This window comes from Mustela erminea, unplaced genomic scaffold (genome assembly GCF_009829155.1).
Source record: "Mustela erminea isolate mMusErm1 unplaced genomic scaffold, mMusErm1.Pri scaffold_38_arrow_ctg1, whole genome shotgun sequence".
Taxonomy (NCBI): Eukaryota; Metazoa; Chordata; class Mammalia; order Carnivora; family Mustelidae; genus Mustela; species Mustela erminea.
The window spans coordinates 1-57,617 of record NW_022476398.1 but is presented as its reverse complement, the minus strand read 5'-3'; the positions used below and the strand labels follow the sequence as shown (position 1 = coordinate 57,617).

Below are 57,617 nucleotides of genomic sequence, written 5' to 3'. Positions count from 1 at the left end.
AAAACTGGGGGCCTCACGTTACCTGATTTCAAGCCTTACTACAAAGCTGTGATCACCAAGACAGCATGGTACTGGCATAAAAACAGACATATAGACCAGTGGAACAGAGTAGAGAGCCCAGATATGGACCCTCAACTCTATGGGCAAATAATATTCAACAAAGCAGGAGAAAATGTACAGTGGAAAAAAGACAGTGTCTTCAATAAATGGTGTTGGGAAAACTGGACAGCTATATGTAGAAGAATGAAACTCGACCATTCTCTTACACCATACACAAAGATAAACACAAAATGGATAAAAGACCTCAACATGAAATAGGAATCCATCAGAATCCTAGAGGAGAACATAGGCAGTAACTCTTTGATATCAGCCACAGCAACTTCTTTCAAGATATGTCTCCAAAGGCAAAGGAAACAAAAGTGAAAATGGACTTTTGGGACTTCCTCAAGATCAAAATCTTCTGCACAACAAAGGAAACAGTTAACAAAACAAAGAGGCAAGCCATGGAATGGGAGAAGATATTTGCAAATGACAGTACATACAAAAGGTTGATATCCAGGATCTATAAAGAACTCCTCAAACTCAACACACACGAAACAGGCAGTCATATAAAAAACTGGGCAGATGTTATGAACAGACACTTCTCAAATGAAGACATACAAATGGCTATCAGACATATGAAAAACATGTTCATCATCACTAGACTTCAGGGAGTTTCAAATTAAAACCACATTGAGATATCACCTTATAGCACTTAAAATGGTGAAGATTAGCAAGACAGGAAACAACGTGTGTTGGAGAGGATGTGGAGAAAGTGGAACCCTCTTACACTGTATGTGGGAATGCAACTTGGTGCAGCCACTTTGGAAAACAGTGTGGATATTCCTCAAGAAATTAAAAATAAAGCTTCCCAATGACTCTGCAATAGCACTCCTGGGTGTTTACCCCAAAGATACAGATGTAGTGAACAGAAGGTCCATCTGTACCCCAATGTTTATAGCAGCAATGGTCATGGTTGCCATGGAAATAACCAAGATGCCCTTAAACAGATGAATGGATATGGAAGATGTGGTCCATATACACTATGGAGTATTATGTCTCCATCAGAAAGGATGAATACCCAACATTTGTAGCAACATGGAGGGGACTGAGAGAGATTATGTTGAGTGAAATAAGTCAAGCAGAGAGTCAATTATTATATGGTTTCACTTATTTGTGGAGTATGACAAATAACATGGAGGACATGAGGAGATGGGGAGGAGAAGGGAGTTGAGGAAAATTGGAAGGAGAAGTGAACCATGAGAGTCTCTGGACTCTGAAAAAAAATCTGAGGGTTTTGAAGGGGCGGGGGGTTGGGAGGTTGGGGGAACCAAGGGGTGGGTATTAGAGAGGGCACGGTTGGCATGTAGCACTAGGTGTGAAACAAAAACAATGAATACTGTTATGCCGAAAAGAAAAAAATAATAAATATACCAAGGAGGGGGGAGTGGGGTATTCCTACTTTCAGATGGCTCAGAAATACTCCATCGTATATATGGACAATATCTTCTTTATCCATTCATCTGTTGAAGAGGACCTTGACCCTTTCCACAGTTTGGCTATTGTGGCCATTACTTCTATGAACACTGGGGTAGTTATGACTCTTCTTTTCAATACATCTGTATCTTTAGGGTTTATACCCAGTAGTGCAATTGCTGTGTCATAGGGTAGCTCTATTTTTAACTTTTTGAGAACTCTTCTGAAATACCTGTGGCTTCTGTGCGTCTATAAATCTACGTCCCCACCTCCCTTCCTATCTGTAGTAGTGCTCTACCTGTCAGCACACCCCTAAGTAAAGCAATCCCACCCCAGGTCATGGGAGTTCCAAATATCTCCTAAAGAATCCTATGTTGTGAGTGTCAAGCAACAGTGATGGAGGCAGGATGGGTCTGTAGCTGGTCTGTGAATTGGCAGTTGTGTCCTGTGATTACCTATAGCCCGAAGGGGGAGCAAAGGCAGGATATGGGGGAGTCATCTCACACACTACCTTCCCAAATCTGATATTTTGCTTTGGGGGAAAAGCCTGCAACTAGGAACTTTGTCTACTGTCACTTCTTCCCTTCTGTCTCTAGACTTCATCTGTCCCTGCCCTTATAGATCCGCTCTGAAACCTTCCTTCTCCTGTCTCCTGCTCACACAATCACCTCCTACAAAAGTTGCCACCATTTTCGGTATGAAAGAATGGGGACTGAAGGGGTGAGCAACTCTGGGGTGCCAGTCAATGTAGGGCCTTGATGTTTGTGAAACCATTGGTACAGTGAGCATGGTCTGAGCAGCTAATCACAGGAGTTCCCGAGTGCTAGGAACACATAAGCAACCCTTGTCTCCCCTAAACTTCCCCCTAAACTTAAGTGACCTGGACTCTACCAGCCTTCTCAGTTGCTCTGGGAAGCATCACCCTCAAATAAGCTCAGACATCATCCATCTCATGGTTGCATGTCTCCCACTTTGCAGGTCCCATGAAGTTCATTTCAACCCCCAGAAGAAACTTCCTCATGGTTCCCATCTGTGTATGCTCAGGTGCGATGAGCACACTGTCATTACTGACCTCAGCCCAGGAGTCACAGCTCTAGGCACTTCCCCTACAGTCTCAGTTGGTGTAAAATGTAGACACCAGATCACTGTCATTTGCACCACACCTACATTCCCACTCCACATCCCTGCAGCTAAGATGGACCATAGCCCAGGAGGGGCCATCTAGGAATCTCACCTTCCAACTCCATTCTGACCCAAGTGTCCAATGTATCAGAAGGTCATTATTGAGTCCTGGAAGTGGCACCATTTTTCATACCCAAGCAGACACTACAGTCTCCAAGGTGCACCTCTTCCCACCTCTCTCCCACTGAGCCTTACTCTGTGCAGACACCCATGCACCTAAAGCACCCATTGTTAATCCCACATTTCTCCCCAATTCCTGCAGTCTTTCTTTGGTAAGAATGGAGCCCACAGCCCGGCCACTCATACCATTCTGCCTCCTGCTCTGACCCCAAACCTCATCAGCCAGACACAGGTAATCATACCCTGCCTCTGGAATCGCTCTACTCTTCTTTCATGGTCTTGTTACATTTGTTCTTCCAAAGACTGCATCACAGACAAATCTGTCATGGATCAACAGCTGTATTTATGGCCACAATCTGAAGCCATAACATCAGGGGCCAACCTCAAATTTAGCAAAAATCTGAAAAAATGTTCTCTGCCAAAGCTTTATGCAGAAATACCTGTGAACAGACACGCGGATTGTCTATTCCTTCCCATCAAAATGCTTCTAAACTTTAGTATGTCTGAACAATTTGAGAGGACAGGCAGGTTATGCTCAATGTCAACTCTGCATGTTTAACCAACATATTCTTAGAGCCATGGATACCCCAACCTAAGGAGAATGTGATAGATAGTAAGGGATAGTAGTAACTCTAAGACAGGCTGTCCTTTACAATCACCCAGGGGTTGTCTTTTGCAAATAAGTGATTTAGAAATAATAAGTTTTGTTTATTTTAATTTTCTCCAATTTTAAATGCTCTATTTGCCTTTTTTTTCAAATTCATACCATACCATTAATTGGGGAGATGAACACATATTTCCCATCTCCCCTTCTATGCCGTAGTGGGTGGGTTCGCAAACATTAACACTTGGGCACTGCATGTAAGGCAGAAATATCCACAAAGACCTTCATTTGAATGAAGAAACTCTCCAACTCAAGGATATGTGCCTGCCTCTCAGTGCACTGCTTGGCTTCTTGCTTTAAGGCCTTCACCTCTCCTTTGAAGATGTAACACTTCTCCTTCAGCTGGAAGATCTCAGCCAATGACTCCACAGTTTTCATGGCCTGGGTCTCCTCCACAATATCCTCCAATTGCACCTCCTCATTTCATTCCATAAATTTGAATAAAAGTATTCAAACCACTGGACTGTTTCATCTTCTAGGGCATGGTGTAGTTTTCTTCTCAGGGGGAGAACTCCCTCCAAAATAAATATTGTACAGATAGCAGGCCAAAAGGACCTCAGGATGAAGGAGATCAAAAGTAAGAAGAAACTTGAATACTCACTTTTCTGCAAAGGTGAAAAACATACTACCATAGATTTTTGAGGCAAGTTGGCATCTTAGTCCCGTGCAGTCCTGGGATGGAGGGCTCACAGTTTGGAGGTTCCCAGATCTCCATGGCTGCATTGGACAGATCAGTTCAATGCTGAGCGGGTTTGGAGGTCACATAATCTCATGCCAGCTGGAAAGCTGAGTGTTAGAGTGTTCTGCACTTTGGAGAGAAGGAATAATCTGTTTCCAAGGAAACATGCTGAACTTGCTGTCTAATTGCCTTCTTGGCCTAGTGCAGAGCTTTATTATTAGTCTCCAGGTCCTTGGGAACACAGTGAAATTGCTGTCCAGGTGCCTGATAGGCCTATTAGACAGCTCAATTATTGATCTCCAGTTCCAAGGGCATATGGTGAACCCATGTTCATCATGACGTTTGGCCTAGCACACAGCTGATTTTTTGGTCTACTGGGTCAAGTGCCCATAGTAAGTCTGCTATCAACATTCCTAATTGCTTGAGCACAGAGCTGAGTTGCTGTTTGAGATCCAAGATCCCATGGTGCACCTGATTACCAGGTGCCTCTGTGGCATATCAGACAGCTGAGTTTGTCTCCAGGTACAAGGGCACATGGAGATCCTGCTGCCCGGGTGTCCACTTGGCCTATCAGACAGCTCATTTTTTGGTATCCTGGCCAAAGGGCACATGATGAGCCCAGTATTTGTCTGGTTGGCCTGGGGCAGAACTGTGTGTTTCTTATTGCCATTAAAGAACACATGGTAATCCTGCTATCCAGGTGCCCTCTTGGCCTCTCAAAGTGCTGTGTTGTTAGTTTCAGGTCCAAGGGTACATGGTGATCCCACGCTCAAGGTATGTGCTTGGCCTAGTTGAGGGTTCTTTTACTGGTCACCATGTCCAAAGTCTCATGGCAAGCCTGCTATCCAAGGGGCTACTTGACCTAATAGAGAGCTGTGTTGTTGGTCTTGAGGCCCAAGGGCACATGGTAAGCCAGCTCTCCAGGGGCCTGTTTGGCCTAGTAGAGACCTCACTGTTTGGTTTCCAGGTCCATGGGTACATGTTGAGCCAACTGAGAAGTTTCCCGCTTGGCTTGTCACAGAGCTGTATTGTTGGTCTACAGATCCAAGGGTGACATCCTTATCCCACTGACAAGGAGACGGCTTGACCTAGCAGACAGCTCAGTTTCTGGTTTCCATGTCCAGTGGCACACGGTGAGCCTGCTGTCAACGTGTGTCCTTGGCCAAGCTACAAAGAGAGTTGTCTTGAGGCATAAGGGCCTATGTTGAGCATCCTGTCTGGGTGTCTGCTTGGCCTAGTACAGACCTAGTATTGTGGCTTCCATGCCCATGGGCCCATGATGAGCCAGCTGTGAAGCTGTCTCCTTGGCTTGTCAAAGAGGGACATCGTTGGTCTCCAGGTCCAAGGGCACCCAGTAAACTGACTGTCAACATGCCAGTGTAGCCCATTACACAACTCAGTTGTCCTTCACCAGGTCCAAGGACACATGGAAATCCTGTTGCCATTTTGGCCACTTGGCCAAGCAAAGAGCTGAGTTGCAGATCTCCAGGTCCAGGTGCACACAGTGAGTCCCTTGTCCAGGTGACTATTGTCCTGTCCCAGGTCTCCTTTCTTGGCCTCAACGTCCAATAGCACAGGTTTAGCCCACTATCCAGGTGCCTGCTTAACCCAGCAGACTGCTCAGTTATTGGTCTCCAGGTCCAAGGGCACTTGGTGAGTCCTTTGTCAAGATGCCCCCTTGGCCAGCAAAAAGCTGAGTTGTTGGTCTCAAGGACCTCGGACACATGGTAAGCCATGTGTCTAGATGGCTGCTTGACTTAGCCCAGAGCTCTTTTATTGGTCTCCAGGTCCAAAGGCACATGGTGAACCATCTGTCCTGGTGCCTGCTTGGCCTCGTAGGGACCTGATTTTGTGGTTTCCAGTTCCATGGGCCCGAGTTGAGACAGTTGTGAAGTCACCTGCTTGGCTGATCTCAGAGCTGCATTGTTGGTCTCCAGATCCAAAGTTACATGGTTAGCCCACTGTCAACATGCCTTCTTAACCCACGAGACAGCTCAGTTGTTGGTCCCCAGGTCCAAGGGCACATGGTAACCCCACTGTCATGGTGCCTGCTTGGCCAAGCAAAGATCTGAGTTGTTGGTTTCCAGGTCTAAGGGCACATGGTGAGGCTCAAATCCAGTTATCTGCTTGACCTAGCCCAGGGCTCCTTTTTTGGGCTTAATATCCAAGGGACCATAGTGATCCCACTGCCAAGGTGCCTGCTTAGCTTACCAGACAGCTCACTTGTCAGTCTCCATGTCCAAGAGCACATGGTGGACCTGCTGTCCAGGCGCTTGCTTGGTGTAATTGAAAACAGATTTGTTAGTCTCCATGTCCATGGGAGCATGGTGAGATGGCTCTTCAAGGTGCCCGCTTGACCTAGCAGACATCTGAATTGTTGGTCTCCTAGTCCATGGGCACATGGTGAGTCTGGTGTCCAGGTGCCTTCTTAGCCTAGTGGAGAGTTGAGTATTTGTCCACTGGGTACAAAGACCATGGTAATGCTTCTGTTGAGTTGAATCATTTTACCGATACCAGCTGGGATGCAGAACCCATGGTTTCTTGGCACTTGGCAAACCTGTTCTCTGGGATTCTTTGCCTTGTGCTGCACTGGGCAGGCCAGGCTGAGGTATGGAGGATCCCTGACTCATCTGCCCAGTGTCAAATGGAATCAGAAGCCTCCCAGTCTTTGGGTTCCTGCAAGGTGCTATATCCTGAGGTCTGAAAGTCCCTTTGTTAGGCTGTATTTGAGGATTGATGGTCTGTGGGCTCTGGGTTAGCCAGGTTTCTTGAAATTATTTTGTGCACTGCAGAGTTGTTTCAGACAGTCCATGGACTGAGTGTCAGTGCTCCAAGGACTAACATTGCATATAGAGATGTGGTGATTCTTTTTCCCAGTACCTACTTGTTGTGTAAAATCCCCCCTCTGCCTGATGTCTCCAGATATTCCACATATTGTGAACATCTGGGTTGGCTGGATATTCAGAGCACCCATGTGCCCTGTGCTGAGCCAGGGTTGTAGGGCTTCAAAGTGGTAGTGTGCCAAATGTTCCCTAAGGACGTGGACTCAGCTTTTCTCTACTGAAGTTACATATGACCCTAGGGGTGTGGGACCCAGCTGTCAGATAATCCATGATATTCTGATAGACAGGGTCCCACTCCCACACGCCAAATGAGAATGTCTCCCTGAGGACCTGAGCCAGCCTCATAGTGTGGAATGGGTCTAAGTTTTGCCGTGTATGGGTATGAGAACTCTCTGGACCACAGAGGGGCAAAAACGTAGGTGCTAACATGATGGTGCTGTATAGAGTATTGGAGAGGGCCACAGCTGGAAGTTTGGGTAGGGGGCTTGTCATGGGCAGGGGCAGGGAACAGGGCAGAGAAGTTGAGGAAGAGAAGGAAGCGCTGTGACTGAACTGCCATCTTTATCTTCACTGGAGCCTGGGCTGCTGCCAAGTTTTTATAACTTCCCTGGGACACCAGAATGCCTTCATGTGATGTCACCACCATGGAATGTCACCACTATGTCCTGGCCAATCACCAGGGATTTCTCAGATTGGCATCATTCTGATGACCAACGACAAGACAGGTCAGCTGGCCAATTACTGATGGATTTCTCAGTGACACCCCTGACAGATATCATCACCTGGAAACCATGTTTTAAAGGAAAAGAGTTAAACTGTGCTTCAAGTGGAAATTTTTATATTTGGGTTGTATTTACAGTGATGGTCATAAATACTGCAAAGTACATGTGCCACACAAAGGCACCATTAATTAAAACATTGGCGTGCATATTAATGAAGACATGGGCCATTAGAACCCATGAAAGGTCACAGGTGTACCTAAGTCAGACAACATGGCAATAGAGAAATCGTTACTCTCAGCTCATCCAACAAACCTTAAATATAAGTGGAGAATAGGGTAGACATTATGTTTAGGACATCTTACCACAGTAAACCTAAGCCTGGAAGGGATGAACATGTGTCACCAGTAAGCATCTGCTTGCCAATATCATAGTGGCAATCAGTTCTCATAGACCGGGAACAACAAAATCCGTACTGTCACCAGGTTCACAGTCTTCATATCCAGCATGCAATGAGAGAATTCTGCGGGGAAGAATTAAATTTTTCTCCCCCCTCCAATACAATTACATACTTAATAAATCATTCTGAACACTCAAGAAATCAGTCAAAGGTGTGATCATATAAATGTTACAAGGCTACAAGTAGAAAAGTGACCACTATTTTGAAGGCAGGAGGATGGAGACTTGAATTTGGTGTGGTATAGCTGAGGATACACTGGAGGGGAGGGAGTCTTATTCAGAAAGGTGACACAATGTATTATAAACAGCTGGGTGCAAAAACAGAACATTTTAAAGTCTGGATAAAGAAGATGTGGTTCATAGATGGGATGGAATATTACTCAGCCCCCCCCCCAAATTATTGTCTTTTGTAAGGATGAGGATGGAACTGGAGGGTATAATGCTAAGGGAATAAGTCCGTCGCAGAAAGCCAAATGCCATATGATTTCTATCATAAGTGTAATATGAGAAACAAGACCAAATGAACATAGGGGAAGGGGAGAAAAAATAAAACAAGATGCATATATGGAGGGAGGCAAACCATAAGAGACTCAACAACTAGGGAACAAATTGAGGGTTGCTGGAGACGAGGTAGCTGTGAAATGGGGAAACTGGGTGATGGATATTACAGAGGGCATTTGATGGAATGAGCTCTAGGTATTATATGGAACTGATGAATCCCTAAATTGTACCCTTGAAACTTAAAAAAAAAATAATGTTTTCAGGAGAATTTCATAGCTTTTCCCCACCAGCACTTAGGAAGTTCCCATAAATTACTTATTGAAAGAGTGAGCTGCCAGGTGGAGCCCTCTCACCCTTGTGCCCATCCACAGGCTCTAGAGCTCAGGGGAGAGATTAATAAGTGCAGAGAGGTTCCTTGGTAAATGGGAGGAAATGGGCTTCCCTGAGTGAGCCATGAAGAGAAGAAGAGCATGTGGCCTGGGACTGACCACCAACCAAAGGGGCGCACAGGAAAAGATGCCAACAGAAGCTGAAACAGAAATCTGCAAAGAAGTGAAGTAGAAATAAATCACCACAGAAGTGAAGAGTGGGGTCTCCCCAGGAGACCAATTACCTTTCACCTCTAGACTGGTCAAGTGAGGATAATTCCAGCTGGATTGCCCTTGGGTTTCTGTCACTCTCAGACAAACCCATTCCTGTTATATTTGTATACTTTATGACTCATTATTATTTTCTGTAGCATAGTTGACACACAATAATTCGTTAATGTCAGGTGAACATTATAATGATTGGACAAGTTTTTACTTTATATTATAATGATGAGAAGTGTAGCTACCATCAGTCAACAGAGACACCATTCCAATACAATTGTCATATTCCCTATGCTGTGCCTTTCATCCCCATGACTTACTCAACCCACAATGGGAAGACTGTGTCTCCTTCACCCCTTCACTTATTTCTTCCATGCCACCCTCAACTCCCTTCTGAGAACCATCTTTCTCTTATCTATAGTGACATTCTGATTGTGCTTTGTATTTGTTTATTCATTTGTTTTGATTTTCAGAATCTTGACAGAAGTGAAATCCTATAGTGTTTGTCCTTCCTGTCTTACCTATTTCACTTTAGTGTATTACCTCTGGGTCCATCAATGATCCAAAGGACATAAATCCCATCCTATTCTAAGGCTGAGTAATGTTCCATTTCCTCTAGGTTGCTTACCTTATTGGCATATAGTTGTTGGTCATAATTTCTGATGGTTGTTCTTATTTCCTTGGTGTTAGTCATTATATATCCCCTTTCATTCATAATTTTATTTATTTGGGAACACTCTCTCTTCTTTTGGAATAGTTTGGCCAGTGATTTATCAATCTTTTTGAGTCTTTTAAAGAACCAGCTGCTAGTTTCGTTATGTGTTCTGTATCTCTAGTTTCTAACTCATTGATCTCTGCTTTAATCTTGATTCTATCCCTGTCTTTGTCTGGAACAAGGGCATGCTGCTTGGCCCCTGAGAAAGGTAGGCCAGGAATCCCAGAGGGGAGGGGCACCCAGAGCATACTGGTCTCACCCACAGACGCCTCCATGGTGCACTAGATAGGCTCAGGCCAATGCTCATCTAGGCCATCAAGTATTTCTTCACAACTACAGGTGGTATTTCTTCACACCTACAGGTGGAAAGATAAAGGGATCATGGCTACTGATACCAGCTCCCTGCCTTGGAAACACACTGAGGTCCTTTGGGGAAACCCTGGGCATCCACAGAGAATCTGTGTTGTGGCGTCCTCCTCCTTCCCTCACCAGGGACTATCATCCACCCAGCACAACCACAGACCCTCCCATCCACTCTACCCTCAGGGCGTATGGGACAGCAGGCTCTCTTCCAGATGAAGAGCAGAGGTGCCAAAACACAACATCATGGGTCTTGCCATTCATCCAGAATCTCTCTGTGAGAACAGATGGGGAAAGTCCCCAGCATCTGAGGAAGAAATGCACTGTTTGGACTCTTGAGTATTTTGATTTTGTCATTTTCCAGTGGCTTCTACCTTGTGTTTCCCCTTGCAGTACTACTCAAAATGTCAAAATAATTGTTCCTCCAAGAATACAAGTCAGCCATCAGATCTACCCAGAAATAAGATCCTAAGTACCATCTAGATGGGATGTCCTCAGATCTTCTTAGTGGAATGCAGTCCGAAGGCTCAACTAGCTTGGATGACCCAGGAACTAGGAAACTGCCAACTTCCAGGAGAAGAAGGGACCCGAAGCAGGGATGGTAGGAAAACACACTTGGATCATTGGTGTCTTCCTGTTAGAATGATGGCAGAAAAGAGATGGAGGAGAATTCTCAATGAAGATTGATAACAAAGGAAGCTTTGCTAAGAGAGTCACACTGAAACTAGAGTGTGAAGGACAATCAGGAAGGAAATCATAGGACTATCTCCTGTTTCAAGTATCTGAGTACCATGAACTTTTAACTTCTGGCACAAGGACCTGCTCATTGGGAATCCACCACAACCTGGTACACATTCTTCTACTCTGGACTGAAAGAGAGACAAAGTAACGCCTGTAAGCCACCAGAACTCATCATCATTCTTTCAAAACAAGTGCCTTTGCTTTTCCCTCACGAACCTGTACTCCCTGCTCAAAATCAGTAGCACACCTGATTTCTCTCCACGCTGTGTCTCCCAGATGGTGGTCCATAAATCCCCAAACAAAAGTGTCCTTTTTTGCTTCTTTCTTTCCCAGCACCTGCTTCTTGACTGACACAATGATATACCAATGCAAAGGGCCATGTGAGGCTATTTGTACATCGTCAGGTCATGGCAAATGTCAGAGAAAACATTAAAATGCTGAAGTCCACCTCACCTTAAATTCAGATTCCTGAAATTGATGTGTTCCCAGTTTGGTCTTTTTGGAAAATTTCTTTCCAAAGAACCAGCCCAGGGTGTCGGAATTGAAATGTCTATTTTGACAGAATGTCAGAAATCCATGCAATTTCCTCCATCGTAGTCTATAAGCTACTCTAAATAGCTATACTTTTTTTTCACACCAGCACTACCAAGAAATCCCTCGCCAAGTCATAAACAACAATTAACTGTTATCTGACATTTGCCAAAGTGACAGAGATTACTTGATATTGTTCAAATCTTAATTCCTTAAAAGTACATATGCTCATAAGATCCTTAAGAAATTTTTCCAAAACTGTGCCAGAACAATGATCGATTTAGATACCAATTAGATAAAATGGTATAATTGTGTTACCTGAAGTGGCTTGACAATTGTATTGTCATGTATAAATATGTGCTGTTACTCAGGGTTTTGTTTTCCTCCCATAGTATTATGTTGTATAAATCATAAAATATTTTTATTTACATTTCATTTTTATTAATGTGCTTATTTATCGTGTAAGAATTGTATTCACTTCTTTGCCAGAGACATAGAGCTCACAAATATGCAGAGCGGCAGGCTGAGGCAGCGGGAGAAGCAGGCTTTCCTCCCCTAGGCAGGGAGCTCGACTTGGGCTCGATCCCAGGGCCTGGACCTGAAACGAAAGCAACTGCTTAAGCGACTGAGAAACCCAGGTACCCCAGGTAGAAATTATTTTAAAGAGATCACGTTATATTTGCTGCTTACAAATGCCTATATCCCCTGGGATTTTGCAAAGGAGTTCTGAATTGTCACTTTTCAGGAGAACACACAGCAGTGGCCAGTCCTGCAGGGACTTAAAATGGTTGTGGCCCCCAGCATGCCAAGCTCCAGGGGGTGCAAGGATAAGAGGTCAAGCCAGCAGAGAGGTTTGGGGTCCAAACACTCCAGAGTGCACAGACTGACCTCGGCAGCCAAGACGGGCCTGCCCAGATGTCACCTGCCTCATCCTCTGTGTCCATGTAAGGACACCACGCATGCATGCCATGTACGCAGGCCCTGGAGGCTCCATCCAGTGATCGAGACGACCCACTGTCCATAAAGGGTGACCCTCCCTGCAGACAGGAAATTGAGGATGGGTGGGAGGCAAGAGGGAGGTCAGGGCACTAAGGGCCTTTGAAATCAGACACTCACGGGAATCCAGTGTTTTCAAAGAGTATTTCTCTGTCCCCTGCAGAAAGGGCACCTTGGGATCCAAATTAATGCAACTCACTGGAAAACGACAGACATATGTTTGTATCCTTAGCTCATGGCTCAGGCAGTCCGCCCCACTGACAATATTAGTAACTGTCATCCTTGGCTCCAAGGGTCTCCTGGAAGGAAAACAAGCCCTTCTTGTGGAGGAGAGCCCCGCAGGAAGTCCTTTTTTTTTTTTTACATATTTACTTATTCAACACAGCAGGCATGACTTGGGTGAGGGGCAGAGGGAGAAACTCTCCCCCCTGAGCAGGGATCCTGATGCTAGGTTTGATCCCTGGACTCCAAGAGCAGTACCTGAGCTGATGGCCAATACTTAACCCACTGAGCTACCCAAGAACTCCTACATAGACTTTGTGAAAGAATGTCTTATAAATAGGAGTTTTACAGAGTAGCAGATGTAAAATGAACATTTAAGTCTCTTATGTGCCCTCAGGAATATTTTTTTTTAATTAAAAGAAAAATAGTTATTTAACATACAGTGCAGCTTTGCTTTCTGCAGTAGAATTCAGGGACTCAGCTAATTCAGTTTGAATCAGCTTGGGAGCCGAGCAGAACACCGGTATCAGTGGGGCTCTACTGGCCTTCAGGAAGGTCGTGGGTGACAGTGCTGACCTTACAAACAGGTGGGGGAACATGGCCAATGCTACACATTCCTGGTTCTTCACTAGGGCTCCATTTGGAAGAAACTGTTACATTTTTTACGTCAGGCCCCAAACACAGAGGTGACTGAGGGCTGAGTCTGGTCTAATGGCACTCGGTCTCCCCTAAAGAAACACTGGCAAAGGGAATTTGAGATTGTGAGGGCAGCTCTTGGTTCAGGGGTTCAGAGTGTTTTCTCAGGGGCACTGGGTGGTTGTCAGGGGCTTGGGGATCTCCATCCACAGGGAAACAACAACATTCCTGTCCCAGATCCATCCCTCATCAGGGTGGCAACTCTCGACAGTCCCTTTACCACACTACATTTCAGTGCCTTCCACTGTGAAATGGGGCTTCCAGCCTGTTTCTACTCCCATTGGTGCTGCTGTGGGGAGGATAGGAGAAAGGGACATGGATTCTCTGTTGGCTATAAAGCATCATTCTCATGTGAAGGATAAAGAGGGGGCTTCCATCCTCCCATGCACTGGAGATATCCCAAATCCGTATGTCTGGATTCAACCACAGCCAGCCGTGTAGCTGATTCCCTAGGCAGTATGTTCCTCAACACCTGCAGAGCAACTGGGAAGTATCCCGTTCTTTCCTATGTACCAGGGGCTCCTTGTGGTAAATCACTTGGGACACGCTGACGGCACACTAATGTCTAGGCCGGAGGACAGGGAAACCGGGCACAGAGGGCTTTCAGGGATGCTCTTGGGTAGGTGTGGCTGTTCAATGGGATGTAAACCCAGGCCATCAGGCATGCTGACTGCGCTCTGCTGCATTTCTGTAATGTCTATGCTAAATACAAGCAGATGCCCACAGAACCTGTGGTGTGGGAGGGGGCGGAATTCAGAGCACAGCACATGGTGACATCTTCCTAAGTTCCACCTGGAGGGAGCAATGCCTGCTGTGCAGCTGGTGAGTAGGGGGAGGAGATGGTTGGACTAGAAGTAAAGAATGTCGAATCCTGGGTGCCTGGGTGGCTCAGTGGGTTAAAGCCTCTGCCTTCGGCTTGTGTCATGATCTCAGGGTCCTGGGATCGAGGCCTGCATCGGGCTCTCTGCTCAGCAGGGAGCCTGCTTCCTCCTCTCTCTGCCTGCCTCTCTGCCTACTTGTGATCTCTGTCTGTCAAATAAATAAATAAAAATATTTTAAAAAATGTCGAATCCCCCTATGGTCTTCTGTCAACAAGATGCCAACATTACTCTCTATTTCTATGTGTCACCCAGCAATCTCTGTGGATCATCCCCCTGAGAATGTGGAGGCACGCACTACCATGCCAGCCCCTCCACAAGTACCCAAGAGGAATGTACGGTTCTTCCTCCAGGATCAGGTCTACCCCATCAGGGACACCCAGGAATGTACCTTGGATATTGACTCATTACGTTGATTGGAGACACATTTTTCTACTCAGTAACACAGACATAACCCAAGCTTTCAAAATGCTGAGACACAATTTCCTATGATTTCACTTGTAGCAGTTTCCCTCTAAGCTGTCCATCACCATTAAATCCAGAAGTCAAGATGGAATTCTGATTCAAACTGGATCCAAGGGACACAGGAAAAAAGTGCCTACTAGCTGAAGGGATGTATCTTAGGTCTTTTTGGAACACAGGTCCATATAGCTCTCTCCAGGAAACATGGTTCTTAGATGTGTATGAAGGAAGAGACTATGTTTTCCACCAGTAACACTGAACATAACAATGGAACAGAATACGAAGAAGGTTTTACGATCCCCCCCCATCCACTTCTGTCCATTAGCCACATCTTACATGAGTGTGCTAGGTACCTTCAAAGGAACAAAACGACCTCACATTTGGGGAACTAAAGTACCCAGTACATTCCATGTGTTTACCATTCTACAAATTGGGCAAATGCATTCTGTGATGTCTTCTCATTCTGGAAACAGAAATATGTGCACGAATGTCTAAGACAGCTGGGTTCCCAATAGCCATAGACAGGCACAGCCCCCAAATCCATCATGGGAGAAAAGGACACATTAAATGGCATACATTTGCACCATGGAGTGCTATTCAGGCATAAGAAGAAACAAAAGTTTCCAATATTTTAGGAAATAGAGGGGCCTTGGAAACCTAACACACATTTTGAGAGAAGGCACACAAGGAAAGAGGTACATTACATTTTCCCAGGCTTTGAGTACACTAGGGTAGGGACATTCGTAGACCCAGAAAGTGGAAAGTACAGTGCAGGGAGGAAAGGGGGAGGGCCGGTCATGTTGTCATGGGTACAGAGGTTCCCTTAGATAGGATGGCAAAGTTTTCCACATAGATGGCAGTTCTGTCTACAAAGCATCAGGCACGTGAGCAGTGTCACTGAACATACATGTACTAACAAATACAACCATCAATATTACTTAGATTCCATCACCAAAAAGAAGCAGGCTCCTTTTCTGAGCAGGGTTCCCAATGTGGGGCTCCATCCCAGGACCCTAGGATCAGGTCCTGATCTGAAGGAAGAAGCTTCAATGTCTGTGCCGCTCAGTTCCCTCAGTAAAGTCATTTTGTGCTTCTGAGGGACAAGCAGTGTTTTATTTCTCTTTCCATGAGTATCTGAGCATGTACATGCCAGAGGGGAGAGACAATTTCCTTGGTGCTGAGAGCCTGCAGTGAGTTTATATCAGTAAGGGACACCATATTTAGAGGGACACTGAGAAAACACCACCACCATTCCTTAAGCAATGGATGGTCATGAGCATTTTCTACGAGGTCATTCTGTCTATGGAAAATAGCTTTGATTTGAGTTGCTGAAGAAAATAGACTTGGGATATTTGACATTCCAAGCTGGAGCCTTTTCTCGAGGTCATTTTCTCCTTCTCTGGATCATAAATTCAATGACTGCATCCCATATGGCTTGCTTCTGACACCAAGAGCACATTGATAAGTGCACATGGTGTGCACAGGATGCCGGGATCCTCACTGGGTTTCCCTTTCTCCAACTGCAGGAGGCAGCAACTGGAAAGGGACCATGTGCATATTCTCCCATCAGTCACTTTGGGGACACATCTAGCTGAAGAACAAGGTAGGGCTTTGTCTCCTCATTTGGTCTGGAGGGCTTCCTCCATTCTGAGTTCCTGCTCAGAATGGAGGCTGGGGCGGACTGAACAAATGGAGTGTCCTGTAGAAAACCAGGACCCTGTGCTACAGTCCCTGAAAACCAGTAGGTCATTCAGGTGGTGTGCTTGGTGCATCTGAGAGTGTGGGCTTGTTTTTGTGGGGGTCGATGCGATGCAACTGGGCCTGTGGGTGTGATGAGTGCGTGTGTTTCATCAGAAGACATCTCCCACTTAATGGAGTTCAGGATATGGGTCAAAGTTTCAAAGCCAAACCTCCTTCATCCCCACTGCACACACCCACCTAGGACACCATATTCCTTGCTGACCACAGATATACCTGGAGGGTTGCTTAGGATTCCCTTTCCTCAAACAGGGATGGGGAGAAAGGAAGGGGCACACATCTGTCCTAGCTGGGGACATTTCTCAGACAGGGTCAAAACACAAAAGAATCAGACCCTACTTCAGTCTACCAAAACATCATCACCAGACCTACAAAAATGCTCACATCTTGAATGCACAGAGGGAAGGCTCACTGGCAAATGGCAACTGCGAGGAACGCCTCATCATTAGCTTGGCACCCGATCAAATTTCCTGACATTCTGCTACATGGCCAGGTTAGCGAGTACCCTTCTCTTGCCTGGCCTCCGCTGTCTCATGAAATTGCTGGTTCCTGATTGAGGACGGGTTGAGGGGGGGGCTCCTGGGAAACTAGGTCCCGCTGACTCAAAGGACACACACACATACCACAGGAAAGGATGACTGGGAAGAACAAGCACTTTGAGGATGGGGACTCTTTTGGAATGTACAGATATCAGGACATAGAAATCCTGTGTCTTTGGTTTTCCTCACCATGCATGTCTCAGGAACAAATAGAAACCTCTAGGGTACTTGTGCTTCCATTGAATGCAACCCTGCCACACAGTGTTCTTCTGAAGAAATACAATCTCCTAGAAGAGGTGAGATATAAGGAGGAGCCTCACAGGTTGATCCTGGCAAAGAAACAGTCTTGACAATGACCATGACACAGTTGCTGGTTGGAGGAACTTGCCTGTCAGTACAACAGAGCATGCACAGTAGTGTTTACCCTCTTCTGATTGAAGAGATCACCCTGATTCAATTCCCTGTAGATAAAGTTCAGAGTCAATGTTTCTCTCTCCATCCCGGCTCCTTGCACTGACCATTCTTGATGCAGCAACAGCTTGCTCAGTCCATACCCATGTAACCCAACGTCTCCATCCATTCCCATGTATGCTGGCCCCAAGCTAAACTCCATGAGCTCTTCCTGCCGAGCCCCACCAGTGGACTGAACATTCTGTGTATCTCTTCCTAGCTTCGATGGATGGACAGGTATGTGAACATTCCTCAGGAATGACAGAGGAAGACACCCCATTTTTTATCAGAATTGTACATCAGCCTTTCTTTGAGGGAGACACAAAATTCTTCTGGCTTTTTTAATCAAGGTCACATACAAAAATCTCAGCATGCACAATTTACAAGGTAGGGAGAAGTCTGAGTAAGAGTCTTTTAACAAATGTTACCTAACCCCAGAGACATTGCAGGGAGGCAAGACAACTACAGCAGGACCATCTACAATCTGTAGGGCAGTGAGTTTTGGTACGGGTAGCAGCTATTTCTCCTTGCCACCTATTTTATCCAGTGCGACCCAGAACGTGGAACCTGTAGGAAGACTGGGCCCATTTCTGCATGACTCATTTTTCTCTCTTATCTGGATAAGAGTTATGAAGATAAGAGTTATGAAGAGTTATGAAGGATAAGAGTTATCTTATCCTTCATAACTCTTATCTCTTATCTCATTTCCTCTCTTTGGTATGTATACTTTGGGGCTCACAGGCCTCTAGCACACTTCTCCATCTTCCCCAGGAACGAGGGGTCCTCTGTGCATTGCAAAGTGGTGAAAGAGAACCTCAAACCTCAAGTCTCCCATCCCCCAGGGAACAAAAGACTCACGCAAACAGGACAACACATGATTTGATGATCATACTGTATTCTTTCCTGAAATCACAGGTGTCCCAGCTGGAAGGGGAGGGTGGTAAGTACTCTGTACTCTAGAGTCACTCATTTGTTTGCAACAACCTGAAAAAGGGGAAAAGTGGGGCTTCCTCACAGGCTCCATGATGAAACCACCCTGATTCCAGGTCCTAAGGTATTGAGAAAAAGGGTCCTAGTAACAGAAGAGTATTTTCTGGAGAAAGACTCGTGGCCTCATGGCCCTGTCCCCGGAAACTATGCTTCTGCCTTTAGATGGTGCAGGTTTGGGTGCAGGGAGTAGGTGTGCTTTTGAGATGGACTTATTTCACAGCTACTCCATGCCCTGTAACTCCAATAGGAGGCAGAGTTACTATTCACATCCCTTCTCCTCTTCAGGACCTTTCTTCCTCCATCCAGGAAGGGCAAACTGAAGCTTAGTCCATACTGATTAACTCCCCACCTCTACACACTTGTCCACACGTGCACACCAAACAAAGCTCCCTGAGCCCCGTGGGTGACAGGACACTCTCTGTGTGTATCTACCTAGATCCCTGGCTAGCCTGTGCAATTGCCTTGATGTGGACAGCACAGAAGGAGAGGCCCCATTTTTCACCAAGGTGGTAAACTAGCCTTTCTTCATATGAGGTACAGCATCCTTTGATTCTCTTATACTCGAAATCAGATCCAAACACCTCAGCACGTTCAAGGTCCTTGGTGGGGAGATTATTGAGGGAGAGCCTGTTACCCATGGATACCATATTCCAAAGACCCTGCAGGAAACAGCATGTTCTGTTACAGTCCACAGGGTAGTGAGCTTTTTCATGGGTACTACTTACACTGCCTTGGCACCTGTTTTGTCCAATGGACCCAGGGCATGCAACCTCTAGGTACATTTCATATCACTGCCCATGGTCCTGCCCATCACCAAGAGAAAAAAAGAGCTCTGCAGACAGGACAAGGCATGATGTGATGTCCATAATATTTTCTTTTTTGAAATCACAGGTGGCCCTGCTGGAAAGGGAGAATGGTATGTATGCTGTATTCTAGAGTTACTCATTGGTTTGGAGCAACCTGGACAATGGGCAAGGTGGGGCTTCATTGCAGGCTCCATCTTGAGAGCCACCCAGAATCCAGATCCTGCAACAAGGAGACTAAAGGTCATGTTCCGGACCGTGACCCGAGGCCTCATGACCCTGCCCCCGGAAGCTACCGTGCTGGTCTTAGTTGCTGTAGGAGTGGGTGCTGGGTAGGTGTGTTTACATGGGAACCCATGTGCTGTGATTCTCAGGTTTAGTTTTTGTGTCAGTTGGGTGAATAGTATGTTCTCAGACGTGTCTGTTCCCTGCCACATGGCGATTAATGGTGTCCACTTTCTCAAGGAAGTTTCCCATCACCATCACGTCATGAACATCCATGCACATGAAAACTTCAACACCTGCAATTTAAATAGGTGTTCATTTTATTTTAAGATTTTATCTATTTATTTGATAGACAGAGATCACAAATAGGCAGAGAGGCAGGCAGAGAGAGAGGAAGGGAAGCAGGCCCCCTGCTGAGCAGAGAGCCTGATGCGAGGCTCAATCCCAGGACATTGGGACCATGACCTGAGCCGAAAGTGGAGGCTGAACCCACTGAGCCACCCAGGCACCTTTTTAATAGGTGTTCTTTCCTTGCAAATATACATCGATTCCCCTATAAAACAGATCCCATCACTAAATAGGAAGGGGGAAGCTGTGCTCCAAAGACACAAGTGTGTCTTTTCCAATCCCTTTTACTGAGTCAGTGTCCATGGGTCTCTGATGTCATGGTACATCACGGGCATGAATGGTCACAGTACTTCTCTCTTTCCATTTCACTCACACACACGTCTCTGCATCAGAGGCCCCATGATGCATCTTCCCAACCTCATTGGAAGCACTGAGTGCTGGGACAGTCTCCTTCCTTCTGCAGGCGGCTTCTGGGGCAGCCTCATGCAACAGCCCATTCAGGGAAGACCCTGACAAAGGAGCAGTGGCCAGGAATAGATGGGGCCAATTCAATCTGTGTTTCTCCGTGGAGATCTACCTTTTCCCTGCAGATGTCTAAGAATTAAACTGGCCTTCTCCCATGGGAAATCACACACCCACCACTGGCCCTAGCTGGGGCTTTCTGAGGTAGGCCCAAAAGGTGTCCTATCAAAGGAGAAATGAGGTCGTCTTCAGGGACTGGGCATCGCTGAGGGGTCCTGGGCACCCTCCATGCAGGAACGAGGGGTGCTCTGTGCATTGCAAAGTGGTGAAAGAGAACCTCAAACCTCAACAGGTGTGACAGGACAATCACCACACATTTCACTAGCCATCTGTCCATGCAAGAGGGGCTTGTTTTATTCAGAAGGTTTAGGCCAATAGACAAGTCAAGGGAGGTCCGTGCCTGGGAATGGAAACAGCCAGGTCAGGGTTTCAAGGTTCTTTGGCAGCAAACAAGTCTTTCTCTTGGTGAGAAACACATGTTTGAAAAGAATCTGATTTTCTGACATCTCTTTTCCTCACTCGCATATGCGGGATCCACGGGAGTACCTTTTGCTGCTCTCTGAGGACACTCTACAGGCTCTTCCTGGGTTGCTGCACCATTCTGCTTTCCACTAGTTGCATACAAAGTCTCAAATTTTCTGCATCCTTCCAACATGGGTTCTGGGCTTGAATTCCTGGTTTGGATCCTCACTATCCTAACAGACAATGCCACAGCTCAGTGACATTTGGATTGTCATTGCCCTAATGATGCCTTATATTGAGCATCTTTTCATAAGTGTCTCCAATCTGTGGGCTGCCTTTTCATTCTGTTTGCTGTTTTAGAAGAAGATGCTTTTTCTAGGCAGTCCTCTTGACAAGCATCATGATGCCAAAAAGAGTGCATTTCTTTGGGCATTTCTATTTCACCCCCACGTGCCCCTGGCTATTTGTAGGCCAGCACCATCTTGTTAGCTCAGGGGAGTGATCCAATGTATTGGAAGGTCAGCTTCTAGGGACCCACCACCCACTTCTTCATATTCAGAAACATTTTGACTCCTTGTGTTCTTTGTGGTTCCATATCTTACATAAGTTTCTCTGTTTTGAGAGCACCACATTGTGCTTTTGGTCAGTGCTGTACTGAATCTGTTCCCCACTTATTCTAGGAATGGGGGGTTCACCTTAATCTCTTACGGTCCAACGGCCTCCAACATTGCCTGGTGGGTGTGCGTGAACCTGGGAACGTCTTACATATCAACGGTCCTGTCAGGTCAGCCACTAAGGCTGGAAAAATATTCTGGAGAGCAGGGCTTGTCTCTCGCTCCTGGTTGGTTTCTAATCCTTATCTAACCAGGAAAGAGTCGGTCTACAATCCGTTTTACAAAGTCACTCATTATCTCAATGAACTATAGGGAATGCATCCAGGAAAAGAAAACGTCCAGTTGCTCACTCCCACTAGCCACATGTCAAGAGTCCCATAACGACTGGAATTTTAGATGGTTGCATTGGGAGGGGACAGCAGTCATGGGCATGTAGAACTGACACTGAGGTGATTGCTGCATCAACCTGGTCTCATTAGAAGGGATGAAACTCCAATCCCTGTCTCCTCGAAGGCCTCTGGCTCCAGCAGCCCCATGGGCATAGGACAGCAGAGCAAAAGGCTCAGACAAATGCTGCATGGCCCATAGACATCTCAATAGAACTGGGATGAATAAGTGAGGCAGTCTCTCTCATAACAGCATTGCTCCTGTTTCAGTTCTTCAGATTTGGGTATAGACAACACTGACAACTCCAGCAGTGAGGATGAATTCTCTTCAGGTAGGGAACAGCACAGAGGAAGGGAACAGTGGGTCAGGGTACCTGGGAACAGGGTGTTGCCTCTGGTGCTCTGGAGAAAGAAGAAGGTGGATAAAAACTGCCAAGGAAGGGATGCATTGGCAACAGGCATGGTTTTCCCATTTCATAGTTTCTGAATGAAAAGAACAGACATTGTGACCACAGGCCTTTAGGGTAGGCTGTGTTTGTCATCACTGCTCAACTCCTTGGGCAGCTATTTTAAGGACCTTTCCCATCAAACCTGCTCTTGCCTCCCTTTGTTGCTGCCACATGTCAAAGCTTGGTCTCTTTACTCAAGGCCTCTCAAGAATGGGGCACAATAGATTCTGGGTCTTTCTTGGCACGGTCCCAGATCTGGTTATTGTCATGACTTTGCAGACCCAACCACCCTCTCCTGTGCAAGAGAACCAGGACACTACGTTCTATTGAGAGCCAGGATGTAGAAGACAGGTAAACTCTCTCCCTCATAACGTCTACTACCAAACCTTCCTGGTTCTGTCCAAGCTGCTGTACCTTCAAGGGGACTCCCAGAGCTGGAGGAGGTAAAGCAAACTTCCCCTGGGTTCACTACACAGGCTCCCATGATCTTTAGCTTCTGCCAGCCTTCACACCCCAGCTGAGTCTTACCTGTGTACGTGTTCCCCAAGAAGGACACCCCCATGAAGCTGCCCTGGAGACACAGTCATGGGCCAGGGTCCTCCAAACCTGTGTTAAGGGGCTCCTGGGCCTGCTTCACACACTTGCTGCCCCACCTGCACCGTACAGAGATCAAGCGATGAAGGCCAGGGAGGACTCAGAGCTGGGGCCCCACCCAGCTGAGGGCAGAGCTATCATACCCAGAGCAGCAGGTCATAAATCGTCAGCTACACTAACTCCCCTTTATCCTCTCTCACAGCCACCCCAGCATCCTCTCTGCTCTCTGACCCGGAGGAGGATTCCACGGAAGACAGCGATTCTGAGGGAAGGAGCCACACTGTGCCGATAATTAATTTCCACCTCCCTCTCTTGGGCTTCCTGTCTCATCTGTCCATAATCACCTCCTCCCTGCTTTGGCGACGCCCACCCTGGAGGCCCTAATCTCTGGCAGGCATTCAGGTTTTGCATCTGAACTGCTGCATGATATCGGTGGGCAGCCCTCCTCACCTCGTTCCTAACATCACCCTGACCCATCACCGCTGAATCTGGGAAACAGCACTGGACAGAAGAGCAGTTTGAATGGCTGGGAGTTGGCAGGGCACAGGTTGCCCTGCTGAAGGGGCCTCAGGAAGGGAGGCTGGGCGTGGGTGTCCCCACTTGGTTCTCCGCTTCCAGGGAATCTGTTCTCATGCCCTATTCTGCTCTTGCTTTCAGCTCTCAAGAAGCTTCCCTTCTGTGGACTTGACAGAAACAACAAGGGAAGCAGAAGAGAAGGACTTGGGAATGGGGTGAGTTGGGAAGGAAGACGGGCAGGCAAACATGGACACATGCTCTACCTCATTGCCCTGAATTTGTTGTGGGCACCTCGGGAAACAACACAAAATCCAGGGTGCTTCCCTAGCCTCTGAAAACAAACAGGAAATTAGAGGATGGTCACAGTACCTGCAGGCAGTAGGAAGCCTGAGAACATCCCACGGGGAAGCTCCACCTGATCCGTACAACTCCCTGTGGTGGTTGGGTACTGTCGTCCAGGAGCCACTGCTCTTGGAGGAAGGGCACTGGCTGTCTGGAAGTACTGGACCCCAGGCATCCCATGCACTGTGCTCCTCTGGAAAAGAGCCCCTCACCCCAGTGACCACTCACTCTGCACAACCCAAGCCTTGCCCTCCTACCCTGCAAAACTTAGTGGATGGCTTGCTCCCAAACAACCCTAGTCGAGAAGAGATAGTGGTGGGGTGGCCCCATCTCCCACTTCAGACATCTGAGAAATGAGCAAAAAAGACAGGCCCCAGGCTCATAGGAGTCGGACAGCTCACCCCTCCCAGCGCTGTATCCTTGTGGGCATGGAGGAAGGCAACAGTCTCTGGCTGATTCATATATGCTGGCCACTCCTGTAGTACCTGACCAACACCTCCAGTCCCCCAAGCCTCCAAAACACCTCAGGGGAGGTAGCCGGTCCCCTCATGGCACCATTTCACTACGTGAGTTTGATATTCTAGAGACTCCTCAATTTCTAAATCCGCAGGGAAGACCCATCAGGGAAAGGCCACACTGCCTGCTTCCACCTTGCCCACCACCTGCCCACAGTGTGGGGCCCATGCAAACTCATTTCCCATGGGAGTCGGGAGCATGCCTTCTCTGTCATGCCACCTGCAACACTCGTATGGGCAAAGGCTCCTGCCACAGAGAAGGGCATGTCTATGGCTCTCAGAGAGGCTGGAGAAGCGACAGCCCAGCAGGAGGAGGACCTGGCAGTAATGGAGGAAGATGGTCAGTGAAGGGGCCTGAGTGACCCTGGGAGTGTAGCCTTCATTCAGCCCCAGGGGGCCCATGGAAAACTTCCCTTTCTTCATGTCACACGTGGGTCCTGCAGGGAAACCTCTACCTCAACACCTCAGAAGACATGTCCCACAAAAGCCCACAGGCCTCTGGTAAGACCTGCCCCAGGGTACATGCCACTCGCTATCTCATACCACTCCACCTTCTGTCTCCACAGCTACACCACAGGACAGTCTGCCCACAACACCAAGGCACCAGCTTCTCCAGAGGTGCTCAGACAAAGGGAGCCAGGAGGGCCCTAGGGCCCCTCTTGTGACTTCGATTTGGGCCTGGAGGAAGACTCGGTGTGAAAACACAAGGAAACACACCTGCAGGAATGGCTTTCTTGCACTTGACCTCCACAGGCTAAACAAAGAGAACACTTCCTTGCACCCTTCCAGAAGACGGCAATGGATCCCTGAGGATGAGACAAGAGGACCCTCTGAGTTGGCCACCACACCCACAGTTGGCTGTCCAAGCCCTGCTGATGACTGACACTTGGGGCAGGAAGCAATTATCTAGGCCCACAACAGTCCATTGTCTGGTGAGACTGGGCCTCCCTGGGACTGGGTGGGACAGCAGTCTTCTGGTCATTTCCCCTAACCAATGCAGGGACTGCTCCTCCTCCCACTGACCCCTCCAGTCCCCATCAACCATGTAGAGCATGACAGCTGATGAAGAAGAGTGATTTCCAGGGCCCCTTGACCACCATGGAATTGACTTGAAGGGCAGCAGCCACCCCTGCTGTATTCCTCCAGGATCCTGCCCCAGAACCACCCTGTCGCTTCCACACTCAGGACCATGACCAATGCTAGGCTCAGCACTGGCAGTGGCCCCACAAAACGGGCCCTTCTCAGTCTCTGTGTTCTGCAGCAGCAACAGGTGTAGGGAGGAGAGGCTGTCCCTAAACGGACCTCCACCTCTGGAGAAGCCAGACACCACAGCAGAGGAACTGGGACCTCAAGCACCACGCTGCACCTCGGGGAAAACATGAGCTTGAAGGTCGGCAATGCTAGACACCTAGGGTGTACAGAAATGGGATCCAACACTCCTTTGGTGGGAATGCAAGCTGGAGTAGCCAATTTGGAGAACAGTGTGGATATTCCTTAAGAAATTAAAAATAGAGCTTCCCTATGACCCTACAATTGCACTACAAGGTATTTACCCCAAAGATACAGATGTAGTGAAAAGAACGGCCATCTGTATCCCAATGTTCATAGCAGCAATGGCCAACATTCCTTAGGAAGCATGTTGAAGCATTGCACGTATTGCTCTACCTGAGGTCTCCAAGTCCAAAGGTCTCAGGAACCATTTCTTCTCCCACAGCAACCCTAATCTATCTCCCCATGTTCAAGAAGAATCTCTTCTCCTTGTAACGGGGCATTATTGGAAACATGGGTGATTTAAACAAGGCTTGGACAGGGCTGTCCTATTGAGAGAGCTAGACAGAGACTCAGATGGGACCAAAGGGCTTTAAGGAACTAAGGCTGACTTTCGGAAAAACTACAGCCATCAAACCCCTTGGGAATGTTGGCCTGACCCCTTGCTTACAGACTTCCCCATTGCCTCACCAGGAGCTTAAAGAATGTCACTCTCTGGCAGGTGTAGGAACTTTGGATATACAGGCACCTCAGGAAGAGGAATATGCCCAAATCCACAGGTATCACATGCATGTCTGATGGCAAGCACTTTCCTTGGCTGATGGCCTGGAGAGACAACGATCAGAGATTCCTCAAAAAAGTCCCAGTGATGCAGATTCTAAGCAATCACCATGACTGATCACTAGGCTTGCTAAGCTCAAGTCAATAATTGCACCACGTGGGTTAAAGCAGGACTTGCTTTCCAAGGACATGAGCCCTGAGCTGGCTGTCTCTGGAAAGGAGCATTCTTTTGAAGCGGAAATGTAGACTTTAAAAACCCATTTTGTTGACTTTCTAATCTAAATCTGGTGGCCTTTCCATATGTGTTGCTTACGTGGGTGAGACAACTTGAGGTCATTTTCAGAAACATTTCCACATTAGCTCATGGTCAGTCATTCCCCTTGCTTCTTATTCTGTGGGGATACCAGGACCCCATGGACTCAGGCTAATTCAACAACTGGAGCATGCGATTGATTCCCCCACGACTGTAGAACTCAACTAGCACCTTGGGAAATTGGATGGGCCTGGGATGAGGAACTCAATCCTTCAAAGCCAGAGAACATACACCACTCCACAGGGTTCTCTGGGGACATATGGAGACAATGAAGGACCCAGCTTTCCCTGTAACTGGAGTGGAGGGTGCACTTGGGAAGGCCAGCGAAGTTTTCTCCCACTCACTGGAGACTACTACTAACGAGGATATTCAGGCGAGACCTCAAAATAAAAAGGGCTTCCTGGAATGGTTTCTTCCCTCCCAGTACTACTGATCCACTACAATGGCAAACAAAGGCTTTAGCTAAGCATCCAACTGCCCGCCTGGGAAAACGAACCTCCCGATTCATACAGGGATGGCCCCTGACTCTACGGACTTGGCATCAGCTCCAGAGCATCACAGAGAATAAAGGCCACCAAACGATGTCAGGAGGCTGATTTATCAAGTACCAGCTTACGTTTTGATATATGCCTGAACTAATGCTGGAAACCAGCCCAACTTTAAACCCAGCCACCCTTAGGCATGGACCCGACAACTCTACACCTATAGCTCCTAACTCTTGAAAGGTTCTTAAGTTGACCAGACTTAAGATGCCCCACGAAAATGCAGAGGACAGGTCCCTTAACAATGGCAACAGTTTCATGGAAAGGGGCTAAGAAAAACCAGATATGCTGTCATCAATCGAACTCAGACTGCTGAGGCCAAAGCCTGTCAGCAAACATGTTTGCCCCCAAATCAGAGATCCTACTGCCCACCTGTTGGTTGTAATTGGCAAAAGTCATACAAGTATTTATCCTGACTCCAACAGACCTTCTTTGTCCACTATGCCCATGAAGCAATTGACAGAAAAGGCTCTTCTTCCCAAGCAGTAACCTGCCAACCCAACATGGGCCTGAAATGATTGCACATCCCAAGAATTGTCCTCCAAACCCGAGGAGCCCTTGAAAGCCTGACTGCAGCTCAAGGAGACTCAGGATTAGATAAGGGACCCTAGCTGGGAAAAATGGCCTTGAAGCTCTAACCTGTGCCCATGGATTCCCCAAGCTCCAGAGACCACTGGACACGGGGTGGGCCCAGATGCATGGGCTCATTATGAAAAACATCACCGACCCAGCCAACTTTCCCCATTTCAAGCAACGGTGCACTTGTGCTCCGTTTCATTGACATGGTCACCTAGTATCCATCTTTGCCCCTCTTTGGGACTGGAGGATGTTGTGTGATATGGGGAAGTCCTTACAGAGTACACAGTCAAGGCCCTATATGTCAACTCCAATAGGATTTCTCAATGAAATAAGGGAATGATCCCAATGCATGAAGCAGTTATACAAAACACAACGACTTTAGATGTTGTAACTGCTGCACATGGTGGAGCTTGTGCCAATCTAAAGACAGAATGACGTGGGTACATTCCCCACTACCACAAAGAGATTTCTGGGTTCCTAACAGATACCACTGCCCAAATTCGCACTTCCAAGGATCCCTCTCTTTAAGGATTGGCTCAACTCTTGGCCTGGAGGAGCATTCTCACCCATTATCAAAGGACTCTTCATGGGGATATTCCTTCTCTTTCTTCTTCTAACCCTGTTGTGTTGTTCTCCACCCATCCCTTCCGTCTCTGCAGGTGGTTCCAGGAACCCTTCACTGCAGTAACTTCCAGAGGACAGATGGTCCTTTCCACTCAATAGGATCCAGTTAAAACTTCTCCCCTGCATTCAGTGGCCTCTTCATTTCACAAATCTGACACAGAGAGGGCCCCCAACTGACCAGGAATGACCCAACGTTAGGGAGAGTTCTATGCCCCTATTAAGCAGGAAGATCTTACAGAAGATGAGACCATCCTCCTTCAACAACCTTAATGACAGAAGAGTCTAAACTGTTCAGGGGCACACGAGGAGGGAGAAGAAAGCCAGCTGAGCACCAAGCAGGAGCTGGCACACAACAAAGCCCCCACACCCAACATGTGATATGAGTGATATTCCTCAGGTGCTCTCACTGCCCTAAAATAAGGAAAGGAAAAAACAGATTTTCCACAAATAGAGATCAAAACCCTGCAAGGCCAGAGTCTTCCTCAGTTTATAAAAGTCCTCATGATTCTCAAGGAAGAGGCTTTCTTAACAAGAGGCTAGCTACCATAACTACCATAACTACCATAACTCCATTTCCTGAAGCCCTAACATCCCCCTGCCTTCCATCACAGTGAGGAAGGCTGAGGCAGAAGGAAATGTCAATAAAAAGGAATTTCTAATCAAACCTGCAGTCCCTTGAGAAGGACTTGTGAGAGGAGGAAAGTAATATTCCTCCAGGAAGCTCCCAACTCTCCTTCTATTAATGCTTTCCTAGTAGGAAAATCTACCTTCATTTGACAAGAGCAAAGTCTCCTGTATCCTGTGTGTCCTCTGTCCTACTGCAACGTTCTTGTAAAATCTCCCTTTTGCCTGACCACCCCCAACCCCATCATAGAGTCGGCCTCCCATCATGACCCCAGCATAGCACAGAAATCTGAATAGTTTTATTTCTGGACTGAAATGCACCTCAGGTCAAACCATCGACTGAGTGTCTGTAAAAGTCGCTGTCTTGAACATGACTCAGCGATATAGCTTGAAACTCAAACATCTAAAATTTAATCAACAGTTGACATGGATGTGAGGCTACCATGTAGGAAGATCTATCTGAATTCCGGAAAGTAACATGGCACCTGACTAGAAGTGGCATGCAGAGGTTGATGCAGAGACAATTCCTGAAGTAAGGGGCTGGAATTCGTATGTTGAGTCAGGAAGGGAGGAACGTGAGTGAGCAGTCCTTCCACAGCCCCTCCTGTTTTGGCCATTAGCAGTGGTTCACCCTGCACAGGAAATCGGCCAATGCTGGGGCACAATAGGGAGATTTCTCACGTACCTCACCTCATTCCATGTGTGCTATGTCCTGGGAAGAGAAACCTTGTATTTACAGACAATGTGGAAGAACCTTCAGCCATGTGTCCCCAGTTCAAATGAAATCAGAACCCGTTCATCCTGGATTGCACCACACGCATCTTCCCAGTGTGGGAGAGCCTTTGGTTGGGGCTCTAACCTCGGGAGAAACAAGAGAACTCACCCTTCTGAGGAAAGTAGACATGATACACATGGGGGAAACAATTCTAGGCCAGGGCTCACCTCTGCACACAGCAAAACCACAGGAGAGGCACCTTAGGGATGTAACAAAGGTGGGATACCCGTCATTCAGAGAGCTCTGTTCTTATTCTTCCCCATGACCTCACATGGGTTAGAAGACATGTGGTGGCATTGCTGTACCAGAGCCTGCAGCAACATGCATCCCTTCGAGGCCATGGGCATGTTGCCATAGACAGAAGCTGGTTGAATCCATCTTCAAGGGAAAGCATTTAGTACAGCCATACCCTTAGCCAGCATCTGAGGATCCACACCGTTGGGAACCCCTACAAATGTGGTCAACGTGGAAGAGCTGTTAGATACAGGTCTCACATTTGGAGACACCAGACAACTCAGAGCAGGGAAACCTGTGTCTGTCATTACTGGGGGCCTTCCTGTACCCAGAGTGCCCACCTTTCTCACCACCACAGAAATCAGAGAGTACAAACCGTGTGTCTTTGATCACTGAGGCAGAGCCTTCTGCCAGATTTGGTCACTTTTCCAACACCAGAGAATTCACATGGGGAGAGCCACTAGCGCTGTGCCTTGGTGGAAGAAGCTTCAACTGGGGCTCAGACCTGAGCTCCTGCTACCATCTCAGAGAGCGGGTCATCCCTCATTAAGGAGCGAAGGTGCAGGGACCTCCTGGGACACCCTGCATCATTGCTGCTGCTGAATGCTGATGAAATCTATGTGGGAATCCCATTCCTCATGAAGCCAACACGTTAAGGACGTGGGAGGATTCATACAGAAGAAAATCCTCCCGGAGTGATGAGGAAAGGAATGTTCTCAGGTATCCCTTCTTCCTTAGCCAACAACGACACCCTCACACTGAGGAAACACTGATCCCAATGCAATGGGGGGATATTCTTACCCGGGCACTCACATGAGAAAATCCCTGGGCAAATACCTCCAAAGGAATTTCTTAGGGTGAAAATGAGATACAAACCCAGACACTGACAATTTTTCACTACAAACACATACAACTGTGTCACGTTCTGAGGGATGCTGAATGCAGTATTTCAGTAATCAATAGCTAGAAATAAAGCAAATCTGCTCCCATCCATCAGTACTTGCATAAAGGCCAGGATCACTGAAAAGGAGGGGTCTCACAACCATGCACACTATAAAATTGGGGGACTTTTCCTTTACTAGCACTCACAAATGACACTGGTACTGTCTCTTGGTAGGAAGTTTGACACATATATACACTGCCTGGGATCCATGAAAACATCAATTGAAAGGTTAACTTAGAATCTTAGAACAAAAGGTGATTGATGTATGTTCATGAAAACATTAATCTATTGATGTATGTAGATTGCAAGGATGAATAGCAACAAGACTCAACAAACACATGGTTTGTGATCTACCTCTCATGGGTCCTTAATTCTACTAATATTGTCCTCATAAATTGGAAAGGATTTATAAATTAATTACATGCTTAGAAATATTCCTATTTTCATTACTTATTTGAGAGTGAGAGAGCTAGAGAGGGAGCAAGAACAGTCTGAGTTGGGCAGCAGAGAAGAGGGAGAGAAAGCAGGCTTCACATTGAGAAGGGTGCCCAATGCAGGGCCTGATCCTCCAGGATCCAGGGATCCTGACCTCAGCCAAAGGCAGATGCTTAGCCAACTGTGCCACCCAGGGACTTGCAAATTAATTTCATCTTTTACAATGGTGCTGTTTTTGAAGAATTGTGTATATCAGGACAGGAATTAAACTGTACTGTTCAGATTCAGGCAGTGAGGGCTTCCTACCCCTCTATGAGAATTTGTTAGCCAACTGCTTTTTCTCCACCACCAAGAATAGCTCCTTATCTCTTGGCCTGAGAAGGTGTAAGATCACTGCTGATATGGAAACAGTCCCCGATTTAGATGATTTAGAATAGGAGGGGATACATATGCTCCCTTCCATAAACACAAAGCACATCCAGGAATGCCTGTATGGTTCTTTTATTTAAGGGACAAACTCTTGATTTTCGCTGAGATCCTGATATCAGGGTTGTCAGATCGAGCCCCTGGCATCATATCATGCCCTGCACCGCAGGTGGAGCCTGCGTAAAGGTCTCTCTCTCTCTACCTCCCCTTCCAATCTTGGCTACCAGAAGTTCCATGATGTCTATGCCAGACTAAGGGAGGAGCGTGTAGGACAAGAGGTAACCCAGACGTCAATCACCATTGGCAAGTAGTGACAAGAGACTAAATAAATTTCCTGCTGCTCCCAGAACCAAACAGAAGACTTGCAGAAACCCTATTACAACTGCATTTCACATGACCATCTTAGCAATGCTTACTTCTCCTAGAATCTTCATATTAGAAATATTTTCTCATTCATCTACCCTGAATCTTCAGTGATATGGAATTCCTACAGGAGATGTGCAAACACTCTACCTCCTCATGTCTTCTCCACTCTATGTGAGTGACCTTCTTACTGACCCTCTTGATTTTGGCTGAGATGATGATTCCAGGGTTGTGAGATTGAGCCCTGAAAAGTGTGTGGTGCCTGCCCAGTGTCTCCCTATCTCTCTCTCACACCTCCCCCTCTAAAAAAAAAAAAGACAAACAAACAAACAAAAAACAGCATGTCCACTCAGAGGTCCATTTGTAAAGATGCCCGATATTTTTTACTCTAGTTTACTGGCCCTAAAAAGAATGTGTTGACATAAAACACTATTTTGGAGAGAATGTCTGTTTATAAGATAACCCTGCAATAATTCAAGATTCTGCTAACAGAAGCAAACTGTAGTTTAGATGTTTTGTTTGGAGCAGGGACTTGCAGAACCTTCTCCATATGTGCCACTAAGTAATTTTCCCCCAAGCAACAAATTCTAGATATTCTGGCTAAGGGTACATCTCCAATTTAATCGAAAAGAAGAAGGTATCTTTCCCTCTGGAAGAAAGACAGAAGCCAGCAAAAGAGGCACCCAAGTCACACCATGAACCTCAACCCAGGAAGAAAGTTCAGAACCAGGACAACTTACTGCTGTGATGCACATCCACCATGGAGACGACAGGGGTCACACTACTGTACGTGTTGCACTTGAATCTGCACTGAAGAGACAGAGGCCAGATGCATTGGATGCTGCCAAGGGGGCCAAGTCACCTGAGCCTCGAAGCACCACCTGTAAAAACACAGAGAGCATTTAGCTGAGGTCACAGGACCCATACTCAGGAAGACACAATGTCATACAAAACTGAAAGCATGCTCCTCCCTTCCAGCAGAGAGCTCAAGTTCAAAGAGGATAAAACCACAGGATCCCGAAATTTGTGAAAGACTTAGCATTGCTGCTGGAGACCTTCAAATAATACATGCATGGTAAGTTGGCTACCGGGAATTCCATGATATCTATGCCAGTCCCAAGCAGGAGGATGTGGGCCAGAAGATGGCCCGGAGGTCAATCAGCATTTGCAACTAGTGACGAGAGTCTAAGTAAAGTTCCTGCTGCTCTGAGAACCCGAACAGAAGATCTGCAGAAACCCTATTTCAACTGCATTTTGCATGACCGTCCTAGGGTTGCTTACTTCTCCTTGAATCTTTTTTCACCTTTGACATGTGTTCTCATTAATCTACTCCATAACTTCAATGACACAGAACTCCCATAGGAGATGTGCACATACTCTACCTTCTCAATGTCTTTTCTACTCTACCTGAGTGACTCTGTTAGTCTTTCTTTCTCTTTTCACAACTCTATTTGGCTGAAATGAGCCTCTGGTCTTTCCTTTCTAAGACATGCCTCTCATGGACCCTGGAACTCATAAAAAAATAATAATAATAAAAAAAGAAATAAAAAAACCCAACAACTAATCACCACCCAATATGAATGTAACCTATACCTTCGAGATTGAAGTTGCTTCACTCTAACCAGCGACTATGCTACTGACCCAAAGGGCCAGCCCTCCAGCAACTAGCTTCTACAGGATTCTGGGACAATTTGGGGTATAGTTCTGATAGGATTTTCCCAATAAGAAAACACTGCCAGCCTCCAAACCTGATTGCAAACTAAATAGAATCAGAGCTTCACGGGACCCACCGTGAGGCAAAGAAATGCCTCGCGGTGGTGGCAGCGGGTGCCAGTCCACGCGGCTGATGGATTTCAGTTCAACGGATTTGGGATCATTTCATAGATGCAAGAAGGCTGCCGCAAGCACACTTGGTTTATTAGCATCTATTGTAACTAAGCCTGGCAGGCATAGTGATGGACCATTTCATCCACATTTTGAAATCCCCACCTCATTTTATGAGGCCAGCATGGCCCTTATCGAAACCCCCCAATGTGCCCCAAGAAAATGTCAGACTAATATCTGTCGCGAACATAGACATAAAAATCGTCCCACAAATCAAACTAATGTTCCGCATTCACAAAACGAAGGATCAGCATCATAGGACCATCTCAACATATGTAGAAAAAGCATTTGATAGCGCTGCTATCAAATCACCACACCCCCATCTGTGTTTCTGCTGCCTGGTTGGTGCCCAAACCCCGTACAACGGCCACCCCACTGTGCCATCCCCCCACTGCCACCCTGCTGCGCCCCACACACCCGCCTCTGTTCCTTCCACACCCCTATTGCTGACAGGCCGCTGCCACCAGCACTGCCACCCTCCACCTGCTACTCCACAGCAGTGCCCCTTTGTCCCACAACAGCTAACCCTCGCCATAGCTGCCCTGCTGCCCTGTGCTTGCAACTGATGCCCTGCTCTGTCACCCCCAGTGCCCCTACCACTCCCTTGTGCACCCCCAGGACTCTGCCACCCTGCTGTGCCACTCTCCAGTGCTTTTACTGGCCTGGTGCCTGTGTTTCCAAGCACTACCACTGCTACCATGGTCACCGTGATGCTTCTTCCCATCTCCACCATCCCGCCCTGCCCCCAAGCCATGCCATGCCATTGCAAGGCAGCTGCTGCCTCCTGGTCGCTCCCAACCACATCGGGGCCAATCCCTCCCCACTTTGCCTCCACGTCTGCTGCCATCCAACTGCACTTCCTTAAGTCACTGCCTTTCTCAAGTCACTGCTGTCTCACTGCCCCCCACTGCCATTTCTTCACTGCATACTGTCCCCTTGCTGCCGCAGCTGTGCAGGGCCCCTGCCCTGCCCACACAGATATTAACTTGATGCTCTTGCCCTGCTGGTCCCACCAAACACCCCCAACATGCTACTCCAGTGCCTCTAGATTCCCTCCCCGTTGACCTGCTGCTGCCGCCCCACTCGTCCCAGCTTTCTCCCAATGCTACTACTTCCTGGGTGCCCCCGCCTCATGACCCTGCCATCCGCAGCACACTCCTCATTCTGTCCACATTACCACTGCTGCTGTAGCTAAGCTTCTGCCCTGTGCCCCAGGCCACTGCTGACCTTCACTGTCCAGTCCCCACTGACATGCATTAAGGCCCTACCCCGCCCTTCATGCCCTTCCTGTGCAGTTGCTGTGCCACTGCCTCCCAGTTGTTTCCATCCCCCCCTTCTCCCCACACCACCACCCGCCTGCGACCCCACATGCACCCGTGCAGCTGTGCTGTCCCACCCCGCCCACCACCATGCTCATCACTGTCCTGCTGCACCACCACATTGCTGATACCATCCCTCTCTGCTCTCCCTGCATCTCTACCCTGCCGGGTGCCCCATACCCCCACTACCAATTCCCTGCCCTGACTGTCATTGCCCCCTTACCGCCACCCTGCTTCTGATCTGCTGCTGCCCTGTGTCCCACTCTTGCCCTATATCCTGCTGCTGTCCTGTGTCCCGTTGCTGCTGGTCTTCGTAGTCCAGCCCTATGCAGCCCTTCCCTGTTGACTTGCATGCCTGCCACACCTGCCACGCTGCCCCCGTGCTGTTCCAGCCACCCCTCCATGCAGCTACTACCTAGTGCGAACCCTGCCCCCCACTACGGAGCCTTTCTGATTTCCTACCCCTGTTGCCACGCTGCTGCCATCCCACGAGTCCTACTCCACCTTCCCCGCACTGGTACCACCAAGCTGCCCCCACAACATGAGCCGCTCCCACCACGCTGGACCACCGTTCACAGTGCCCCCACTTACAACCACCATTTCCTCTCCGCTGCTACCCTGGGTCGCCGCTGCTTCTGCTATCAGTGGTGCCGCCCTGTAGACATGCACCAAGCAAAGCAAAGCCAGGCCCTTGCTCGCTGCCTGAAACACCACACCATGATATAGGTGTCCCGCTTATACCCAGCTAGCCCTGCCCAGGCCCATGCGACACTACCGCCTAAATACTCCCCTCCCCCTGCTCCAATGCCTCCTGTCTGCCAAGCTTGTGGTTGCCCAGTATATCCACCACACCCCACGCTGCTACCAGCTTTCTGACCCCAAAAAATGCACCTCTGCCACCCTGCTGTGCCCTCTCTGGCCCCCTTACTGCTGTGCCACCTCTGTCCTGTGCCCACGGCCTCTGCTGTGCTTAGCTGCCCTACCTTGTTGGCATGCACTATGAGCAGGCCCAGTAAGCCAGCCAAGCTGTCGCTGTGCTGCTGCCTCAGGGCTGGTCCCACCCTCCCTACACTGCCCTGCCGCCTATATCCCATCCCCCCACAGGTGCCACACGGCTGCCCCACTCGGTTGTCACACAGCTTCCCCTTACCTCAAAAAGCTTCCCCTCCCTTTTCCAGTGCTGCCTGGTGACACCCTCACTCCCTCCCCTGCAGGCCCCACCTCCTGAGTGTTCTAACCTCTCTGCCACCTCCTCGCCCTCATGGAGCTTGGCAGCCTTGCCCGCCACACCATGACACTGACGCCCCGCTGATGCCAGGCTGGTCCCTCCCCTCCACCCGCCACGACCGAGTAACTGTTTCCCCCTCCCCCTGCTCTGTTGCCTAACCGCGGCCACACGCATTACAGCTTCGCACGCCCACCCCCTGCCCCTCTCACACTGCCACCATCTTGCTGCCCCCCACATGTACCCTTACCACCCTGCTGTACCCCCCCACACAACCCTCTTTACCACTGCTGCTGTGGCTCCACTGTTGCCCTGTGTCCCAGCCTCTACTGTGCTTCGGTGCCCCACCCCCTTGACGTGCACAAATGGCCCGCCTCCCACGCCTGCCCCACTGCTGCTACCCCTTCCCCATGACGTGCACTATGGGCCCGCCCTCCACGCCCGCCCCACTGCTGCTACCCCGCCCCCTTGACGTGCACAAATGGCCCGCCCCCCATGCCTGCCCCACTGATGCTTCCCGCCGTCTTTATGTGCACTATGGGCCTGCACACCACACCTGCCTGACTGATGCTGCCCGTCCCCTTTATATGTATGATGGACACACACACCCTGCTCTCCTATCTACTGCTACCCCAACCCATTGACGAGCATGATGGGCCGCCCACCACAGGCTCCTAACTGTTGCTGACCCGCCCCCTTGACCTGCATGATAGGCCCACCCACCACGTCCTCTTAACTTTGATGCCCTGCCCCCTTGACGTGCACGACAGGCCCGGCCACCAACAACCTCCTAACTGTTGCTGACCCGCCCCCTTCACCTTCACGATGGACCCACCCACCATGCCCACCCCGCCGCTGCTGCCCCACCCCCTTGACCTGCACAATGCGCCCACCCATCACGCCTGCCTAACTGTTGCTACCCTACACCCTGACGTGCAGGATGGGCCCGCCCACCACACCCTCCCTGCTGCTGTTGCTCGCCCCCCCTTGACGTGTGCCATGGGCCCGCCCACCACGCCATCCTAACTGCTGCTGCACTGCTGCCTGGCGCTGCTCCCACCTTCTCTCCCCCTCTGCGGCCGCCTAGATTCCACCCATCCTCCACAGGTGCCACACAGCTCCCACTCCTCCCAGTGCCACTACTGCCTGCCCCCATCCCTGCCTCTGATGACTCCTGCACCCTCCCCTGTGATCCCAAACCCCTTCCTCAATGTAGTCTCCTGGCTGCCAATTCCTCAGTCCCATGCAGCCCCACGCACCGTGCCATGACCTTGACGTCCCACTGACTCCCGGGTGGTCCCGCCTCCCCCCACACGCCACGACTGCCTAACGGCTTCCCCCTCCCCCTGCTCCATTGCCTCCCCGCTGCCAGATGATTTACCATGTTACTTCCACTCTGAATATCTGCCCCCCTCCCCACGCAGCTCACATTGGTACCACCACATGCACCCCTGCCACCATGCTGTACCTCTCACAATTCCTGCCTTAGCTCAGCTGCCACGGCTCTGCGGCTGCCCTGTGCCCCTGGTCTCTGCCAAGATTCAGTGCCCCGCCCCCTTGACGTGCAGGATGGGCCCGCCCACCACGGTCGCCTAACTATTGCTGCCCCGCCCCCTTGACGTGCAATCTGAACCCGCCCACCACGCCTCCTAACTGCTGCTGCCCAGCCCCCATGACGTGAACATTGGGCCCGCCCACCACGCTCACCTAACTGTTGCTGCCCCTCCCCCATGATGTGCATGGTGGGCCTGCCCACCATGCCCTAATGACCATTGCAGCCCAGCCCCTTTGATGTGCGCTGTGGGCCCGCCCAATATGCCCGCCTAACTGCTGCTGCCCCGCCCCCATGACATGCATGATGGGCCCGCCCACAACGCCCTCCTAACCGCTACTGCCCCGCCCCCATGACGTGCACTATGGGCCTGTCCACCACGCCCGCCCTGCTGCTATTGCAGCAGAGTTGCGACCTCCAGGATGGTCCCACCTCCACTCCCGGTTGCTGCTGCCTAGATTCCACCCACCCCCGACAGTCACTGCAGGGCTTCCCCACTTGGCTGTCACACAGCTCCCACACCAGGGGCCCTCCACTGCTCCCTGTGCCACGACCACTTGGCTGTCCCCACACCTGCCTCTGGTGACCCCTGCTCCCTCCCCCATGGGTCCTGCCCCTCTACCATAGGGTCATCATCTGGCTGCCACCTCCTCCCGCTTGGGCAGCCCCATGGCCCCACTTACTACTCCATGCCGTGATGGCCCCATTGCCCACTGAGTTGCCCTTCATTCCCGCTGCCACGCCCCGTCACCCACAGCTACCATGCCGCAGGGTCTTGCTGTCCCACTGCACATCCCCCGATCGCCACTGCAGCCCTCCCCAACTACTCTCCACGTCACCCCTTCTTGCCACCCTGACTCCGCCCCACTCCCCGCCCCACCACCCGCTGGCCTGGAGCTGCTGCCAGTGATTACAAGGCAACTGCCCCTTCCTTGGTTGCCCTGCTGCTGCTGCCTTGCCCCACTACCATGAGACCGCCACCCTGCTGGTCCTGCCCGCCCCCCACCATTAACCCCCACTCCAGTACTGTCCTGCTTCACACCCCCCATTCTGCTGCTGACCCACTGTGCCCTGCCAATGCCACTGCCACCCCACAGCACCTCCCCAATGCCGCCGTGAGTGTGACCCAGTGACATTGCTTCCCCGCTGCTCCCCCCATTGCCCCTGCTGCCTCACTGCACCCCTCTGGTTTCTGCCTCCCCTCCCCACTGTTGCTTCCCACCCCTCCACTGTCAAGTCCCGCATGTAGGCCCTCAGTACCATCCTACTGCTGCCCAGGGGCTGCCTGGCTGTTCTGACATTACTGGCTTGCCCTGGAAATAATCAGTGGGAGACCAGCCATAAGAGAATTTCTGCATAGGGACTGGCACCAGGTGTGTTCTGGAAGTGGGTTGGTGGTCTAAGCAAGGGGGTAAATCCCAAGAAGGAAAATAGCATAATTATGTTACCTGTTAAAATAGCCTAAAGAGCTAAATTTAAAGTGCTTTTAATGTCTCCTTCTTTTCAATACAGTGACATTAGTCATCATATTGTGCACCTGAAAATAATATAATCTCAAGTTAGCTAACTGGAATGAAAATCAAAACTGTAAAAAAGATAAATACAAATCTTTTAACATCATGCATCGATTGACATACAGACATTAAGGGAACAGTTTGCATAATAAAATGTGTATATGTGTCTAGGTGCTCTTTCTCAACAAAGACTGGTCAAAATCATGGAAAAGGTGAGTTTTATTTATCTTCAGAATCACTCACTGTTCTGGGCTTTCATGTATAGTGTACATACATATGAACAAGCTTTTCTCAAAAACTAAAAGAAAAAAAAAGCTCCCAAGAACCAGCACTAGATGTTCACTGTAGAATTGCATGAACAGAAATGCCCTCATTAGCTTTGTAGTATGAGAAGACCTTGAGTTATCCTCATTAGAGAAATAAGTGTCAAGTAAAATACATCATAAACAAGAACTTCTTCCTTACCCCTTACCATAATGCTGACTGGGGAACTTAACCCTCGATTATATTTTTCTCTGGTCACCAGAAAAATCAAAACGTAACAGCACACATAGCCCAGTGGTTATATTAAATTTATGCTTTGCTCTCTGTTAGTGGTAGAAATGAAACCTTGGGGCTGACTCTGTGATCATACATGTGTTACTTTTAGGATAAGATGTACATTAATTTAAGTATATGAATAAATTCACTCTCATTATGTTTTCCACTATGTTTTCATCCTCATTATGTTTTCAAGTATTTTCACTGACATAATTTCATGGGATCTTCATCACAATTGTGGGACTCGATCCCAGGACTCTGGAATGATGACCTGAGATGAAGGTAGAGGCTTTAATCCAATGAGACACCCAGGCACCCCTGTACATTGGTTTTGTATTCTGCACATTGCTGATTTGCTGTATGAGTTCTAATAGTATCGGTTTTCCATATAAAGTATCATGTCATCTGCCAAAAGAGAGAGTTTGATTATTCTTTGCCAATTCGAATACATTTTATTTCACTTTGTTGTCTGATAGCTGTTGCAAAGACATTTAATACTATGTTGAACACTAGTGGTAAGAGTGGGCATCCTTTCATGTCCCTGATCTCAAAGGGAAGGCTGTCAACCTTTCCCCATTGATAATGATATTTGTTGTGGGTTTTCATAGGTAGATTTGATGAAGTTTAGGAATGTATCCTCTATCCCTATACTTTGAATGGTTTTAACCAGAAATAGATGCTGGATTTTGTCAAATGCTATTTCTGCATCAATTGAGAGGACCAGGTGGTTTTCCTCTATTCTCTTATTGATTTGTTCTATCACAATGATTGATTTGCAAATGTCAAACCACCCCTGCATCCCAGGGATAAATCCCACCTGTTCATGGTACATCCACCTCTCAATGTACTGTCAAATCCTATAAATTGAGATCTTGTTGAGAATCTTGGCATCTATATTCATCAGAGATATTGGTCGGAAATTCTCTTCTTTGTTGGGATCTTTCCCTGGTTTGGAGATCAGGGTAATTCTGGCTTCATAAAAAGCAGTTTCACTGGACAAATGTGGCTTACAGTTTTAGTAGCACCGTGGTGCAGAGACAAACTAGAGCTCCTATGACCCCTGAGACAGTGGCTGGGGCCGTGCTCTGCCAGTGGAAGTTGGCAGAGGGGGAGTCTATGTTCCCAGAGGGGAATAGACTGAGGCCTCTCTCTGAGGTGGAAGTCTGGGTAAAGTTTGCTTTCCTCTAAACTTTCAGAGAACTGTCCTTTTTCTTGATAGCCATTATATTTGGAGAAGCACTCTAATTGTTCCCATGCAGAGATCAAAAGACTAACTTTAATGAGTCTGGCTGGGGTCTCACCTCAATCACCACTCCAGGAAATAAACCTGAAAAGAAGGAAGCCCAGCTCAGGCAGCTCCTTGTTCTGATAAATGCTGCATGACTATCCCTTCACATAGTATAAACATTTCATCTCTGTATTCCACAGAGGAGTGTTTCCTGCTCTCAAAAACACCTGCTGATATGTTAGAGGAAAGAACCATACATTCTGCAGGCTAATGCCAGCAAAGGAAAGTGGACACTTGAAATAATTAGCAACATAATTCAAGTCCCCCCAAAAGATATTCAAGGACCAGCATGGCAGGAGTACTCTCTACCATGGTTGTTGTTCTTAGATTGCATTGCTTGGGGAATTCTTGACACAACTCTGAGTGGGCAGGAAATAGACTACAATTTAATCTCTGAATGACACCAGTTCAGGAAAATAATTAGCTTTGTGTATTTAGCATCCACTTAAAATTACTGGAAGATGTTTATTATCCACAGTAAGATCAAGCTGTATTCTATTTCTTCATATCATATTTGGTCCGTCAGCAGCACTACTACCATTCAGGGACGGAGATCTATGTCTCAGATGGCTTTGAAGTTACAGTAAACCAATTATCACACATCTACCCAGACATTAAAGAATGGAGTTTTAAAATGAGCAGGAATTTAGGATATTTTCAGTATTTCTTGGTCATTTATTAAAAGCCAAGCATGGCATCAAATTTAACTCTAAACGTTAGACTATAAATTTGCTTTGGACCAACAATGTAAATGCTTCCCCTAGAGTTCCACTCTGTTTCCACTGATGTGTTGTTTCTAAATCCCACAAGACTGGAGAAAATGTCTCATTCACATTTGTATTCTCAGAAATTGGCACAGCTGTCCATCATAATGCAGATTCTCTGGAACGTTTACAGGATGAATGCTGGCATAAAATTTTGCGGGCCTACTGAGCAATGCCTTCTGTGATCTTGTCAAAGTCTCTTTTCTGGAGAAATCATTCTGCTTCTGAAATTTCTAAGAAAAAACTTCAGAATGAGTTCTCCCCATTTTAATATTTGTGTTTTATATGCATGGTCAATGAGCTTCTTTTGAAACAAAATGGAAAATACTCTTTTTTTTTTTTAACTAAGCCTTGGTTATCCATAGAGAATGTTGCTGAGTCTATGAATGCCTCAGTAATCAGTGTTTTGCAGATGTCTGCTCTTTATTATTTTTAATAGGTCCCGCAGCTCAGATGTGTGAGCTGTGTGAAGCTCACACCATTGCATAAATCTGGGAAGCCACTGTTTGCCTCCAACCAAGGTGTTGCATGATGGCGTCAGTGCAGAGGTTAGTGTCCCCCCCAAGCACCTCACCAACAGACCGATAATGCACAAATAACCTCCATTACCAAGAGTCCTCAGGCCTCAGGTGTTTGGTTTTGGTTTTTTATTTTTAAATGTAAAATATGTAGCAAAGGGAAGGTTCACAGTTGGAAGCCATTTTCTCAAGCCATGAAGCCACCATCATGAAGAACTTGATCACATCTTCACTACCACATCCATCATTGATGCCAGGCTTTGCAAGCATGAGCTGCTTTTGTTTTGAACACTTGCTCTACCAAAGAACACAAGCAAAATCACCCTGCAGTAAAATAAACTCACATTATGGTGGCTTCAAACAACATAGCCACTATGATTCCCTGCATTCTTCTCATTAAGGACCTGAGCCTGCACCGTGGCCAGTCTTTGCAGAATTGCTGCTACCTCTGGCAGTGGGAGGACAGTCTTCAAGTGCCCCTGGGAATGAACATGACACTGACATTCACATTTTATTGGCCAAAGTAAAGAACAAGGGGATTGCCATTTTCACTTGTTTCTAGAATAAAAAATTTGGGAATACTTTAATAAACAGCAATAAGGTATGTCACAATTACAGCTGATGAATAAAAATTTCTCTTAAAAAGACTTCATTCTGATATAGTCTATCTGTATTAACCGTCTCTCAAACACATTTCTAAATAATATGCTGTACAAAATACAAGGAAAAGATTTGTATTAGCATTTATTTTCTATGACTTTTGCTTTTATTTGCCATGATTTGTCTTGTTCACTGTCTGACATTTAAACCCTTGCCATAGGAAGATTCATCAAAGATCCTGTATTAGGGTCCCTCATTATGGTAGGTGTTGATTTTTTCACAAGAAATGTTTAAAATTTTTGATAGGCACTGTGAGTTCAATAAAAAATTAATAGATAATTATTATTATAGAAAATATGAAAAGATATTTCATTTTTTAAAAATATGTGAAATCTGGATGGATCCTGGCAGTTGGCAGAACATAAAACCTCCCAGTCGTCCAAACTAGTTCTTGTCCTATAAACTAGTCATAACCCATATACAGGAATCCAGTCATTAAAAATTAATCAATTAATTAAAAAAGAGAGCTACTCATTCACAAGTTGCATTATAATGGTGGACTGAAAAACCATTTGGAGATCTTTTGCTGATCATCCTCGTTATAAATTAATCTCTATTTATGCTTGCCTTGACCTTCACACACAAAGGCTATAGCCTTGTTCTGCATAACCAAGGCTACTATAATAGATATGCAGAGGTGAGGGTTAGCCCACCTGAACACTGGCAGAATATGCCTAGTCTAGAGGAAGCTTCAGGATTTCTCCTTCTTACTCCTGGTTGTAGCTCTGGAGTGAGAGCAATTGCAATGTTCCTTCACACTGTAGAATTCCAAGAGGCACAGCTTCGTCTTCAGATTATCTCCTTGTTTTTTGTCCCCATGGGATGCAGTGGCTTCCAGCAGTAGCTCATCTCTGGGTTGTCAGACCCATGCTCGCTCCCCTTCAATAAATTCTACTCATTGCAATGATTCCAGGGAACCCAGTTCTTTACTGGACCCTGATGGATACCACTGTGCAAATCGAGGGATTATCACTTTCTCCATGTGTGTACTCACTTGCTGAAAAATGGGTTAAATCAGGAATACAGTCACCAAAAGACAAAACTGCTTCTGCTTTAAACAGAAAATATCTGAACTCTGAAAATGTAAAATCAGTTTCTGAATTCAACTCTCTTTCTCAACTTCTGGAAGCCAAGTCCTCAAACTTTATATCTCACAATAATTTCCAAGATTTCCTACTCTTGTGAAGGTCTATATAGCTGTTGATGTTGTTGTTATCTTTATAAATTTGTCATAGTGTGAGGAGGTTTTATATCACATTTTGCTAGTTTCAGTTAGCTTGTTAATGGCCAAGTAAACCTGGACTTAGATCAATGATCTTCTACTGTCTATAGACTCCCATCTAGGCAATAAATGGTCTGTTTACTTTAATAAAACATGGTGGGTGTTTTTTTTTCTCCTTTGAAGTGATATATTCTCTGTCAAGTATTATATTGTTGTCCTAAGCTTCAACCCATACTTCTCTTTTTGGGGTTTGTGGGTCATCTCAGACAAAAGACAACCACATTCCCCGTGAATTTCCAACTCCATCCTTGGGGTAGCCCAAAGTGAGCCCCAGAGGGATATGTCTTGGTGAGAGGAGTGGTACAGGATGGCTTCTGCCCATTTCTGCACTCCCTTCAGTTACACCAGCAATGACTGCATGATCTGAGGTCAAGATGGCAGGACTGTGATCCCTCTGAGCCACAGGACTTACACTAAGTGGACAGCTCTTTCTATGCCAAGCTCAGCTCTAGCCACATAGGCCAGATGTGTGTCAAATGCTCAAACTTGGAAGCTATTTGTTAACAGCAGTATCATTTAGGGCCTCTTGGTGCAGATGGTAGACAGGACGAGATTGGTGGGGCCACTCTCTCTAAAGAATATATTACTAGGGATAGGGAGGAGGTGGAGTCACCTTTAGGATGTGATGCAGGGTAACGTGTGGGACAAGAGAAAGGAAGGCCAAAGGGCTTTGTAAGGAGCATCTTGAACTTATGCAGTTGCAAGGAAACCCCGGTCAGGCTGATGGGTGTTTTGAGCAAGTAAAATTTTAAAAGTCAAAAAACACATGATAACTGGCATATGATCCATACCCAATCAGTATGGATGAAACGCTAAACAAACCACTGGATGAGCATAGCTCTTAATGAAACCAATATGTTTCCTAGCTATCAGCACATATTTGTTATGAAAGATTAGGCTATATGTAATTCGAAATGGAGAAACAGAAAGCAAAAATGGCAGTCTTTTGCGTTGTATGCACTTTGGCGCTTAGTTCAGAGAGTTCCATCACTTGTCCCTCTTGACTATTGCTCAAGGTACAAACACATCACTGGTCTCTGTTCCTCTCACTTCAGCATCTCTGTGGTTGTGTCTGTGCTGAATACATAATTCAGCATATTCTCTCATTTATACTCTGGAAACATACACTCTTATTTATGGTGAGCTATTCAAAACTTACTGTGGATTTTACTGAGGAGATGAATGCAATTGTTTATATCACACATCCCACAATTAAAAAAAAAGGAGGGGGGCGCCTGCGTGGCTCAGTGGGTTAAGCTGCTGCCTTCGGCTCAGGTCATGATCTCAGGGTCCTGGGATCGAGTCCCGCATCGGGCTCTCTGCTTGGCGGGGAGCCTGCTTCCTCCTCTCTCTCTCTCTGTCTGCCGCTCTGCCTACTTGTGATCTCCCTCTGTCAAATAAATAAATAAAATCTTTAAAAAAAAAACTTAAAAATAACCGTGACAATTTGCTTTCTCTCACAAGTACAGTATCAACCCTGATCAGAGGGCTATCTACATGTTCTTCCCCTATTTCCTCCACCAGTATTTGGCCTCTTCTTAACAGATATCACTCAGATATCTATTTTGCTACACACATGATTTGGTTGGTCCTTCCTGAGCTGACACCCCATCATCAATATGTCCAAACCCATCTTGATGAACTAAATGCCTGTGTTCATTATCTCTGCCCTCTTTTGAAGACAAGCACCTGCTACATGAGTATGGCCCTCATGGCTCTACACTGCTCTAAACCATTTTATCTCAAATATACATAAAGCTCTGTCCCAGGGGACTACCAATAAATAAAATTTCCTCATATTATTAAAAAAATCCACTTTTGCATGATATTTTGATTTCATGTTATTTTCACTCCCTTTTCCACATAAAATATACTGTGGATATTATTCCAACTCAGTTAATGGATAATGATGGATGATCTCTCTTTGTGTCAGTGCTAGATAATGGTTTGATTTCTTCTTTGCTGATTTGGATGGCTTTAATTTATTTTTGTTGTCTGATTGCTAAGGATAGGACTTCTAGTACTATGTTGAATAACAGTGATAACAGTGGTGATAATGGACATCCTTGCTATGTTCCTGACCTTAGCGGAAAAGCTCTCAGTTTTTCTCCATTGAGAGTGGTATTCGCTGTGGGTTTTTCATAGACTGCTTTGATGATATTGTGGTAGGTACTCTCTACCATTCCCCACACTTTGAAGAGTTTTGATCAAGAAAAGATGTTGTACGTTGTCAAATGTTTTTTCAGCATCTATTGAAAGTATCATATGGTTCATGTTCTTTCCTTTATTTATGTATTGTAACACATTGATTGATTTGTGAACGTTGAACCATCCTGGCAGCCCTGGAATAAATCCCACTTGGTCGTGGTGACTAAACCTTTTAATGTATGCTTGGATCCTATTGGCTCGTATTGCATTGAGAATTTTCACATCTGTGTTCATCAGGGATACTGGTGTGTAATTCTGCTTTTTGATGGGATCTTTGTCTGGTTTTGAGGTCAAGGTAATGCTGGCCTCATAAAATGGGTTTGGAAGTTTTCCTTCCATTTTGTGTGTGTGTGGGGGGACATTTTTAGGAGAATAGGTATTAATTCTTCTTTAAATGTTTGGTAGAATTTCCCTGGGAAGCCATCTGGCCCTGGACTCTTGTTTGTTGGGAGATTTTTGATGACTACTTCAATATCCTTACTGTTTATGGGTCTGTTCAGGTTTTTTATTTCTTCCTGGTTCAGTTGTTGTAGTCTACACATCCCTAGGAATGCATCCATTTCTTCCAGATATGTATATTTGCTTCCAGGACATATATTTGCTCATAATATGTTCTTATAATTGTTTGCATTTCTTTGGTGTTGCTTGTGATCTCTCCTCTTTCATTGATTATTTTATTTATTTGGGTTCTTTCTCTTTCTTTTTGAAAAGTCTGGCCAGGGATTTATCAAACATATTAATTCTTCTAAAGAACTAGCTCTTAGTTTTCTTAATTCCGTCTACTGTTTTTTCTTTTTACTTTTTTTTGTGGTTTCTATTTTATTGATTTCCGCTCTGATTGGTATTATTTCTATTGTCTGGCTGAGTTTAGGCTTTCTTTGCTGTTCTTTCTCCAGCTCCATTAAGTGTATTGTTAGGTTGTTTATTTGGGACCTTTATTTTTTCTTCAAAAAAGGCTTGAATAACTATATACTTTCCTCTCAGGACTGCGTTTGCTGTGTCCCACAGGTTTTGAACCATTGTGGGTTTTTAAAAATTTATTTTTTTAATTTATTTTCAACATAACAGTATTCATTATTTTTCACCACACCCAGTGCTCCATGCAATCCATGCCCTCCATAATACCCACCACCTGGTACCCCAACCTCCCACCCCGCTGCCACTTCAAACCCATCCGATTGTTTTCCAGAGTGCATAGTATCTCATAGTTCACCTCCCCTTCCAATTTCCCCCAACTCCCTTCTCCTCCCTAACTCCCCATGTCCTCCATGCTATTTGTTATGCTCCACGAAAAAGTGAAACCATATGATAATTGACTCTCTCTGCTTGACTTATTTCACTCAGCATAATCTCCTTCAGTCCTGTCCATGTTGCTACAAAAGTTGGGTATTCATCCTTTCTGATGGAGGCATAATTCTCCATAGTGTATATGGAGCACACCTTCCTTATCCATTCATCCGCTGAAAAGCATCTTGGTTCTTTCTACAGTTTGGCGACAGTGGACATTGCTGCTATAAACATTGGGTTACAGATGGCCCTACTTTTCACGACATCTGTATCTTTAGAGTAAATACCCAGGAGTGCAATTGCAGGGTCATAGGGAAGTTCTACATTTAATTTCTTGAGTAATCTCCACACTGTTCTCCAAAGAGGCTGCACCAACTTGCATTCCCACCAACACTGGAAGAGGGTTCCCCTTTCTCCACATCCCCTCCAATACATGTTGTTTCCTGTCTTGTTAATTTTGGCCATTCTAACTGGTGTAAGGTGATATCTCAATGTGGTTTTAATTTGAATCTCCCTGATGGCTAGTGATGAAGAACATTTTTTTCATGTATCTGATAGCCATTTGTATGTCTTCATTGGAGAAGTGTCTGTTCATATCTTCTGCCCATTTTTTAATAAGATTGTCTGTTTTGTGTGTTTGAGGAGTTTATTATAGATCCTGAATATCAACCTTTTGTCTCTACTGTCATTTGCAAATAATTTCTCCCAATTCGTGGGTTTCCTCTTTTTTTTGTTGACTGTTTCCTTTGCTGTGCAGAAGGTTTTGATTTTGATGAAGTCCCAAGTTTTTTTTCGCTTTTGTTTCCTTTGCCTTTGGAGACATTGAAAGAAGTTGCTGTGGCTGATATCGAAGAGATTACTGCCTATGTTCTCCTCTACTATTCTGATGGATTCCTGTCTCACGTTGAGGTCTTTTATCCATTTTAAGTTTATATTTATGTATGGTGTAAGAGAATGGTCGAGTTTCATTCTTCCACTTATAGCTGCCCAGTTTTCCTAGCACCATTTATTGAAGAGACTGTCTTTTTTCCACTGTATATTTTTTCCTGCTTTGTCGAAGATTATTTGCCCATAGAGTTGAGGGTCCATATCTGGGCTCTCTACTCTGTTTTACTGGTCTATGTGTCTGTTTTTATGCCAGTACCATGCTGTCTTGGTGATCACAGCTTTGTAATAAAGCTTGAAATCAGGTAACGTGATACCCCCAGTTTTATTTTTGTTTTTCTACATTTCCTTAGTGATTCGGGTTTTCTTCTGATTCCATACAAATTTTTAGATTATTTGCTCCAGTTCTTGGAAGAATACTGGTAGAATTTTGATCAGAATGACATTAAAATTATAGATTGCTCCGGGGCGCATGGGTGGCTCAGTGGGTTAAGCCTCTGCCTTCGGCTCAGGTCATGATCACAGGACCCAGAGCCTCACATCAGGCTCTCTGCTCAGCAGGGAGCCTGCTTCCCTCTCTCTGTCTCTCTCTCTGTGCCTCTCTTTGCCTACCTCTCTGTGCCTGCCTCTCTGACTACTTGTGATCTCTGTCTGTCAAATAAATAAATAAAAATCTTTTTTTAAAAAGTATAGATTGCTCCAAGCAGTATAGACATATTAACAATGTTTATCCTTCCAATCCAAGAGCATGAAATGGTCTTCCATCTTTTTGTGTCTTCTTCAATTTCTTTCATGAGTGTTCTGTAGTTCCTCAAGTACTGATCAGTTACCTCTTTGGTTAGGTTTATTAGCAGGTATCTTATGGTTCTTGGTGCTATAGTAAATGGAATTGATTCTCTAATTTCCCTTTCTCTATTTTAATTGTTAGTGTAGAAGAAAGCCACTGATTTCTCAAAGTTGACTTTGTATCCTGCCACGTTACTGAATTGCTGTATGAATTCTAGTAGTTTGGGGTGGAGTCTTTGGGTTTTAAATATAAAGAATAATGTCATCTGTGAAGAGAGAGAGGTGGCTTCTTCATTGCCAATTTGGATACCTTTTATTTCTCTTTGCTGTCTGTTTTCTGTTGCTAGACCTTCTAATACTATGTTGAACAAGAGTGGTGAGAGTGGGCATTTTAGTCGTGCTCCTGATCTCAATGGGAAGGCTGCAAGCTTTTTCCCATTGAGGATGATATTTGCTGTGGGACTTTCATAGATAGATTTGATGAAGTTCAGGAATTATCCCGCTATCCCTATACTTTGAAGTGTTTTAATCGGGAACGGATGCTGGATTTTGTCAAATGCTCTTCTGCATCGATTGTGCGGACGATTTGGTTCTTCTCTCTTCTCATATTAATTTGTTCTATCATATTGATTGATTTGCCAATGTTGAACCATCTTTGTAGCCCAGGGATGAATCCCACCTGGTCATTGTGGGTAATCTTTCAAATGTGCTGTTGGATCCTGTTTGCTAAGATCTTGTTTTCATTATCATTTCTTTCCATGAATTCTTTCAATTCTTTAATTTCCTGGCTGAGCCATTCATCCTTAAATAGGATGCTCTTTAGCCTGCATGTGTTTGGGTTCTTTCCAACTTTTCTCTTGTTATTGAGTTCTACCTTCTGAGCATTGTAGTCTTAAAATAGGCAGGGAATGACCCCAAACCTTTGGTACTGATTGAGACTTGGTTTTTGACCCAGGATGTGATCTATTCTGGAGAATGTTCCATGTTCGCTAGAGAAGAATGTGTATTCTGTTAATTTGGGATTGAATGTTCTAAATATATCTGTGATGTCCATCTAGTCCAGTGTGTTATTTAAGGCCTTTATTTCCTTATTGAACTTTTGCTTGGATGATCTGTCCATTTCTGTGGGGGGAGTGTTAAAGTCCCCTACTCTTATACTATTACTGTTGATGTGTTTGATTGTGTTGTTAACTGGTTTATATAGTTCGCAGCCCCCATGGTATAGATATTTAAAACTGTTAGATAGTCTTGTTGGACAGACCTGTTGAGTATGATATAGTGTCCTTTTTCATCTCTTCTTACAGTCTTTGTCTTAAAAGCTAAATGATCTGATATAAGGATTGCCTCCCCAGCTTTCTTCTGATGTCTATTAGCATGGTAAGTTGTTTTCTACTCCCTCACTTTAAATATGGAGGTGTTTGTGGTGGTAAAATGAGTTTCTTGTAGATCACATATTGATGGGCTTTGTTTTTGTATCCATTCTGATATCCTGTGTCTTTTGATTGGGGCGTTCAGACCATTTACATTCAGGGTAACTATTGAAAGTGTACATTCAGCGTAATATTGAAAGATATGAATTTAGTGCCATCGTATTGCCTGTAAGGTGACTGTTACTGTTATTGTCTCTGTTCCTTTCTGGTCTACTACTTCTAGGCTCTCTCTTTGCTTAGAGGACCCATTGCAATATTTTCGGTAGGGCTGGTTTATTGTTTACACATTCTTTTAGTTTTTGTTTGTCCTGGAAGCTTTAGTCTCTCCTTCTATTTTCAATGATAGCATAGTTGGATATAGTATTCTTAGCTGCATGTTTTCCTCATTTAGTGCTCTGAATATACCATACCAGTTCTTTCTGGCCTGCCATGCTCTGTGGGTAAGTCTGCTGCCAAAATAATATTTACATCATTGTATGTTACAGACTTCTTGTCCCAAGCTGCTTTCAAGATTTTTCTCTTTGTCACTAAGACTTGTATTTCTACTACTAGATGACAGGGTGTGGTCCTATTTTTATTGACTTTGAGAGGGGTTCTCTGTGCCTCTTGATTGGATGCTTGTTCCTTTTGCCATATTAAGGAAATTCTCTATTATAATGCTCTCCAATATGCTTTCTGTCCCCCTGTCTCTTATTCTTCTGGAATCAAAATAATTCTAATTTTATTTCTCTTATGGTATCACTTATCTCTCTAATTCTCCCCTCATAGTCCAGCACTTGTTTGTTTCTCTTTTGCTCAGCTTCTTTATTCTCCATCACTTGTTCTTCTAGACCACTAATTGTTTCTTCTGCCTCATTTATAATAGCAGTAAGAGGCTCCATTTTATTGCACCTCTTTTAATAGCTTTTTAAAAATTTCAGCTTCGTTAGATTTTAGTTCTTTTATTTCTTCAGAAAGGGCTTTTATTTCTCCAGAAAAGGTCTCCCTAATCTCTCCTATGCTTTTTTTGAACCCAGCTAGCACCTTGAGAATCTTCTTTCTGAACTGTAGTCTGAAATATTACCAATGTCTATATTGATGAGGTCCATAGCCTTCAGTACTTCTTGTTCTTAATTTTTCTTGTTCTTCTTCATTTTTGGTGAGTTTTTCAGCCTTATCATTTTATCTATATAAGAATATATGAATGAGAGAATAAAATACTAAAAGGTTGGCAAAGAGCCCATAAAAAGCATGCTAACCAAGTCAGAAGGGACCCAAAGTCAGTGGGAGAAGAAATGGGGTAAAAAGCTTTAAAAAATGTATATATATGTGTGTGTGTGTGTGTGTGTGTGTGTGTGTGTGTGTGTGTATATTCCCAAAATATTCATCATACAGTCTGTGACATTTAAAACGATTCTTGGCTATGTATGTTCTATAACCATTTCATTATCGTTTGTCAATATTGTTTTTATTTATTTATTTTATTTTTCTTAATTTATTTTTTATTTATTCTCAGCATAACAGTATTCATTATTTTTTCACCACACCCAGTGCGCCATGCAATCCATGCCCTCTCTAATACCCAAACCTGTTACCCCAACCTCCCACCCCCGCCACTTCAAACCGCTCAGATTGTTTTTCAGGGTCCATAGTCTCTCATGATTCACCTCCGCTTCCAGTTTACCCCAACTCCCTTCTCCTCTTTAACTCCCCATGTCCTCCGTGCTATTTGATATGCTCCACAAATAAGTGAAACCATATGATAATTGACTCTCTCTGCTTGACTGATTTCACTCAACATTGTTTTTAAAACTTTGCTTGATTTGGTAACAAAAATGGTGTTTCTTTTTTACTAGTGTGCATTTCTTAACTAGTAAGGTTGATTTTTTTCACGTTTGTTATTGATCTCTTGAATTTCATTTTTCAGTTTGTAGGTCTGTGAACTTGAGTCACATATTGGTTCTATCTGAACCTTGGCTTCCTTTTCTATAATACCGAGCCAATAATAAGAACTATGCAAATAGTTTGAGACCTACTTATACAATAAGTGTAAAGTATTTAGACAGTGTCAGAGGTCACAATTCAGAATATCACATATCATGACTCTCTTTCCATCCTTGGAGCTTGTATTACCTACTATATTGAAAATGAATAACCTTTATCTGATTATATTGACTATAATATGCTGCTTATTTTTTATATTTTTTATTCAATATATGTTTAATAACAAGCAATTGTTAGGATCTGTTACTCAGATTCTTCATTTATGAAGTGGAAATACACATAGTACTTATGGGCTTTTATGGAAACTAAGTAGGTTTATGTATGTAAAATTCTTGGAACAAAACTTGGCAGACAGGTAGTACTAAATAAATGTTATTTCTTACTAGAATTTTTATACCTATTATCATTTATTAGTAGTATATGGAAAACACCAAAATGTTAACATTACAAAAGAAAATACACTTTCTGGGCACCTGGGTGCCTCAGTGGTTTAATCCCCTGTCTTCAGCTCAGGTCATGATCTCAGGGTCCTGGGATCGAGCCCCACATTGGGCTCTCTGCTCAGTGGGGAGTCTGCTTCTCCCTCGCTTTTCCCTGTCTCTCTGTCTACTTGTGATCTTTCTATCAAATAAATAAATAAAGTATTTAAAAAAATACACTTCTTTAAAAGACCTATGGCTTAGATCTTCCTTATACCACCTTGTAAGATTTGATTAGATATCAAGCCAAAGAATGCAATATCCATTGCATTCAATGCAATATACAGTGCATTGCACAAGTGATTTGTGGAAGGGACACCTGGGAGGCTCAACTGGTCAAGCATCTGGCTCTAGATTTTGTCTTGGGTCATAATCTCAGGATTGTGAGATGAGCCACATACCATCTCCACACTCAGCATGGAATTTGCTTGAGTTTCTCTCCTTCTCCCTCTGCCCTTCCCATGTTTATGTGCACTTCCCACTCTCTCTCTTTCTTTATAAAATAAATAAATAAGTCTTATTTTTAAAAGTGGACTGTGGAAAATTCAGATTTAGATACATTCTTTAGTTGTTTTATTCAACAAGCATTGATTTAGCACTATTCTATGGCTAATATTGTGCTACATATCCTGGATATGTTTGTGACTAATAATAATAATATACAATTATGCAATAATACATAGCATATACAATAAACTATATATATATATATATATATATATATATATATATATATATATATGGAACTGCTTTTATAGTAAGCTTTATAGCCAACTTTACAGATTACTCACTATGAGTCAGGCTGGGAATTTTTCTAAGCATATGATTATCAAAAACACAAAATAAAGAAGATGTGGTCCATGTACACTATGGAGTATTATGCCTCCATCAGAAAGGACGAATACCCAACTTTTGAAGCAACATGGACGGGACTGGAAGAGATTATGCTGAGTGAAATAAGTCAAGCAGAGATAGTCAATTATCACATGGTTTCACTTATTTGTGGAGCATAACAAATAGCATGGAGGACAAGGGGAGATGTAGAGGAGAAGGGAGTTAAGGGGAATTGGAAGGGGAGGTGAACCATGAGAGACTATGGACTCTGAAAAACAATCTGAGGGTTTTGAATAGGTGGGGGATGGGAGGTTGGGGGAACCAGGTGGTGGGTATTAGAGAGGGCACAGATTGCATGGAGCACTGGGTGTGGTGCAAAAACAATGAACACTGTTATGCTGAAAAAATTAAACTAATCAAAAATAAATAAATAAAATAGACAAAAAAATGAGACCTGTATAATAACAACAATGATAGGTGAGTAAATGAGGGTCTGAGGTGGGTCACTCTCTTAAGACTGTAAACCACTAAAAGTCATAGGTAGCAATATTGTACCTCTAGGCATCATGTGGTAGACGCCTCTGAGATGAGCATGTGTTCTCAGAAAACTTAAAGACTGGCACAAGGAACCAAATAGTTATAATAAGGCATGACAAAATGTACAGTGTGTTGTATTTAAGGTCTTAATGAGAACACATATGAGAACTCTCTAACCCAAGGAATGAGAACAGGAAAGACCCATCTAAACTGAAGCCTGATGCATCAAGTGTGATGATGGATGCTGTAATGAGAGGTCAAAATGTTTCTGGGAGAGGAAACATTGTAAAGGTCCTGCGGTGATGGAGAATAAGGATTGAGGAATGACATAAAGTTCACTGAACCTGAAGGGGAGGTTAATGAAAATGAGCACAGAGATTTAAGATAACCAAGTCCAGAAGCTAAAGCAGCAGACCCCCTTCTTCTCTTACAGGTCTGTCCAGAAAGGTAGTGTCCGACCCACCTTCCAATGACCCACTTACAGTAAAGAGTGCCTGAGTATCTGAAAGGGCCACAACCTTGCAGGCAGAACAATTCCAGGGAGAATTCATGGGAAACCTGCCTCTCTACTTCCGTCCTTTTTTTTTTCTTTTGATAATCCATAGCATATTATATTTCCTTTGAAAAAAGTCTATAAAGGTTTTTGTAGGTTAGTTTTAGAGCAAAAAATTATATATGATGGTAAACAGAGGATGAGTTGTGGGAACAGGACGAACTTCCTAGGAGGTTGGATTAAGAGAGTGAATGGTGGCTGACCCTTTTAACATGTCAGAGAGTGAGTGAAAAAGTTAAAGTGATATGAAGAATGGTTTTGAAAGGGGATTAGTAGAGGCAAGTCTTTCAAGGAGCAAGTCAATATTCTATAAGACTGCAGAAACTTTTAATGGACAATGTAAGAACAGAACAGCAAAGGAGAGAAAATAATTTAAGGATAACATAGCCAAAATATGAGTACAGGTGAGAAAAGCTGTCTATACCATCAAGGTAGAAAGTATAAAGAAGAGTTCAGACAAGAACTAAATGTCACACAGGAAACATGGAATGTACAAAGAAAAGGAAATTAGGATTGATTTTTCACATATTAAAAATAAACAGTAAGAGTACAAAAAAAGAATTCTTTAAAAAAGAAAATGATATGTTACATAAAACAGAAATTATGTGTGCCAATGCCAAGGACTTAATCGAGAAGTTAAAATTTATGTTTTAATCTTTTATTTTTATTAACATATAATTTATTATTAGCCCCAGGGTACGAGTGTGTGAATCGCCTAGTTTAGCCACTTCACAGTACTCACCATAACACATACCTTCCCCTAAAAAAGCTAAAAATTATTTTATGGGAAACATATCAACTCAAAAATCGCACAGAGTGATTAAGGTGGAATGTGATATTTCTCTTGGGGTTGACATTTGATGGTTCTCCACTGAGTCTTTCAGCTCTTTAAACAGAAGGGACTCTAAAAAGCTTTTGGATTAAAGGTATATGACCAAAAGGGCAAAAGGTCAGCACAAGGAAAACTACCAATAATAATTACAAAGGAGTGAAGAAAGGCATTAGAACCCAGAAACCAGGAGCATAACTGAGTACTGATCAGAAGATTTACATAGATATGTTGCAGGCAATGGTTGGAAAGCTTAGCTGAAGGCATGATGCACTGGGCAAATGATGTGTCAGACATCCAAAAATGGCTGATTGTGTATTTCAGAGGAGATCTGAAACAGGCCAAAATAGAGAAATTATTAGTTTATTCAAAAATATGGCTTTGCTGTTGAACTACAATGATTATTTCTGTAAATCTAGACCCAAAATAATGTTTGGCAGATAAGCTGCAAAAATAAGTGAGGATGTTATCTATCAAATTGACCCACATTCTAATGCTCAGTGGTTGGGGGAAGAAATAAATTAATGTGACAAGGAGCAGGAGGCAAGTTTACCCACACAGTCCTTTATTTTCGTGTGTGCTCTGTACACCCTCTCAACAGAGAATAAATAACAAATCAGAGAGAAGACAAATGGAAATGATGTGAAAAAGAGATGCTATCGGAGGTTAGTTAATAAGCCTAGGTGCCTTCTGCCAATAACTCATTTTTACAGTAGCAGAGAAAACAAACATGAGAATATTTAAAATCTATAAAAACTTCTCCAGGAAAGCTTTGGCAAGAGTAACAGTGCCATCAAATGAGACAGAAGGAGATGATATTGAAAACGTCAAAGTGCAGGCCAAGCTACTGGCAATGCTTGACTTGCTTTGGAGAGGAAGAAGACACAGAATGGCATTAGTGCAGTGAAAATAAGAGAACAGAAGATGGAAATAACCAGAGGGGATTTGAACAATATTTGGAAGCAAG

The 57,617-nt window shown here is 45.4% G+C and overlaps 1 long non-coding RNA gene across 2 annotated transcripts; it reads right to left on the bottom strand.

Annotated features, from left to right (window-relative positions):
• Positions 1 to 12,005: 12,005 nt before the first annotated feature.
• Positions 12,006 to 33,171, bottom strand: LOC116583963. 2 transcript variants are annotated; one of them, XR_004282987.1, is made up of 4 exons: positions 33,034 to 33,171; positions 30,001 to 30,091; positions 18,513 to 18,604; positions 12,006 to 12,217 (listed from the first exon to the last, which is right to left on the bottom strand). It is a non-coding gene; the product is annotated as an uncharacterized LOC116583963 (long non-coding RNA). The 2 variants fall into 2 exon arrangements; XR_004282986.1 differs by lacking the exons at positions 18,513 to 18,604; positions 30,001 to 30,091 and adding an exon at positions 12,736 to 12,813 and having other exon boundaries at positions 12,012 to 12,217.
• Between the last annotated feature and the right edge of the window lie 24,446 nt (positions 33,172 to 57,617).